General features: G+C 41.7%; 5 protein-coding genes across 5 annotated transcripts; 3 read left to right on the top strand and 2 right to left on the bottom strand.

Annotated features, from left to right (window-relative positions):
* Positions 1–5,536: 5,536 nt before the first annotated feature.
* On the top strand, positions 5,537–6,044 carry MELLADRAFT_106678 (uncharacterized protein; the record flags this gene model as incomplete). Its single annotated transcript, XM_007410276.1, has 3 exons — positions 5,537–5,582; positions 5,700–5,775; positions 5,804–6,044. 3 exons carry the CDS (start codon positions 5,537–5,539, stop codon positions 6,042–6,044), a joined length of 363 nt encoding a protein of 120 aa, XP_007410338.1.
* A 3,236-nt stretch (positions 6,045–9,280) lies between these two features.
* On the bottom strand, positions 9,281–10,213 carry MELLADRAFT_86571 (uncharacterized protein; the record flags this gene model as incomplete). Its single annotated transcript, XM_007410157.1, has 5 exons — positions 9,281–9,339; positions 9,461–9,564; positions 9,657–9,877; positions 9,980–10,090; positions 10,193–10,213. 5 exons carry the CDS (start codon positions 10,211–10,213, stop codon positions 9,281–9,283), a joined length of 516 nt encoding a protein of 171 aa, XP_007410219.1.
* Positions 10,214–12,106: 1,893 nt separating this feature from the next.
* MELLADRAFT_106676 (uncharacterized protein) lies at positions 12,107–13,635 on the top strand (the record flags this gene model as incomplete). The annotated part of the gene is made up of 5 exons (XM_007410277.1): positions 12,107–12,161; positions 12,252–12,360; positions 12,425–12,472; positions 12,829–13,181; positions 13,256–13,635. The coding sequence occupies 5 exons, from the start codon at positions 12,107–12,109 to the stop codon at positions 13,633–13,635; spliced, it is 945 nt and encodes a 314-aa protein (XP_007410339.1).
* Positions 13,636–15,991: 2,356 nt separating this feature from the next.
* Positions 15,992–17,312, top strand: MELLADRAFT_123953 (endoglucanase; the record flags this gene model as incomplete). Its single annotated transcript, XM_007410278.1, has 7 exons — positions 15,992–16,244; positions 16,318–16,446; positions 16,519–16,631; positions 16,692–16,766; positions 16,852–17,038; positions 17,125–17,201; positions 17,268–17,312. 7 exons carry the CDS (start codon positions 15,992–15,994, stop codon positions 17,310–17,312), a joined length of 879 nt encoding a protein of 292 aa, XP_007410340.1.
* Positions 17,313–17,427: 115 nt separating this feature from the next.
* On the bottom strand, positions 17,428–21,059 carry MELLADRAFT_106674 (uncharacterized protein; the record flags this gene model as incomplete). The annotated part of the gene is made up of 7 exons (XM_007410156.1): positions 17,428–17,568; positions 17,740–17,760; positions 17,963–17,996; positions 18,097–18,167; positions 18,265–20,473; positions 20,552–20,652; positions 20,784–21,059. The coding sequence occupies 7 exons, from the start codon at positions 21,057–21,059 to the stop codon at positions 17,428–17,430; spliced, it is 2,853 nt and encodes a 950-aa protein (XP_007410218.1).
* Between the last annotated feature and the right edge of the window lie 30,555 nt (positions 21,060–51,614).

Raw genomic sequence — 51,614 nt, 5'->3', positions numbered from 1 at the left:
ATTTCTTTGAAGCCTTCTTTGAACTGATCTTCGAGGTACTTGATCTAGAAAACCACACATCATCAACAGCAGTCGGAAAACAGGAAGAGGTAAGTTTAAAACTCAACCTTTTTGTCAACCTCTCTTGGTGATCGGTCTGATTGATGTTTATCTTTCAAATGAGCAGCGCAGATTGCAGCTACTGCGATCTTGCTCGGATTTTGCGATTTCCATCGTTGAAAGTTATCATCTTCGGCACACCAGATGGCAACCTTGTCCAAGTCAGACAAGCCATCATCTCGCTTCACAAACCAAGAGACTTGAGCAGTCTTCGAGTCTTCAGTAACCTCAATATCAGATTTCCTCGGCCTTCCTCGGGCTTTTTTCGCAGGGACTGGTTCCGTGACAACTTGTTCGGTGGCGGCAGTGTTTGTTGAGGTCATCGCAGCATTCGCTTTGTGAGTCTGAGATTCCGGAGATACGAGCAGACTGGTATTCAAATGAGCTGATGGGGTTTGCATTGGGAAGGTGAAGAAACCCTGAGACTGAAGTGCTGGTGATCCACCGCTTGCTAAAAGCTGCAGACGGATCAAGTCGGCCTGAGAAATATGAGCCGAGGGAGAAGCTTGACCTGCCGAAATCACTGGAATACCTCCCGAGAGCGGGGATATACCAGATAGAGTTCCAATATGCGTGGGATTTGGGGTGATTGGAGTTGTACTAGGTATTTGTGGAGAAGCTGATGTGGGGTTTGGGTGCTTGGTTGCCTTTTTGCGCGGCATCGTGGCGGGTTTAGTGGCTTGAAAGTGTATGGAAAGTGTATGAAAAGTTTTCCCCGGTTGGTGGGTTTTTCACCTACCCAGGTCACCCAGTTAAAAAAAAACTGGGTGTACCGGGTTTTTTGGCAACCGGGTTAACTTTGAGACCGGCTATTGTTAAACGATAGGTAGGAATGCAAAAAAACGAGACATTTGATAGAATTACAGTATACATATCACATTCTTTGAGAGAAGATTGGGGTTCTAGCCAAATTGAGTTGGCTTTCATTTGATCAAGAGTTTGATTTTGAAAGATTGCCAAATATCATCCACATCCTTCTCAGTTAGTGTTCTCCAGTTATTATCATTGATCCTCTCGGCAGAATACCATACACGAAGATCCAAAAGCAAAATTTTGGGCCACGTGCATGTTGATAAAAGATGCTTTACCAAGTACCATTGATAATCGTTGATAGGTCCGTGATAACTAATTGCCTCTATATTTTTACAGCTCTGGAAGCATACAAGAAACTCCAAGCTTGTTCGATGACATAGGAGGTGTTGAAGAGCCGGGAGATCAGTCTGATCCCAGACACCTGAACCATGTGGGGTACGATCAAGCGAGATCTCCAGCCTAGCAAGAAAGGGAGCACAACCACTGAGCATTTTCTGCACCATGCCCGATGTCAATCCACAACAGTAAAGCTCAAGGGTCGTAAGTCGTTGAGGCCAAGACTTCAAGGTCCAAGTTTGATCATTGCAGTCGACCTCTCGCAGACGCAATTCGCGGAGGTTGCGATGCTGAGCTAGGTTCCACCCAAAGGATTTTTCTGGCGATGATTTTTCCTCAAATGCAAAGGAAAAGAGTTCCAATGTTACTAAAGACGGTAGGTTTGTGAGAGAGTCAATCACGAATTCGCCAGTGAAGCCTCCGCCGCCGTCAGGGGTCTTTATTACTAAACGTCGAAGCTGAGGGATGAGGCCAAATAGGTCTTTCAAGCGGGATGCGATAGGAGAAGATGATTCTGCGTAGTATGAATCTTCTGGAATATGAATTGTTACTGACTCTAGATAAGGACAGGCTTTGAATATGTTTCTAATGTTTACTACAGTCAAACCCGCGCACATGCATACCCGCGCACATGCATAACCAGCCAAAATGCATAAGTTTTGGTTTCCACCCAGCTGGTGCGGGCCAATTTTGTCATTAATTGCATAATTATGTCAAAAACCATAATGCATACTTCTTTTCAAGTCCCCAAAGTCATAATGCATGCCTACAAAGCGCCCCAGGATGTGTTTTTTTTCCATTGAACTCTGATCAAATCCTTTGCAAGTAGGATTTTGGCAACATCAGGCAGCAATGAGCCCTCTATGGGGTCAAACCGACCCCTAGTGGTGTTTTTTTCGGTGTCAAAAAAATATCTTGTCCTTGTACCCGCGCAAAATACAAACGTACTATTGCATAAACTTATACAATTTCAACAAAAACCCGTCATAATGCATATTTCAATGCATTTAGGCCAATATGCATACAAATATGCATTATGGGGGTTTATGCCTATTTGCATAACCCGCAATAATGCATAGCAAAAATTGTCTCCCCAATTTATGCATTAGCGCGGGTTTGACTGTAGTCCAATCCCATATCTCGACTCGTCTTCAAGGTCACATCTGCTGCCTAGTGATGTGTTATCATCAACACTCTTTGAAATTTCCGAAGCCTCGTCATCGGCATAGACAGTCACATCGTCCAATTCAAACTCCAAATATCTCACTAGGTTACCACGTTTCAGGAGTATATCGTGTGTCCAGATTGATACGGGAGCAGGAAGGGCACAAACTGGAAGTCATGCAAAACCATACCTGCCACATCTTAGGGAGACACAACCTATGAAATCTGCGATTGACCACGGCAAGGGTTTGAAAGGTACTGAGAATTGGTGAGCCACGATGATCCCGGTAGATATATGTGTAATCTTCGACGCGGGCGATGGGGACCTGAACCATACGCTCCCGTTTCCTTTGCTTGATAGAGTCATGCTCTTGAAAAGATTGGTGGTAAACGAAGTTCACGATATTATCTAAGATTTCTTCTGGAAAAGTCGCGCGACTCATGATACATTGATTCAAAGGATCTGATCGGAACCGCCCTGCCAAGAATTGAAAGGCGTCGCCTGCAGACCCATCAATGATCAGCTCCTGCCGGAGTTCCTCGTCGATTGACCAGTATATAAGATTGAAGACGGCTCGATTGAACTTCGGATCGTGCTTGTCTAACTCGCGTACAAAGTAGTTGTATGACCCAGTGATACTGCCTATCATAACCTTTGAATCTCGTTCCCATGCGTTAAAGTTGTCGCCGGTCTTCTTTAACTGGGTGATACGCTTTGAAACATCATGAATTCCGCATATTAATTCAATACTGCAAGCCTCAGTCGTAATCCCAGGTTTAGGATGTTTTGACAAAGATTGGGTGTCCATCACACTTATTTTCACTTTCGATGTTGGTGATTTAGAGACGTAGATGAGGTTTGACAGACCAGGTGAACGAGAGAGATTCGATCAAAATACGATGGACAAGGAAGGAGGACAAACCAGACAAACCCCAAACCCCCAAACCCCGAAAGCAAACCCTCTACAGGTACTCGATTTTTGAGTAAACCTCATCAGGACTCACCATGGACACCACAAACACTGACCAGGTGAAGGGACACTTAAAAGCATCTCAGAGTTCGAACTTCGAGGTAAGCATTCTAATCACCACACATGAATCAAACTCGAGATAACCAGGCGCTGCAAGATTATTTTTTTGTGCTTTGTGAATGAAAAAGTCAATTCTGAACGTTACGCATGTTCTACCCTCCAGCAGAGATCATCAACTCTCAATTTTACATCTTCGAATCTTGAGGACACTTGGCGACGCTGTAGTGATGGCACAGATCAATAAGACACTAGGGAAGTGAATAAAGTAAGCTGGGTTTTTCCCGCAAGTACAAAGAGTGTTGATTGCCTACGATCAACATGTACGAAGCTTTGCTGGGATGTCAGTGATATACTGAACGAGTTGAAGGGGGTTTGAAGCTGTTTGAGGAGTTCGAAGATCAGGATTTCAAATCTGGATGGGAATATATGGAATGTTGAAGAACATTCAAACGGTCAAAATCACATTTTCATGAAAGATCAACCACAGAATCTTCCTCATCATCAATATTACGCATAACCCAAACAATGAGCTTTTCATTATTTGTTTCAATTTTCTCTTTCTCTTGGCAGATCATTTAAAATGGGCAAAGAAGCTGTGTGTTGTGTTTTGATATGATTAATATAAACACATCCCAGTTGTTATAAAATTTTGTTCAGTAAGAATTAGTCCTTCTTGTGAATAAGAATAAGAAAAAATACTATTTCTATAAATCCTGCTTTGGCAAAATCATTGTATCACTGAAAACACAACAAATCAATTGAAGAATATGTGATAGAGACTGAGTCAGTGTGTGCACAAGTTTGTTTTGATTTCATATTCTACTATACAAGAGATAGATGTCTGTTTCTCTTTTGATTGGAAGTTTGGATTGAAAAAAGAGTTGATAGTTTTGTTTTGGTATCGAGTTGATGGTCAAAAGGTGAGTTATCAGGTGATTGAGGTCACTTGATCTTAACGTGTGAGCCAACCCAAACCCTGTCTATGAAAAACCAGGTATCAAGGAATAACATCCGACAAGGTGCATTGGGCGCATTCCTTCCTTAATTTCATTCAGTGTTGGCCATTGAGCCGATCTCCCGTATACCACTTCTTATTTCTACCAAATTCTTTTATTAGTTATTATCTGCCCTTTCACTCTCAAAGGTTTTGATCTAAGTAATCAAGCTCTTCTTTGGTGATTTTTATCATTTTCCCGCCCTTTCTCTTTGTAGTTATCTTTGTCTATGTTTATTTTCCATTCTATCTGTGGTATCTTCTTTTTTATGTTATCCTTTACTTCATTGCTTTGTTAGAATACGTGCTATTTGCTGAGTTGAGCTTAGTCTAGCGTATTGAGATTGGTGTACAGTCCGGAGCGCTCTCCGTAGCTTTCCACATTTCTATATTTCTTTGAAATAAACTAAGGGCACATTCACTTAAGGAATTTCTGACCAGAAATCACATTCTGTAAAATTTTTAATGCAAAAATGAAACATACTTAGGGCACGTTCACTGTGATTTCTCACCAAGAAATCACATTCTGCAAAATTTAAAGTGTCTATTTGGTGGTGTATGTTTCATTTTTGCATTAAAAAATTTACAGAATGTGATTTCTGGTCAGAAATTCCTTAAGTGAACACACCCTAAAGGTCTTAGATTAGCATTGCTGTTTTTGACCAAGAGCTTTCTTAGCAAGGAGTCAAATTGTCAAATTATAGACTCCTTTGAATTATCCACCCGGTCCCCAGGACCTGTCATTTTTTGTTTCTCTTGAAGGTATGTAAAGTTTTTAACATTCCTGAGAAAACCTGAGACCGGACGTCAGCTGATGAATGAAGATCTTTAAAAGGAGATAACCAGAAAGAGTGGCAAAATGTGTGGGAGGTTTTACAAGTTAGGACACTGATATTCAACTTTTGGATTGTTAACAAAAGAATATGGTTATCTTGTCCTATTGTATATGTGCACTTAGTATTTGAAATGATCAGATCAAGATTTTCGCAGGTCTGTGTTGGCCAATGCAATAGGGAAAGTACAGGTCAAAAGGTAAATACATACCCAAGAGTCTGACGTCCAATCAACCTAAGGACTAGCTACGCCGCTTAATCCAAAGATGTTAGATTTGCCAAGTTTAGAGCAATTTGCTCTGGTTGATCAAAGTGTAAAGCTGAAACAACAGAAAGAGCCCTCAAACAATGATAAATATTAATTAAAGCCCCTGGTATAGATCTGCCTTTGAAGTGATCAAGAGCAGGGATGTGTGAATGAGTTGTTAGGTACTGTATTTCATCTTGTGAGTACCAATACTGAAGTGCCTCCCAAGGGTACTGTACTCAGTACCAATAATACAGTGTGAGTAAATGGTCACCATTTACTCAAGCTGTGAGAAATTCCTGAGTCGACATACTCATTATCAAACCACAATTGGTGTGGTGGACTCTAGATCTGGACTACTGCTTGGCAATGATTGGATGAGTCCTACTCATCCGGGATGGGGAAAGTTATCAGGCCAGGCTCAAGCCGCTAAGAAATCTAATGCCCTTCTGAAACATCTCCACTTTTATGTCATATCTACACCTATCTACACACATTTAGATAAAGGATTTAGATATATCAATTGATACAAATAAAATTGCCACTGTGAATTCTTATTTGGGCAACTGTTGACAGTCCTGAGGCTCATTTGGACTGGATCTCCACAATGCAATCAATTTTTTAACAGCCATGGGACCAGATATTTGTCTGAAGATGTAGACCAATGGCACGTCCTCAGATACAGTCACCGATTGGGTAAGCATATTTTGCTATAGGAATCAAGTTTTGGTGTAACAAAAATGAGGGGGGCTTAATTTGGACACTTTAGCATATAGGCTAAAAGCACTTTTTTCTGCAAATATGCTTACCAAGGGCACATCTGGTGTGTGTTATAAGCATACACATGCATATTCAAGCCAGATATGCTTACAACAATAGTCAAAAATGTCCAAAAACTATATTTGTAAAAATACATTGTCTTGAATGCGGTTTTTCTGCCCCAAAATAAGCATCATATTCAATTCCTTCCCAAATATGCTATTATGCTTATTTTCAAATGCTGCATTGTGCTTTGTAAGCATCAGTTTTGATGCATTTATAATGATGCTTATAGCAAGCGGTGACTGTATACGGTTCCATATAATGAGCTCTTCTATTGCTCTTGACCTCCCCTTCCTCAAGCGTTCTATTCTTAACAAAATAAATTTCTATTGGTTATTGATCTTATCATTTTAAAGACTATCAATCTTTGATCAACTACATATTTAAATCATCATTTTTTACACTTAATCAAGACTAGTTCAACATATCTTTCTTTGTATCGCAATGACCAGAACCCCTTTCATTGTGTTAACTTGTTAAACCCCATCTGTTGCTTATCAATATCCCCGTACTGGTAGGTCCGCTGCATCCAGCATAGCTGGACTGGTTTCTTCTGTAACATCCAGGCAACCAGGAAGCCTATCAAACAAGAACTCATCCTCATACACACATGACGATGATATGATGATGGCTGATGACAGTCCTGGTCAAGTCATCAAGCGGTGATCTCAGATCTACTGTCTATGATTATGTTGAGGTATGCAATGATCTCAATACATACATCATCTCATCATGTGCTAATCTTGGCTGTAACAGGAACCCAAGGCTGGAGTTCTCAACAATGATGGGGTTATCACAGTCTGGTACAGTTGTTATCACCAAAGCTCTCTGACTGGTTTGGCTGGGGCCGGCCCCGGTCTGACTGGTCAGGGGGTTCCAATAACACCTACTTTCACCAAAACAATCAAAAATTTGGGGGTTTTCACCAATTTTGACCAAACTTTTGTATTTTTGTGGGGTTTTATGCTATGAATCTGACTCAACTATGATGTTAAGTACATAGCTAGTTATGTAAAGCCATGAAATCTGCCTGTATTAGGCTTGCATCAGGCTCAAATCAGCCCCTGGTCCGACTGGTCGGGGTCTTAGATCAATTTCTTTTTGCAAAAGTGGCTGTACAGGTTCATGAGTACCATTTCTTGGTTCCTCTACACCTGAACAGTCCAAAAATGGGCTTTTCAAGAGATATCATGGCATAAAAAATACCAAAGTACTGGGTCAACTGCCCCAATTCTTCTTGTAGGGAGCCAGTCAGAGGGCTTTGGTGATAACAACTGTATGCTTGGCATTGCCGCCATTGCAAGTACAGCTATTCCAGGAATTGGTGTCATGGTTGTACCAATTCCTGGTCTTTTTCCCCCTGCGCCACCGCCAAATACAGGCAGCAACCAGCGCAGCGGGGCTAAGAGCAGCTCAGCCCAACAGACCAGGTATGGGTCCAACTCCGGACTCCTATGTGTATCATGGGTTTTGGCTTACATAATTCAGAATCAGGAGATCTTTAAAATGAGCTTTAGTCATCAAAGATTAGATCACTTTGGAAAAAAAATGTAAACTTAAAAATGCTTTTCAGCTCACTTGATACATATCAATTAAAAAGTTTGTGTTATCATAAGAATAGATTACAGTCAAACCCGCGCACATGCATACCCGCGCACATGCATAACCAGCCAAAATGCATAAGTTTTGGTTTCCACCCAGCTGGTGCGGGCCAATTTTGTCATTAATTGCATAATTATGTCAAAAACCATAATGCATACTTCTTTTCAAGTCCCCAAAGTCATAATGCATGCCTACAAAGCGCCCCAGGATGTGTTTTTTTTCCATTGAACTCTGATCAAATCCTTTGCAAGTAGGATTTTGGCAACATCAGGCAGCAATGAGCCCTCTATGGGGTCAAACCGACCCCTAGTGGTGTTTTTTTCGGTGTCAAAAAAATATCTTGTCCTTGTACCCGCGCAAAATACAAACGTACTATTGCATAAACTTATACAATTTCAACAAAAACCCGTCATAATGCATATTTCAATGCATTTAGGCCAATATGCATACAAATATGCATTATGGGGGTTTATGCCTATTTGCATAACCCGCAATAATGCATAGCAAAAATTGTCTCCCCAATTTATGCATTAGCGCGGGTTTGACTGTATCAATCTTCAAAGTGACTTATTCCAAGTTTTATGCAATCATTCATAAGATTCTAATCAGAAATGAATCAAAAAGATTATTAAGATTTCTTATAAAGTGGTTTTTGGAGGGTTTTGTCATAAAATGATGGGTGGTTGAAGCTGTTGACCATTTGTGATGCAAGTTTTATACTACCAGGTTGAGTACATATCAATCTCAACAAATTACATATTTTTGTCTCTCACTTATATTGTTCATCTGATTAGGATTTGTCAGTTTTAAAGATGTTATGTTTTTGATGTAATTGATAATAATTAGAACTGAATTGCATTGAAAAATTGAATTTGCATGAGTCTCCTCGGTTTGAAGGGTGAAGGTCAAATAGTGAAAGATGGTGTGGCATTGAGGGGAGAAAGATCGAGTAGGAACCAAACCAGTAGACTGGTTTGACCATCATTGAACTTGATGAAGTCGATGACCTCGTTTGACAGATGGCAAAAGGTGTTATCGAGATCGATGGCGCTGAACTGCGATCACAGCTCACTTTGTAGCTGTTTACTGGATGTTGCCAAAAGGTAAAGTGTTGTGTCTTTTTACGCATACACGCAGATTAGAACATTTCTCACCGCAATGTAAAAGTGGCATTGGATTATGAATTCGACTTGTTTTGCCAAATTGTGTGGTAAGCATGCGGTTTGGAATTATTTCATCGGGTTTTCGGTCGTTAACTTTCATGTGATATATATATATGCTTCTTTTTCATCAAGGGTTGTTTTGCTCGACTTTGAAAATGGGTTCATAGATCAATGATTTAAAGTGGTGGCATTTCGAATTTCAAGACCCGATTGGTTTTCTTCTTAGGTACAGGAGCTATTGAACACCCCCAAAAAAGGAAACCAAATGATTAAATTAAAAGTTAAGAATGAGGAAAATTGGAATCATAAGCAAATGGGATGGGGAATTCGCATTGAAGAAAAAAACATGAATTTACCATTCGAATTCTCAGTAATATAGAATTTACGTAATAAAATGATCGCTTCTTCTCTTCTATACCCACCATACGCAACAAAAGGTTCACTAAATAATAATCTAGGACTAAATCAAAAAAAAGGGTTAAAACAATCTTGTTTAAGAGAAAGACGAGTTGAAGAGAGAGAGGGGGTGCGTTTTTGTTTGCTTGACTTAACTCATTATGAATCGAAATCACACCACCACACCCACCAAATCGATCATTAGAACAACCGAAAAAGACCTTTTTGATGCCTATTTGTCTTAAGGCTGATGAACACATCAGACAAGGTTCTACTGTTACATAAAGTGTGAGGTTCTTGAAATCGGTTTTTAGGTTTGGGTTTTTTGGATTAGGTAGTAAAGAACTCAATGCATCGAATTCGGCATGAAGAGAAGCCTAAAATCAAAATTAAAGAAGAATAGTTTGGTCAGATGAGATCTCGGGTGATGTTTTGTTGATGAAAATGAAGAAAAAATCATCAAGAGTTTTGGACTCAACATTTCGGGTTTCATTGGTCCGATTTCTTCCTTTTGAAATTAGTTTTCCATCTAATTCGTTGATAAAAACACATCCTACTGGAATTTCATTAGCTGAAAAAGCTTCTTCTGCCTAAATTGATCACTTCAAATGATTTGATGATATATATTTTTTCTTCTTTTTAGTTTGGTTTCTTTGAATTTATTGAAGATATGTTGTATAAAATCTACTGACCATTTTGATGGCTTCTGACATAAAATTTAAATCTCGATCTGATTGTTTTGATTGATCTATCATGATTAAGTTGGATGTCATCCTCTTATTCGGAATTCGGATTCGATTGATGGAATTTTCGATGGTGCGCTGACCAGTCACACCGCGGGAATATGGAGTGTAAAACGGTTGCAGTGTAAAGTTCGTTCTGTCGTGTGACAGATGGAAGTTTACTTACACACATATATGCACGAAATTGCAAGTAGCAATGAGATGTTTAAGTCCCTCGTTTCAGCTGGCCAATTCAGCTCAAGCGAGTGGACTTATGTAGTTAAGTTTGGACAAATACCTTCTTGAAAGCTCACCTTCCTACCTGGGTTTGCCAAGTTGAAGAGTTGCCCTCGAAATTCTCCCGGCACTGTCGCTAGCGGCTAAAGGGCAGTTTAAAATGATTGAAGATCTTCACGCGTATGAGGAAATTGACGGTGAACGATCGAGAACATGCGAGGCATGCTGATGAGTCAAGTTGAGCTGAACTTGTCCTTAGGACGATTTGACCTGGCATGCAAATTTCGAAGTGCCAACGTTTGAAGACTGGCTCTTGACTTTGGCATCGTTCTGTCGGTGGCCTTTCGATGCTTGACTTCGGTCCCATTGGGCAAGCCGCTCCGGGGTTGGCTAGCTAGCTTTCGTTTTGTGTTTTCTTCCACAATGGTTGCAGAGTTGGTAGTTATGATTATGCAATATCTGCGACTGATCAGTAGTGTGGCGACCGGGTCATGAATCAAAGGTTTGGTCAAATTCATTCCACTTCACCCAACAGCATTTCCAACCCAACTCGATGAAAGGCCTTTTTCAACATTCAATCGAACTCTTGAACTAACTCTTGGTTGTCTGGTACCCTTTCTGAAATACACGCTAGCTTGACATCTTCGGTAGTCATCAATGTGCCCTCTCAAACTCTTCTCATTAAATATCTTCACTTCCTTACCCGTGTCGACATTACTTTCAAGGGGACCTTCCCTTGATTTGAAACTTTGTATCCTCCTCGCTTAACGCATGCTTCGAGGCTCATAAGATAAAGCCATCAACTGACGATAATCACACCTCAGCAAATCCCCTGGCTGGGATTGATGCTCCCTTCCTAATTATCCCTCATCGCATCACTGACCTTGTCTTACATCTTCAGGAAACTGATGTCACATAAATCACTCGGTCATCACCTCGGCTAAGAAAAAGAAGCAGCCTTCTTAGACTCAAGAAATATTAACCTACGCACTTCTCAGTCTCTCCTTTGTAGTTTATCGGTGCCACTCCAGCTTATTACGCTTCTATTACCTTCGAGGGACAAGTTTTTTTGCTGGCAATTGGTGGTCGCGAAGTGCAAAACACTTGTATATCTTTTTCTATGTGAGCTTTCATTCGATTTACGATCTACATAACATAGATACAAACAGCTTGATTCACCTTTCCAGCCCATCGCCACCTCACAAAAATTCGCAAACAATGAGCACTGACTCTTTGAATCAACAAGCTGCTCTCCAAGATGTCGATGAGTGCCATTCGACTATTGCATCGGTGAAAATCCGGGTAAGGGCTACAGCAAACAAGATTGCGGGAGTTTTGAAAAGACATTCAAGATTTATCGGGCCTGGCATAGTATCTTCGTGAGCGATATCCATTTCCTCAGGCTCACGAAACACTATCAAGTCCCTAACAATTTTCTACATATGTCAGCGTCAGCTTTTACGATCCTGGTAACGTACGTGGAGTTCTTTGCGCTTCTGTCTTACAAAATTCGTCGCTTTTGGAATTCATTATCCGATCCTTCTGCATTTTTCTTACAATGATTTAATCAAACAGTGGGCAACAGACCTACAAGCCGGCTCAAAATTTGGAAACTCTCATCTTTTTGTCCTATTCTGTGCTATCTCTATGGCGGTCTTTTTACAAGTCTTGGCTTGTAGATTAGGATTCATAAGTGGAAAAGGTTCATTTTGGTTTGAAATATAATAAGAAATACCAAAGCAAATGATCTCTCAAGATACTGGCTCATATTCTTAACATTTTTCTCCCTCAGATCTCGCTCAAAATTGTAGCTCAGTCTTTCGGTCTCAAAAAAAGCATACAAAACTATGGAAATGGCTTGGGCTCTACCCACTTTGGGTAGTACTTGAAATTGGAGTAGTGTGAGTCTAGGTAAATCACGATGTAGAATCATTACTTGAACTCACCTCTTACTCACTGAGATAGGTTTGCTGACGTTGGACAACTACTAGGCTCGGCCATTGCCTATAATCTGTACGCCTCGAGTTCAGGGTGATCAACCCAATCATTACAAGCATATAGGAACCAGCTTATGGGATTTGTTTACTTTCCGTTCAGATTGATACCAAGAATTCCAATCTGGGGATGCATCCTTTTGAGTTTCCCCGATGTGTTCCTAGCTCTGATATTTTTCAGAAAGGGAAAGCGTTTGACAAGATCGTCACAGCTCTTCGAGATCATCATTTTCATGGTCGTCATAAGCGTGGTTGTTGCTTCTCTCATCTTGCTCTTTAAGGTAAATCCGAATTGGGGCTTAGCTATTCGAGGCTTCTTACCAAGTTCCAAAATTGTAGAAGGAGAAGCATCCTACACGGCCATTGGGATTATAGGCAAGTCAACAAATTGGTCATCTTTTCAGAAAAATACTCATATATTGTCCCTTCAGGTGCGACTATCGGTCCCCACGCAATTCTATTGGGCAGTAACTTGGCCACCGTGGAGAGGGCAGATGCCGAAAAGTCTGGGACTGAAACCCAAAGAAAGGGTTCAGTGGACTCCCAAGACTCGGAAAAGGGTCTATGTGACAGGCCACCGCTCAGTCTTGACGTCCGTGTCAATCACGTATCGACCAACGAAAAGCAAGAGACAATCAGCCGAAATTTTAGAGATTTGAAAAGCTGCCGTAGTCACCTATCACATGCTACCTTTGATATTGCAGCATCTTTGTTTACCTTACCTCTGAGTCAGTGGATATTCAACTCGCCAAAAACAAATTAAGAGCTAACTGTGGTGGTACCTCCTTCTTCCAAAACATAGTCATTAATTCTGCAATCTTAATTGTAGCCTCAACATCGTTTTTTAACACCACCAATAGAAAATCGATGGCAGGGACCAAAGAAGCCAGTATAGAATCTGTCCATACACTTCTAAAGGCTAACCTTGGACCTGCAATTGCTGGTCTTTTCGCCTTCTCGCTATTTCTTTCAGGGCAGGCAGCTTCCTTAACCATCACCATGACTGGTCAATCTCTTTCGTCTGGCTTTTTAGGATGGGAAACAAATGCTTTACTTCGAAGGCTTGTTACCCGTACAGTTGGAATTGTTCCATCGGTGATCGTCGCAGTACTTTTAGGAAAGAAAGGAATTAATGTGATGTTAATTGCTAGTCAAGTAGCTATCAGCCTTGTCCTTCCGTGAGTTTGATTTTGATAATTGTGGTAAGTTGACTTGGAAGTTGACAAGAATAGGCTGTGGTTTATATTTTCAGATTTGCAATCATTCCTTTAGCTTATTTCACTTCCAAAACTTCCATAATGACCATCAAGTTTCCTACCGAACCCCCTTTTATTAAACCCCATATCACAGTTGCAGTCTCTCCTGATTTCGATACTGGATTCTCGAATATCGATCATCCAAAGAAACTTCTTGGGTTAAGCTGGTTTCAAAATCACCACCAGAAAACATCCACGCATAGAAAGGATGTCGAAGTTCAATCTGATGGATTTAATTCCAGCTCAAATAGCCATTCTTTTGTTAATTCACTCTTCACCAAGCTTGTGACTATCGGCGTGGTGTGTATAGTAATTACGGCTAATAGCTACGGAATTGCTGAAGTCGTGGAGAGCTACAGGATTAATCTTGCAAAATAAATGGACATTCATATTCACTGGGTCATGTGGCGCTCTCCTTCCAGACATTTAGACAACCAGGCAGTATATTGATACTTCTTCTGGGGGATATGGAGATGGTAGCGCGATTCATCGGATCAGGTTTGTATGTATCTCCCTAGATTAAGCTTCCTTTTTATCTAAGGCTTGGGTTTATAGTTATATGGGCAAGTAGATGTACTTTCGTATCTTCATTTCACCTGTTCAGACATTGTCAGACTCGTATCCTAAATCACTTTAATTTGCGTGATAAACGCGTTGCGTATATTTGTAACACGCTTGTCAAAACACCTCAAACAAACTCGTATGTACCATCAAAGATTAGTTGATAATGAAATCGCAAGCCATGTTGCTCTATATATCTACAAATACATTTTGAAGGACCCTCTTTTCTGATCAGATTGAATGGTGGGTGAGAATCAGATGATTGGACCTTGATGTGAGGCCCTGTTGGAGGGTGGTCTTGAGAACTGCATCTGTGAGGCCTGGAATGAATTGCAAAAAAGGAATTATTGAGACCAAAAAAATCTGGTAGGTAAGTACACTGAGTGAAAGAAAATATGAGGGCAAACCGCGGTGGGGTGAATGATATGCGTAAGTTGAAGATCTTTGAGTTTTAAATGGCATTGTTTGGAAATGTCCAAGAAAGGGTAGTATGTTGAACAATGGGAGATGAGAGTAACAAAAAACTTGGTTTTAAAAATCAGTATATAAACTGAAGCAGTGAGATGCGGTGTGTGGGTGAAAATCTTAGGCTGAGTACCCAGGGTTGATCATTTCTTAACCATGATAACAACAACCAATACCCTACGGGTGGTCTGCGGACATGACAATATAGAAATTGAATCGCACCACACAGTGAGAAAAATGTAAAAGAGAGACAAAAACAATTCTTGTACATGCATACCAACTCCTCTTCCACATGTCAAAGGCAGGATCTTGTCCTCTACCTCTTATGGTGATATTTCCCGGATGGCTTGCACGGTGCCAGGGCAATTTAAGCTGGGAAACCCGCAACAGCTTATGAAGAAAAGAATGCATTTGCGATCATCAAACCTATGAGCTCGGCATTCACATCCGTGTACAGCCTTGGCTCGATGACGGGACCCCAAGCCATTTGCCAGCAAATTCCTGTGATATGATGAGCCACAAGTGAGTGGGTCGTCGAGAATTTGTGTCAGTCATACCACGAAAGAAATCAGGGATTGGTAGAGAGTCCAGGGCATAGGCTGAGGAGGTGGGGTCCTCCTCACTAAATTTATTATTGTGACATATATTCGCCGAGTAAACCCATCTAAATCTGACGCTGTGTTCTAGATGGGCCGAGTGAACTCATCTACATCCATTACTGTGTCCTAAGTTTGCCGAGTAAAATCGTCATGACTTCATTGCATGCATTGCCGAAAGGATAAGACTCGAGAGATATGTAGCCCTTTGGTGTGGCATTTGCACGATACATCGGTTCAGACCCTACAACTTCAATACTACCCTTCCTTGCCTTGGATCGCTTACAGCCGTCTCCAAGTAGTATCACACGCATATCTGTGACCCTACCTTTCTCACGACAACAACAGGTGATGATAGGTGCGGACCCTGAAATAACTTGCTGGGTTGGCGAAGACTACCATTCCACACTATATATCCAACGGCAAAGTCGTTATCCTTGCAGCCATCACCTGCAGAACAACACTTCATTCCTTTGTTTCTTTGTTTCCTTCGCTTCTTATTGCATTCAAAATCCTCCACATAAGTGAATTTTCTTTACAACGCTCAGTCGCTCTTGTGTCTTATCCTTCTTTTGTACCCAATCTTACGGTATCATACTTTCACAATTTTGCTTTAAGAACAAGTTTCTGAATATTAAAGATCAAATCTCAGCTAGCTCAATGATTCACCGCACTAGTTTACTGCTCCTCGCCGCTTTTCTCACCTTCGATGGAACTGTCAAGGTGTCCGCATTCCCCTTGCCACCACCGGAAAATGCCCACCAAATCAACCAGGATGCCCAGATGAGACAGACCATGGGTCCGGTGACGGAAAACGGATGTTCAAAAGATATGGAATGGAAAGCTGGAAAGCCATCGTTTGACAAGGATCAGGTTGCAGAGAGGTTGACTGTCTACAACAATGTCTGGTCGGGTCAGTAATGCTAGACCCTCTTTCATGCCCACGCCGCGCCCGCTAATGCTTGTGATCTAAAACATCGTCTCAGCTCAATCCGCGTCTGGGGATAGCAGGCAAAGTGTGAAATGTAACTCGTATAAAGACGGGAAAATAAATTGGAGCACGTCGCTCGCCTTCACTTCCACTAACCCCAGCTTGAACAATCAAGTCAAATCTTGTTAGTGTTTTCAGTGCACCCGTCATAACTTTTTCCAGACTGATGGTTCAAACTCATTTACAATATATACAGACTCCAACGTTGGTTGGGCGGGTAAGCCGCTCAAGATATCTCTCCTAAATACCTTCTCGTCCAGTTGGAATTGGTCTTTTAAGGCAGCATCATCTGATTTGGTTGCCGATGTGGTGCGCTTTGAGAACACACCCTCTCAAAATATGTTGACGCTGACACCTGGAATGTTTTAGTCCTACGACATCTTCACGTCCCTGTCACCTACTTGCTCGGGCCAAGGAGGAGGATGTGCTTCACATGAGATTATGGTACGCTTTACCACCTTTTTCTCTAAATTAGACTCAGACTCTTGCTGCAATCATTGATACTGAGGGGCTGCTTTCTTCTTTTCAGATTTGGCTGGTCGCTAAAGGAGGTGCAGCACCGGCAGGCGCCAAGACAGGCAAGACCGTATCAATCGGATCGAGATTTACTTTCGATGTCTGGAAAGGTGTCGTTGGTGGCATTCCGGTCATTTCTTTAGTTCCAGTCGGTGGAAAAGCGTACCACAACTTCGCCGGTGATTTCAAGCCTCTTCTGCGTGAGTAGTCCTGCTTCTTCGCCTATACACCTTTCAATGTCTTACGAGAAACGTCACATCAAACGTGGTGAACTTATGATCTACAGAGAAAGAGTTGACCCAATTCGGACTCGATCCGAATGAGTTTATCGCCACCGTAGGTAGTGGAATTGAGCCATTCACAGTGAGCGCTAGTCTCACCACCAGACCTTTCAGAAAAATGACATGCTGAAAGATTTTCTCGATTTAGGGATCTGTTACGCTGACTTCGGAATATAGCTTACGACTTCTCTGATCAAGCTTTTTTTGAAAGACGATCACAATTTTCTCCATTCATTTGTTTAGAAATGATTCTCAGGTGGAATTGATTCTTACATCTGATTGTTTCCTGTGCAACGCTTTGTACTTTCTCATGCCTTTTCTGTTGGCTGCTGATGCAATGCAGCAATTTGCTGTCTTTGTTTTTTCTTGTGTATAAATTTCGGGTTCATGACCCATGTTGTTCTGTTGTCATTGTTTTGTGGAAATTCCATTTTGGATCCAAAGAGTAACTGTAGGTCGATGGCCATCCGCACAATAGACAAGGCGCAAACAGGGCATTTGAGAAATGGTGCAAAAGCGACACACAAGTGTGAGAATTGCAAGATGAACCGTGATTCAAGAGGCAAGCAACCTGGTCATAACATTGACTCAGATTCCATGAACTTGAATCTGCAACGTACCAACCTCTTATTAATAGGAAGCTGAATGTTGTATTCCAAGTTGCCAGTTGCTCAGCAAGCAAATCACGCGACTCATTGAATACTCGCCAAATCGACCCCTTCAAGGTCGCTATCGCTGGCTCGGATCATGGCTTGCAAGAGTTTGAATACCACGTAAAGATTATGAGCTACAAAAACTCAAACACAAATTGTTGCTCGAAAGTCACGCTCATAATTACCTTACTATCAACAAAACATGAATGACATTGTACCAAACACTATGATGTGTATCAACCATTTACATGTAAATAAGATCCTGACGTAGTCATCTAGCTTTTCAAGCGTACTTCATCATGACCACAAACTTTGTGAGCTCACGTGTGTGGTCCCATATGCAACGCCTCAGAGATTCGTGCGGGAAGTAGGCCAAATGGACAAGACTTGTCGATCTGGAGTCATCAAGCGAGCAAAAGATTCCGAAGAGCGGATGAAGGTACGTCAGTGTTGTTCAGGATAGACTGGATATCAAGACCTTCAAGTGCTTACCTTCTCTGCTATGCTTTTCCCACCCGTTTCCCAACCAGTGTTTAAGATTGGCAACATGATCTGTCCGACTAAGACGTGGGATAAAATGTACTCCAAATGCTTATCATACACACCGGGCAGCTGTTGAATCTCAGATTGATCGAAAACGAGTCCGTTGCTATGCTTCTTCCATCTTAGACCTTGTTTCAGTAGTTTGTAACACTTGTTCAAGAACCGGTTTCGTGCATCGATACCTTCCATTCCAATCTGACTTTGGAGTGAATTTGTCAGATCATCCATCGATCCAGCTAAATATTGAAGTTCATAAAGACTGGCATAGAAACGTTTAAGAAAGCTCATCACGAATTGATCGTATATAGGATTGTTGTCAACATCAAGGACGTAACCAACTTGTTCAACAAGTTCGAGACTCTTGGTCGTCGCTTTGTAGCTAAAAGGATCGTAAGTTTGACTGATGATTGGAATTAAGATCGGAATAATCACCGTCGTGATCATCGCCGCAATCACCGAATCTTGCCCTTCTGCTCCGTCACCTTCGGTGGCTTCAGATACCTTATGATCGTAACATTCCAAACCACGCATCCAATCCCAGTTTTCAATCCCACGTTTGTCTTCCTGTGCAACCCAATCTTGAAACCCCCATACGTTCAAACCTGAAACCAACTCCATTCGAGCCCAGAATTCCCAGACCTGAACGAGCGCTAAATTCCCAAAGGCATTGCCGTACTCTTCAGGATATTTAGCCTTCCAATTCAAGAACCGATCAGAGATAGAGTCTTTATTGGTTGGTGATAGAAATTCCGGGTTAATCGTATCTGCCAAAATCGCCTTGGATGACGCGAGCAAAGATTTTGATGCAGCTAGAAGATCAGAAGAGTCCGCGGGTGACAAAGAATCGTCTGTGGAGTATCCTTCCTCCTCGAATTCTTTCAAGTTGTCAATGACCCGTTCTATACGTCGCTTGCGTCTCCGAGTACGGTCTTCTCTTCTGGCTCGTCTTGACGGAGCCTGTGAGGATGTATCAAGTTCACGACGATGCCTTCCGAGCTCATCAACAGCTTCCTCGGGCGAATCGGCGTCATCCGCATTCTCTACTGACTCGTCTGCAGCCGTGCGACCAGCAACTGGCCGACAAGTGCTCACCTCGCCCGACTTGAAGAGGACGAGATCATCGGACAAATCTTCGTATCGTCTTTTGTAGACCATTTCGGTCCTTTCTGTCAAGACGCTGAGTAGATTTTTTTCAGCTGTCTCCAACGCAGCCCATTTACTCGTAAAGAAAGAATTTAGATCTTCCACAAAAGTGTTCAACTCTTGAAAGAATTGTTGGCGAGCGGCTTCTTTTTCGACCTCTTGACGGAGGTCTGACTCTTGCCGTTGAAGATTTTGATCCTCGGTAGCAAAATATACCGCAGCTTCTGATTGTTGATCGAGTGAGATTTGAATACGATCCAGTGATTCAAGCAACTGACTCTCGACCGAGTTGAAGGTGGCGACTACTGCGTGCTCGGGTATACTAGCAGGCCGATAGACCTGGTTTGGAGCTTCAGTGGTGTGTTTCATCGCAGAAGCACCTATACCACCCCTCCGTATCTGCGCAGCTTCCCATTCCATTTCTTCATCATCCTGATCCATATCACCTAATGTATCCGATACCATTGCCTCCATGCCTGCCTTCCTCTTTGCTTCGGCCAATAAGCCGGCCTTTTCACCCAAAGGAACCCTCTCCGTCGCTCCAGTGTATTCTGCATGTTCTTCCTCCCCTTCACCTAGCTCGTCTTCCTCCCTGACTAGGCGAGAATCGCCTTTTTTGCGCGTGCCTGAAGAGATTGAATCAGAATTTCCTGATAATGAGATGAATTCTTCAGCATCACCGAGTTTGTCTGATGCTCTACTAGTCGAGGGAAAAGTGAATCCAGCCTTTCTAGCATTCAAGCGTCGCTCCTTTGCAGAATTGATCATTGTAGAGGTTGGAATGACGAAAGATGATGATGGGGAAGATTCAGAATTACTCTCAACCTCCATTCCATAATTGATAAATGTAGAGAATTTAGACTCGGTGAGTTCGTCATAATCCTGCTTGTGCTGTAGTTGTTGGGGTGATGACGATAGTGTAAGAGATTTGAGCTCATTGAGGTGGGAAGTGGAATAGGTAGGGCGTGAAGCTTGACCCAGAGTATTCAATGATGATAAATCTTTCATTTGATCACTAAAGGTCAATACAATGGTCAGAAGTAAGTATCCAATATATACACTCACTTAACCGCTGAGTGAAGATATGACTCACTCTTCGAGACTTGCAAGGATTGCATGTGAAGTCGGTCTGAGCAATTTCCGTCGTGGAGATTCCGTTCGAGATTCAGCTGTATCGATTTGATCGCTTTCAGCCTGTGAAATTGACGATGCGGATCTCAACCTATATACTTGTTAAAGTTTTCATATACCCTGTCATCTTCAAAAGGCGAGAGGGGATATTTTTGGATGTTTCTCCAAGATTCATGTAAAACAATGTTGCGCACCTGTGAAGTGCCGAGACTAATCCTGAATTTTAATGACGACGATGAATTCGTCTCCTTCAGTGATTTTTTCTTGGAAGCGCGTGAAATGACGATATTTCCCTCTGTCTCAAGTAGTCGTTCATCATCCACGATGTCATTCAGAAGTGTTGGAGAAGCTGGTAAAGTTGAATCGACGGTATTTGAAGTTGACTTGCGCAGATTAGACTTCTCCTTTGTTCGTAGTGATTTCTTTTTCTTGAAGATTGCATTCAAGCTGACTTCCTCGGATTCGTCCATTGAGAATATTGAACACAACGATTTCGACGGCGGTGGACAGTGATGGCCAACTGATCGATAGCTTTATAGCATGCTGGGTCGGTACCACGGGGTAAAGCAAGTGACGCAGGTTCCGACGCGAACCGTAAAAATCGCATTTGAAACTCACCCTGAAAACCCCGCCGAACGTATCCCGACCCAAGTCCGTGGCGCCGGACCAGAACCTCCTCTTAAATCCTGTTGATGTTTTTCAAAAATCTTTCCTTTCACATCTGTTTGAAGATCAATCATGTTGTAAATATCAGTCCTTGCCAATTTTTACTGTCCAGATCACAGTGAAGGAATTGTTATAGTGACCCTTGTAAAAGACTTGTAATTAGTCCCCTCATGATCTACTCCAGTTGTTGTTTATCAGAGTATGATTTTCACAAGCCTCTTGACCATTTGAGTCATTGAGTGATTGGTTAATCAAAACAAATATCTTTTGGAGCTACACTAGGATACTAAGTACAATGATTCAAGAGCAACATTTGTGGCAGCTTGGATTAATCCAAAGGAACAATCAAATCTTTACAAGCATCATGATATTTCTTGTTGTATTCATTGAAACAGTCTTATTCAAGATAATGACGTTTCTTTAAGTACCGACCCAGTGCTTTCAAAGTAACATTGGTGGCAGACATGATTGATCTGAAGAAATGATGAAGTCAATCTACATCAAGCTGGCTGAGGCTGGCTGTCATCTGGACTCCTGGAGTGATGACCCCGGCGCCACGGACTGGGGTCGGGATACGCTTGACGGGGCTTTCAGGGTGAGCTTCAAGTGTGATTTTTGCATTTTGAGGTTTTGGCACATTTGGCGCTCCTTGGCCACTGTACACCACGGGGCAGTTGCGGTGTGAATTCCACATTGCCATTTGGCTCTATACAGTCATTCCAGAATAGCTTGGCCAGTCAAACTCTTTGAAAATCATCTTTTGGTGATACAGGCAGTTTTATAAGCATAAAATATGCCTATATGAAATTGTGAGCTTGACCCACCCTGACCAACCAATGTTCCACTGTTTACCACCGCTGTTCACACATCCTTGCACCCATCAATCCAGCTCAATCGCACTCGATCATCCATTCTTTTGGAACTGGACACATACCGTGAGTTTTGAAAAGGTCCTCTTGGTTTTGAAATCTATCTCACAGTCTTTATTTTGGTCTTGTTTTGATTGTCTCAGCTTTGATCCGAATCTCGATTCAACCCTCTCTCTTCCAATCGATTTCTTTGCTTGGATTGACAAGTTTAGGTCTTTGTGTGTTGATATTCAAGTTGATTCAAGTGTAAACAACACTGTCACGGACACCTACAGATACATTTCGACATGCACTGTTTTTTCTCTCCTTCTGATCATGATGATGTTCCCTTTACAGCCTGCTCTGAGCTCATATCTTGTATATAGTTGTTGAAGATATCTGCATGTAAGTAGTCTTGAACAGCAGAATTTGAAACGAACACTCCTTATCATAATTGCATCCTTGCTTGCTCTCAAACTTCAGTATGGAGTATGTATTGTTTGAGACTTGGTATGGGAACTGTTTAAACTATCCATACAAGACTTGGCTTCAGGGCTGTTGGAGCTCTGCTCATCTGTGAAGACCACTACTGCACACAAAATTCTCTTGTCCCATGGTATTTGTGCATTTGGAAAGTGATTAAAACACCACTGGTTCAAAGATCCTGTTGTAATGGAAAGGGTAGCTGACAAATTTGAAGCAAACAAACTCTGACAAGTGGATTTGATCACGATGTAGTGATTCAAAGATAGAGTAAATAAGTACAAGTACAAGGAAACCCCTGATCAAGAAACACCCAGAGCTCAAGGGTTGAATCCAAAGCTGACAAGTCGGATCTGAAGCCTTAAGGATGGATTCAACATGTAGAGGACAAAATTCAAGGAAATGATTGCAGACTTGAAGCCTATATGTCAAAGCAAAGAAATCAATTGGAAAAGAGAGGGTTGAATTGAGATTTGGATCAAAGCTGAGACGATCAAAACAAGACCAAAAGAAAGACTGTGAGATAGATTTCAAAACCAAGAGGACCTTTTCAAAACTCACGGTATGTGTCCAGTTCCAAAAGAATGGATGATCGAGTGCGATTGAGCTGGATTGATGGGTGCGAGGATGTGGGAATGGCGGTGGTAAACAGTGGAACATTGGTTGGTCAGGGTGGGTCAAACTCACAATTTCATATAGGCATATTTTATGCTTATAAAGCTGCCTGTATCACCAAAAAATAATTTTCAAAAAGTTTGACTGGCCAAGCTATTCTGGAATGAATGTAGTGGTTCACGTGGCATTCACAAGAGGCGAGTCACGTCGCGACCGCAATCCATGAACCACATGGGGTTCACAGTACCAACCATGTGGTAGCACTGTGAACACCACAGCGCTTCACTGGTAATTCACAATCCACTCTGGTGGTGGTGCGGTTGCATTCCACCAGGTGGGCGTACCACAATAAGCCACCACATAGCATCAAGGTGAGCGTCACGCAATTGCGACATCGCTCGGCATACAATATGATCAAAAAAAAACTCCCGATTGATCCGGATCGGATCGGTCAGGAGCATTGGCTAACCAGGGTAAAAACTTGAAAGACTCAAACAAATTACTCCCTCAGGAGATCATGAAGTAAGCAAACACACTCAAAATGATAGAACATCTTTTTAATCTTGATACATTTCCTGCTACTGTCCTACAATCAGTTCAATCAGCTTCCCTTTGATATCTTGTTCATAAATCTCTTGCTGATATGTGAAAAGACGTGAGTGAAGAAGATACAAACAAATTGATAATCAACTGGATATGAGATAGACAAAAGTTTGTACAAGATTCAATTGATATCTACTACACTGGTTAATACTTGAGATGAAAGTCCAGCAGATAGGAATTACGAGAATAAGTCAAGATCTACAAATAGTAAAGGATGACTTGATATATAGAAAGAAGTGTGAAGGATGTTTGATATTATGAACAAGAGGTTTTGGATTTCATTGAGAGGCTTTGAATCTCTGTGAAACTCACACAACCTTTGACCGCACCCTGGCAGCAGTTTTTTGCTCAAAGGCTGCCCAGTGGTGTAGAAATCCGATTGAGTAAAGTCGCGGTGACCGGGTCTGCGACTTTCTTCAATCACAGATCTTATTTTCCATAGGTTTGCTATGGGTTTGCTATGTAGTTTGCCTTGAGGTTCCCTTGTGTTGTTCACTCAAGCTGAGTACATATGTCAACTACAGCACCTTTATATTCATGTATGTACAACAGCACTCAAGGGGCTTAGTTAAGCTTGTATCAGTATGCTCAAGAAAGCACGGACCCCTTTGAAGGGGTTGATCACCAAGTTCCTCATCAAACAACAAATCAGGTGTTGAAATTGATAAGCTCTGAAAAAAAGAATCCAAGTCAAAATCAACTTCACACCACAAAGGGAATTGTGAATCACATTCCAAAAATTCTTGTGTCAAAGGGAAGACTATATCCAATCAGCATTGCTTTGAGTTTGTTGCTATAGGGCAGCTCAAGGCAAGCTAGCAAACCTATAGCAAACCTATGGCAAACGAGATCCGTGATTGAAGAAAGTTGCGGACCCGGTCACTGCAACTCTGCTCAATCGGGGTTCACACTCAATAATTCCCGTGGTGTTAATTGCATGTTCTATTGATTCCAGCGGTGAAAGACCCAGAGTATTTCTCAGGAAATATAAACACTCTTTGCTGATCATAAGCTATGTAGACAGATGTAAGACGTAGGGACCTGTAGTACACAAAGTGATCACTTAGCAGCTAGGCTTGCAAGCAAAAAGGACATAGTTTATTGGTCAAGAAAGGGAAATCACTCTCAATTCTTGGGAATAAGTTTTGGATCAACACTTTTCAGTCAAAGGATTCTACAAAATAAAATAAGTGAAGTGGGCCTTCCATTTTATCTACATATTCCAACTGTAACACCTGTGATCATCCAGCTGGAGCTTGAAGTTGATTGATTGGAACCTTTATCATCTAGCTTTGGATGAATCAGCCAAGAATTCTGCCTAATTCTTGAAAACTCAATGGAAACTGTGTTATGCTTAATTGCACACAAAAGGTATTCATCCAATGCCAAGTCTTCCTCTGGCGGTACAAACCTGCATTTGAAAACCCAAACACCATCCACTGAGGCAGTTGTCATTATATGGAATCGAGGTGAAAACTGACAGTAAGCTTCAGTCAACCTGCAAAATAGTGGCAATTTGGGAATAGAACTCAATGATAAATTGCCTGATGCAGTGAAGAACAAAAAGAAAACACAACACAAAAAGGTGAAAAGCCATATCTTTCTCCCACTTGGTATTGAGTAACATTGTGGAAGACAATTTATGCCCTTGCTTGGTGTGAAATGAAAAAGAGTGAAAACCAAAGCAAGTGAAAACAAAGAGGAAAAAACACAGACACTGATTTTGGGTGATGCTAACATGTATTTGGTGCTTCAGAAGGATCAAAAGAATCTGCATTTACACCATACACTGAGTATGAGAGGGACACCCTTAGTAATGGACACCAGGACGAGAATCTGTTGAAACTCGAAAGACCCCCTTTGTCTTGGTTGTGATTAGGCAGAGAGAACTTTTTCTCATGCACAAGTGCTACATCTTTTGTGGCAAGAGGAACTGAGAAGAAAAACAAGTAGAATGAAAAACAGTATAAGGAAGGCAAAGAAGTAAACAACCATGTATTGGGATGAGTTGCTGATGTGAATATTGACTGGATTGATTGGAGTAGGTTTGACATGAGGTCAAGGTTGAATTGATTACATCACTAGAATAACAACGGGGTAACTTGATTCACCACAGGAAAGAAAGATAACTTGTTAGCATGGTGTATCACAGCTAGCTAAACAGTGAGCAGTCAGACAAGAAAACCCACTTATAATTCCCTTCCAATAAGGGTGCCAAGGATTTTGTCTGACTCTGACCCTTATGAATGGTCATAACAATAACCATCATCCCGATGTTGGGCGTGGGGGGGGCAACCTTCTGGGATCTTTTCTATCCTGTGACACCGGGAACAAATCCTTTTCACCACTATTCTTTCTCCGTTACATGAGTAACCAGTTTTTTCTCCACATCCATACTTACGACATACATAGTCATATCCACAAGCCCATACTTCTCTGGTCTTGTCAGCGCAGTCAGGTTCACCACAGAGATTACAATCCACCCTAGTGCAGCCCACTTGTGCTATTTGAAGTATAAAAGCTGTGAAGATGATGAAAGTGGATGCTGATTGTAATTTCATACTCCTGGGACAAAGCAATTAACTAACTAATGTGAACTTATGATCTTCTTTTTGGAATTTTCTCAGAGGTGCAGTGCTAAATTGATGGGTATCAATATGATGATGAACAAAGGGAGGAGCCTTGGATAAGAGAGAGAGCTTATATACCTTTTCTGACCACAATCTTTGTGGCCAAGTTGTGGTTTAGCTCGGTGGCCAAGTTGTGGTTCAGATTGTATACAGCTGACTTAGACTTTTCAGTGGCAAGTTTCCAGAAGTGGGCATCAGTGTGATTTGATAATCAAACCTGCACCATGAACCCAGCTTATGTAATTATGACGAAGTCTTGGTTCAGATTAGTTGCCAAAATGTGGTCGACACTGCACAGCTGGTTGATCAATCCGTCAAAGTTTGTCAGAAGAGGGGGCCAGGATTACCAAACCCACATCATCAAGCTCATCTTATGTAATTATGACCAAGTTGTGGTTCAGATTTGTTGCTGAAACGTGCTACAGATTGCACACCTGGTTTATCAATCTGTGGCAAGTTTTCAGAAGAAGGGATGTGGTTTTATTTGATAACTGGGCCTGCATCATGAAACTCAGCTCATGTAATTATGGCCAAGATGTGGTTGAACATGGTGGCCAAGATGTGGTTTGGATTTCACATGACTTGGATGTATGACATTTCCATGCTTCAGGCTATAGGTGGTCAATCAAATTTGGGTCTTTGTTGCAAATCAATCTACCCCACAGATGTTTTGTTCTTGAATATACTCCGTTTGTGCTTGGATGTATTGAGGTTCAGGTTGATATGAACCAAGGGGCTATAGTGGGTCCCAATCAAGTGCAGTCACTAGATTGTGATTGGGACATTTCAAATTTGAGGCAGCTGTGTAGTTTTTTTGCATAACATAGAGGGGGTTCATCCATGTGTTGTAATATTTCAGATCTGGAAATCTGTTCGATGTATTGATCTAGCCTTCTGAAGTTCAGTTTGGACAATTGAACCACCTGTGTTTTGCACATTCTTGACCAATTATGAAATTATACCTTCAAGATAGTACTCAGAATCTGATCAGGATCAAATCAAAGTCCAAAGCTCTTACCAGTTCATTGTTACATAGACTTTTTGTAATCATCCAGCTGGATACAAATGCCAAGAACTTATTGTATGTTTATAGTCAAAGATCTTACAATATTTGAGAGTTATGTGTGTACAGTAGATCTAAAGAGTGAAGTAATTATTGCAGCAATCACTGGACGAAACAACATTTCACCTAAGCTACATCAATGTAACATTTGTTGCAGTAGATTCCATATAAAGGATGAAATCAAAGATTTTTCGAAATTGAGTGATGGTCCGTGCGCCTGGCAGTAAAGTTGAGATTGACTGCGCTGTCTTTCAAACTTGCACACCACATCAAATATAAATTCATACATATCCCCAAGGTATAATTGGCCCTATACCAGAAATACGATCAATCTGGGGAGCATGATGTGGTATAGTGGCATTGTCAGCAACTGGATATGATTGTCAATTTTTTCCAAAGGCTACCACACAGGTTTGAGTCGCTTTTCTCTTTGGGTTGTGATATCCTGATTTACATGTCCTTTTTTTCTGTAAAACAAAAATTATGACGTTAGGATAGATGTTCTGGTCTCGTTTTTCAGGTCAAGTCTATTGGTTAATATTGATCTTGACAAAAAACAGTTAATCTAAGCAAGGAACAAGTCAAACACCAACTTATCAAGATGCAGCGCTACCAGCAAGACTGGCTTTACACCATTGGGACACCAAGAGTCAAGGTTCTAAGAGAATTGTAGACTTGGACATCATTGTTTTTGCAGTCAGCATCTGGATATTGTCAGATGTGGCTTGTAAGTTTGAAAGATTGCACAGTCAATCTCAACTTTACTGTTGGGAGTATGGACCACCACTCAATTTTGGAAAATCATGGACATCCTGACAACACCCAAACCCCGCCGCAGTGCGGTGGATTTTGGGTCCACGGAGCCAGCAGCGGGTTCGACCCCAGTTTTAAGTGGATCCCTCCCCAGCGCAGTCGCAGGGAGCCAAAGTCTCAATGAGACCGCAGCGCGTGTGAAAGGGCCGCAGCGCGCCACAGAGTACCTCACGGGGGATAATTTTTTCCAAAATTACAAAAATGAGACTTCCCACAAAGATTTCAAATCTTTTTGGGTTGTTGTCAAGGCACAAAGTTGATACAGGATAGTGGATTTCAACAAACATACAATTATCAGATTCAACAGATGAAAAAAACAATTTTTTGATAGTTTTATAAGGAAATTATATAGCAATTTTTTTGTAGTCAAAGGAAAATAAGCGCACATAAAGAGATAACTAAAACTAAAGGTAATTTGTGTTGAGTTGACGAGCACTTGTATCGATCTTGATATATCTTCGATTAAGGGAATCACATCTTTCAGTCTACAATTGTTATTTGTTTCTTTTTCTTTTTATCTATGTCCTCTAAGTATGATGCAATGTATTTTATCGCAGCTCCACAGTCGCCTCCTGGGTCTATATTGTCCTTCAACCATTCGCGTGAACATACACACCTACTCATTGTCGATGGAAGCAGCCCTCCGCGGTCTTGTGTGCAGATATCAGCTGCGCTAGAGAAAACACGCTCTGCCGAGAAACTTGTGCCTGAAACTGCCAAGTAGTCTCTTGCCAATGTGGCAAGGACTGGGAAAACCGCCTGGTTTGTCTGTTAGAGTAGTGAAAAAGTCAGTCAGAGTGTGCAAGTGATCAGGCCTTGAGGAAACAGTTTTCAACTTACCTTCAACCAGTCTAGTGCGGACTTATTTTTGTCAAATTCACGATGACCCATCAAATAGGATTCTAATTCACCTTCGCGTGCTGTTTGCGCCGGATTGGTGTTTGAGTTGGCTGTGAAATCATTGAAGTCATCATCGTCAACTACAGCTTGTGGTTGATCTGCAGAACCTTGTGGTTGACTTGTATCTGAATTTTGTTGTTGGTAAGTCTCCAGCGCGGAAGCAAATGCTTCATTCATTAGAGTAGTTGCACGGTCTTTGTGATCCGGATAAGCCTTCTGAAAGAACGCAAGTCGATATTGAGGATGCATGATTGTTGCCAGAACCAGTGCGTCACATTCAAGCGCTTCGTCAACGTATAAATGGACCTGATCTATCATGTCACCTAGCATGTCACTCAAAGGTTTCGAGGTTGTTTTCTTGCGAGCTTCATTGAGTAAATTTTTGATCCAATGGTATTCGACAAGGACCATGGCACCCAAAGCAAAGTCGCCCTCCATGCGTTTTGTTCCATTTACAAAAATCTATTGGTTCGGAACAAACATTAGGCAATGATGAAGTCGGGCCTAGATGAAATAAAAGGGAAACTGATAACATTGATTGACATACCTCCAATATGTTATTGAGTGCCTCAATTGCTTCCCATTCGTCCTCATGTATCAATATACTTTTGAAATATTTGGCACCTTTGCGATTGGTGGCCAGCATTTTATTGACTATCTGTGATGATTTGAAAGTAATGGATTTCAGTAGCTATAACAATATCACAGTTGAAAGAAAACTAACCTCTTTTGCAGCACACATACGTGTTCGAGAGTCATATATAACATTCCAGCGAATGCCATATCCGGCTATAGGGATCCGGTGATCTAAGTTGGCTTCCTTGCAAAGGCCTCTGAATTCTTGACGACGAGAATGAGAACCAGCAATTTTTTTGCTGACAGTATCGACCTGATTGAACATATACGTCAATTACTATAACTCTAATATGTGATAATAAAAAGTGAAATCACCTTTTGAACCGCGGTTGCAAAGATATTACCAGGGTGGCTTCCTAAAACCTCATCGACAGCTGAGCAGAAGTTGTCATCAGGGAGTTCTGGACCTTGATCAGCTTTGTCCAGAGGTTCTTCTTCGTCTGAGTCATCTGACTCAGCAGCAACGTCAATGTCTTTGTCGTTCAGCTGGAAGGTAGGTATTGGAATAGCCACATTGGCGTGGGTGGTCGGTTTGGAGTGGCCTGAATCAATTGATAGGGCCTTCAGACCGGCCCTCACCACCAGAGCCAACTTGTGGCAATAGCATTGAGCGTGATTGCGGCTACTATCCCAAATCACTGATTTTGAAGTAGCCGCAAACATCACTTCCATCTCCATTGCCATAGTGTTGTTGTTTGAGCCGCTGTCCGTCGTTTGCCCTAAGACGTGATTATCAGAATTCAACATTAGCTTTGAAATACTTTGATAAAGTAAGGAAGTGCATCACTTATCTTTTTGTGTAAGTCATGCCGGATGAGATAGCTACCAACAGGACGAGCCAACAGCGCTCCATAGTGATTCCACGCGACCATTTTAAGGGTTAGCAAGACCCTACAATACTTGAAGTTTTCGTCGATGTAACATGCAATCAACGCTGTGAAAGCGTATCGATTTCCTCGTGTTGTCCACACATCGTGGACCAACCAGATACGACTGGTATTAGCCTGTGGGATGATCAACAGTATTATTATTCAGGCAATGAGAACTGTAGAAGATAAAAAAACACACCTTCACTTTTCGCAACACCTCTGAATGAAGAGACTTGTAAACCTTTTTAGCCGTTGTAGAACTTATAACCCAACAAGGGTTATACAGAGCTGGAAGAGGATAATCTACTAATAAAAGGACTAGTAGAAGTTGTCTGATCCTGCTCTTCTAAAACAACACAATCAGGAAAGGCTCTGTTGTATTGAGTACAGATAAGGCACCAGAGAAATATATCTTCACACATATTTTAACTTCAAAAGCACAATTTTTATCACTATCAACACTGCTATAGTGTTATTCCCAAAAGATAACTGAAGAAATAAGCAATATCTTATTGATATTATTCCCAATGAGTCTTTGTGACTATAAGACTAAAGTAAATTTCTCTTTATAATTGTAACTAGCACAATTTGGCGGCGGGCGCCGCACTGGTATTATAATGTGTTTTCAACTTTCTGGCAAATCAACTTACAAAGTTCACTAAGAATTCCAAAGTTGGGGGAGCTCAAATCAAATTCAAGAACAGAACATTTCATTACGCCAGTTGGCCAAAAATAGCTTACTGTAAGCTCATGTGCAAGCTTTGTAGAGCTCAGTCTACAATTCCAAATAGAAATCTGGTAAAACAGGAGTGGAAGCTGACCAGGAAACTATCATCTAATGTAATCATATCAAAAATGCTGTTGGGGCCTCCATCTTGATGGTTTTGTTGATATGCTCCATCTGCTACAGGGCATTTGAGGAGTGCTGAATTCAACAACAGATCTTTTTGCACAGAAATTGTACAAGCTGTGTTGGTTGATATTATCATTTGTAATGAAAAATTGATTGCTTGCTCACTAATAAAGCAACATGGTTTGATTTGGCTCTCTTGCTTTTCTGCCCGTTCTGAACTATGTTTAAGTATTGCTCAAGCCAGTGTACAGATCACATCAGGATTTGCTATTGCTGAATGGAACAATGGGAAACTACTTATTAATATGGTTAGGGATAGGGATAATACTTCATGTTGTGTTGATTTAATTCTTGTTATGAACTGGTTCTATTTCACTTGAGTGACATATTCACATTACATGTCACAAGCTCGAGAACCATCTTATAGTTGTAGATACATTGCCTGTACAGATTTTCCCTCATCCGACAATCCACATAGGAAGACTGGTAATAGATACAAATCCTCACCAGAACTCCCTTGACCCTCGTCGCCGAAAACCCCCAAGTCTGTCCATAACATATTGTCAGATCTATAGACGAGACTCAAGGACTATAGATAGATCACCAAGAAGAAACAAGTAGAATTGACTTAAATCGAAAGAAAACCGAACCTCAAGATTCAGAATACTAGCGAATCTCGACCTCATTAGAAAACCTTATCTAGATCTCAGAAATTCAAAGTTGAAAAGACCCAAGGAACTATTCGAAATCGAAAACCTTATTAACTAATCTGCATACGCTGAAACCGAATCCACCAGAACCTTATCTTACTTACAAAAAACTCTGTTGATCCCGACTGTGATCCCTGGACTAACAAACGCAACCACGTCTCCATCTTACCGTGCTCCTTTAGAGGAGGAGGACTCTGATAGTGAAACTCCGATCCCTTTTCTCGACGCCGATTCTAGCCTTACCGGTAGCGAGATCGATATGTCTGACACCAACATGACCTCTCTCGAAGACATACAACGCAAGCTTGCGGAGCTTTCCACCTCATTGGCTGAAGAACGCCTGATGCGAGGACAAGCTGAAGCCAGATACCAGCAGTCCGAAGCTCGTTTAGCGGCGTTGGAATCCCGAGGCCCATCTGCACCTGCTGCAGCCACTCAACCACCCACTGCGCCACAGCCACCACCAGCTGAACCGGTCCTGAAGGGCCCCAAAGTCTCGACGCCCGATAAATTCAACGGCGCTAGAGGCGAACCCGCAGAGATCTTTGCGAGTCAAGTCCAGCTCTATATGCTGGCACACCCCTACCTCTTCCCCGACGACCGAAGTAAGGTGGTTTTCTCGCTGTCTTACCTCACGGGAGCAGCCAGCAGTTGGGCGCAACCCTTGACAAAGGAGTTATTCGACCCCGCTACCGCCCACCTCGTAACCTTTGAACGCTTCGTTACAAATTTTAAAGCTATGTATTTCGATACTGAGAAGAAATCGAAGGCGGAACGCGCGCTGCGAAACTTATCGCAGAAGACCACCGTGGCCGCGTATACCCATGAATTTAACATTCACGCAACTTCTACTGGCTGGGAAACTCCGACGCTCATTAGTCAATACGAGCAAGGTTTGAAAAAGGAGATTAGAGTGGCAATGGTTATGACGCAAGAGGATTTCACGTCAATTGAACAAATCACTAATTTAGCTATCAAGATAGACAGTAAATTACACGGCGCGACCAACCCAACCTTCCATACGCCAAGCACGAGTGCAGGAATCTCAGACCCCAATGCCATGGATTTATCAGCCGCCTACGTTAGATTGTCCGAAGAGGAACGAGCACGACGTATGCGAGCGGGTTTATGCTTCCGCTGCAATGGCCAGGGTCACATCTCCAGCGCATGTCCCGATCGTAGAGCTAGTAGGAAAGGGAAGGGTCGAGGTGGTTATCAATCAAAAATAGCTGGATTGGAAATTAAAGTCGCAGAGTTGAGTAATCAGAGGGTGAATCATACCAGTAGTTTAGAAGGAGTAGGACGAGCTGAAACTTCAAAAAATGGAGAAGCTCAGGATTGAAGGTTGTGCCCATCCTGAGCCACCTGGAGAATTTGTCATCAATTAATGTGGGATCTAGTAGAATGAACTTGTGCAATACAAACGACCCGCGCATTTTTTTACACACCACATTATCCATATCCCAAATTCCCCGAGCCACACCGTCCCAAACATTTCCCGCTACGTTCCTCATTGATTCAGGTGCTACGCACGATGTGCTCAGTGAATCATTTGCCTACCACGCTGGCTTGATAGCCGGTGCTGATCGACATGACCAATTGATCACTGGATTCGACGGCTCTGAGAGCCGATCTTCCTTCAAGACCCACCTTTTTATCAAATCCGACCCATTACCGACCCCATTCATCATTACAAGACTCAAAGACTCGTACGACGGCATACTTGGCATGCCATGGATCAAGAAAAACTTTCACCTGATTGACTGGAGTAAAAGTATGGTACACCCAGCCGAGACTCACGTTGCAACCACTTCATTGGTTTCGTATTGGCCGAAAACACCCTTATCTGGCCACTCGTTGGACCCCATGAGGGACGCTAGGCACAATTACGAGGGGATGTGTGTCAATTCTGACACGTTAGCATCCCCGCAATGTGAGTTCGAGAGTCCAGTTAATCCTAATCACCTTGAAACAGATGACAACCCTCTATCTCCCGATAGTTCCCCCCTTATCACGATTACACCCACCACGAACAACGAAAACCACGAACACATCACGACACAAGACCCGGATACGAGCATTGCGGCCGTAGTGAATACGGCCTCGTCCGTCCCGCCACAGAACCCCGACGATCCCAAGGAGGAGCCTCAGGGGCACGCAAGGAACAGTGACGAGGGGGCTAATGTCTTTTTAGATATATCAACGCCCCCGCAATGTGAGTTTATTACTGATTCCAACCCATGTTCAACCCGAACAGCTGGCAAGCCTGTTTCTCCCTTGAATAACACATCAATCCAGGTCACAGCAGCCAAGACGTCCTGGTCAACCTCAGCACGACTCGCCGCCGACAAAAAGAAACTCGAACCCGTCAAAGCTCTAGAGGAAATTGTCCCGTCTAGGTATCATAGGCACTTACACATGTTTAGGAAGTCCAATGCCCAACGCCTACCCCCGAGACGCCGCTACGACTTTCGTGTCGAACTGATACCAGGAGCTCAACCGCAGGCTAGCAGGATAATTCCATTATCACCAGCCGAGGACGCTGCTTTGGAGGAATTGGTGAATTCAGGCTTAGCCAACGGGACTATCCGTCGAACCACTTCGCCATGGGCTGCCCCTGTGTTATTCACAGGGAAGAAGGACGGCAATCTGCGCCCTTGTTTTGATTACCGTAAGCTCAACGCCCTAACCGTCAAGAACAAATACCCACTACCGTTGACTATGGACTTAGTCGACAGTTTGCTGGATGCCGAAGACTTTACCAAGCTTGATATGCGCAATGCGTACGGTAACCTTCGAGTAGCAGAGGGTGATGAGGATAAACTGGCCTTTATATGCAAACAAGGCCAGTTTGCACCTCTGACTATGCCTTTTGGGCCAACAGGCGCCCCTGGTTATTTCCAATACTTTATTCAATATATCTTATTGGGACGTATAGGTAAAGACACCGCGGCCTTCTTGGATGACATTATGATTTATACAAAGCCTAAAGTAGATCACGAAGGCGCTGTTGATGGCGTACTTGACGTCCTATCCAAGCATACACTCTGGCTGAAACCCGAAAAATGCGAGTTCTCGAAGAAGGAAATTGAATACCTTGGCCTTATTATCTCTAAGAATAAAATCAGAATGGACCCGACGAAAGTGAAAGCCGTCAAAGAATGGCCAGCACCCCAATCAGTATCTGAACTCCAACGCTTCATTGGATTCGCCAATTTTTACCGACGTTTCATCGACCAATTTTCAAGAACCACAAGACCACTTCATAATCTGACCAAGCTCAACGCGCACTATGTCTGGGATGAAAAATGCGAAAAAGCCTTTGAGAGCCTGAAGACCTCCTTCACCACCGCACCCGTACTGAAGATAGCCGATCCATACAAGCCGTTTACTCTGGAATGTGACTGCTCCGATTTTGCATTAGGAGCAGTGCTATCACAACGCAGCGAGGACGATGGAGAACTCCACCCAGTAGCTTACCTGTCCAGATCACTAGTCCAAGCTGAAAGGAACTACGAGATCTTTGATAAGGAACTACTGGCGATTGTTGCGTCTTTCAAAGAGTGGCGCTACTACCTGGAGGGAAACCCCAACCGCCTAGATGTGATAGTCTACACGGACCATCGTAACCTGGAGTCTTTCATGACAACCAAGCAGCTTACCCGCAGACAGGCTCGATGGGCGGAGACACTGGGCTGTTTCGATTTCGTGATTAAATTCCGACCCGGCAGTAAAGCTACCAAACCAGATGCCTTATCTAGAAGACCGGACCTGGCGCCTACTAACGAGGAAAAATTGACCTTTGGCCAGTTGTTAAGACCCGAAAACATCGGCCCAGACACGTTCCCGGTCGAGCTTGCTAGCGTAGAGGGGTTCTTCGAAGATGAAGTGGTTGCACTCGACAATTCTGAGCACTGGTTTGAGGTGGATGTATTGGGCATCGCTGAAACTGACACTAAGGCACCGGACATTCCTACGGATGATCAAATTATACAACGAATCAGAGACGCAAGCAAAGAGTGTGACAGGATAGGGGAACTGATGAACGCAACCTTGAACCCGATATCAGCCAAGACGAAAGCAGCTTTGAAGCATTACAAAGTACAAGATGGTATCCTCTACAACCAAGGTAGAATAGAGGTACCTGACGTCGACGACATCAAATACTCAATACTAAGAAGCAGACACGACTCATTGCTTGCGGGCCACCCAGGTCGAGCAAAGACTCTCGGATTGGTCAGGAGAAGCTTCATCTGGCCATCTCAGAAAGCGTACGTCAACAGGTACGTGGACGGTTGTGACTCTTGTCTAAGGGTTAAATCAACCACACAGAAACCCTTTGGGACTCTGGAGCCATTACCGATACCGGCTGGCCCGTGGACGGATATCTCATATGACCTTATCACCGGCCTCCCTGCATCAAACGGCTACGACAGCATATTAACCGTAGTGGATAGATTAACGAAAATGAGTCATTTCATTGCTTGTACTGAATCAATGTCGGCTGAAGACCTAGCAGATCTCATGATGAAGAACGTATGGAAGCTTCATGGAACTCCCAAGACGATAATCTCAGATAGGGGTAGTATTTTCATTTCACAGATCACGGAAGAAATTGACAAACGCCTAGGTATACGCCTTCACCCGTCAACCGCTTTCCACCCACGTACAGACGGTCAAAGCGAGATCGTCAATAAAGTAATCGAACAATATTTACGACATTTCGTTAAATATCGACAAGACGATTGGGAAAGTCTACTGCCCACAGCTGAGTTCTCGTATAACAACAAAGACCATGAATCCACGGGCATTTCACCGTTTAAAGCTAACTATGGATTTAACCCATCATTCAACAAAGTACCATCAGCTGAACAGTGTGTGCCAGCAGTAGAGAAGAGGATGCAAACACTCGCCGAAGTGCAATCTGAATTAAATCAATGTTTAGAATTAACTCAAGAGAAGATGAAAGAACAATTTGACAAAAGAGTACAACAAACACCAAGATGGGAAGTAGGAGACCAAGTCTGGTTGAACGGACGAAACATTTCGACAACTAGGCCAAGCCCAAAATTAGAAAATAGATGGCTAGGTCCTTTCTTCATTATCCAAAAGATATCAAATTCTACTTATAAATTGAATCTCCCTCTTTCCATGAAAAGCGTCCATCCTGTATTTCATGTCTCTGTACTCAGGAAACATAACCCGGATACAATACATCAACGAAAATAACCCCCAGTCGAACCAATCATAATACAGGATGAAGAAGAATGGGAAGTCAACGAGATACTAGATTGTAGAAGAAGGTACAACAAGAAGGAATACTTTGTGAGTTGGAAAGGATTTGGCAAGGAAAACAATTCATGGGAACCCGAAATCAACCTCAAGAATAGTCAAGATTTAGTTAATGAGTTTAATTTAAAATATCCCGACGCAACAAATAAGTACAAAAGGAGAAGGCGGAAGAAGTGAGAGGGCTATGCTTTTTCCCACTGGGTTTTTTAACGCAGCCCGTGGAAAGAATGCAGAGCTTGCAAAAGGAAGCTTGGGCATTAAAGGGGGGATAATGTTATGAACTGGTTCTATTTCACTTGAGTGACATATTCACATTACATGTCACAAGCTTGAGAACCATCTTATAGTTGTAGATACATTGCCTGTACAGATTTTCCCTCATCCGACAATCCACATAGGAAGACTGGTAATAGATACAAATCCTCACCAGAACTCCCTTGACCCTCGTCGCCGAAAACCCCCAAGTCTGTCCATAACAATTCTACAATGAACATTGAGGCCTTGAGCTCTAAATGAGACTACCAACCCTGGATCACACATTTCTTGGCTTTTCCATGTTATGAGAATGAAGTGTTATGATCTGTTTTGGATTATCATCTGTTTGCCATCAATTTAATCTTCTATGGATGAGTGTTCCACCAACATAAAAGGTGCTGGTTCATGAGCAGTGAGATGGGTATGGGGAATGGTGAGTGAGGAGACTTTGCCAATGGGTGTGTCAAAGGAATGTGATGCAAGGTATGTACACATTACAATGTATCCTGCCCTAAGCCTAATCCTAACCCCTAAGCCTAACCCCTAAAACTTGATACTCCCTAACAGTTCCTAACCCATTTGTATTACTTGCACAATTTTTGTAAGGGTTATATTTTTTGTGTTTTGTAAAGGAACTGAGTGACTGATTTGATATTACTCTTTGTATTCAATATTTTTTGACACCCGCTCTCTAATACTACATGGTTTGGATTACATGATTGCAAAGTATGCGATTGATTTGCCAAAGTAAAGTCACACAATTATAGTATGTACTACATCTATCATTAAAGTCCTAAATGCAGAAATTACAACAGTAGGATTCTAGTTGGCACAAGTTTGGATGCTGTGAATACAAACAGAGAAGCTGATAGAGTCATTCTTGTATTGTAGAGTTTTATGGGGTATATTGGGTTGGACTGCACAAGGTAGAAAGAGGTGGGAGTAGAGAAATCTTAAGGCTCTTTACATACAGAGCCTGCAGAAAGTAGTAGATCACAAATAACACGAGCTCTGAGACACTGAAGTAACATATGGATAATGTGATAAAATAGCCACAGTAACAACCCAGCATGAGTTGTCCATGTTGAAGTCTTTTATGACCTTGTGAAATTGGTATTTACGGCCCACCATGAGCAGTTCATGCACTCTAGTGGATTCAGGAGATGGCTTATTGTGGTGCTCAACCTTTGCCTGTAATGATTTCTGGGTCTAAAAATCAAAAATCCAAGGGGATGATTTGTAGTATGAAAATTTGACCAGTTATAGGGTTGTGGTCAAAATTTAAGACATTCAAAACCATGGTGAAGACTTGAACAAACTATTGATGGTGAAACAATTCCAATGCTGGTAACCCCTATGCAGCCAATCCTCTCACCTACATAATTTTTGGGTTTACTGACAAAGGGGTGATATTCTAAGTTTGATTGGGTATTGAGTCTATTTTTTGGGAAGAAAGAACCTGACCAGAAGTAGATGTGTTGTGATCAAAACTGAAGAGGGGGGACTAAAACAGCCGGCTTAGGAATGTTTGAGTCATGATTGGTATTGAAAGGGTGTAAGTTGCAGAGTTAGGCTTCCAACTGTGCTCCAATGATACCTGTCCAGCTGGAAGATACATGTTATAATGGATGACAAGTTGGAGTGATTTCCACTTTGTATTCATTTTCATTTCAAACCTTCACCAATTTGTCTTCTTTCTCCGTTTCTTTATTTTCTTCTGTTCCTTCTTCTAATGCACTGTAATATCCTCAAATTAATTTCAATGGTGAATTTGATTCATCAACACTCCAAACCTTGATTGTTCCATCTTCACTAATTGTAGCTAATAAAGCTTCATCTCTTAATTTTAAGGGTAGGAGTATCATATCCCAAATCCCATCTGTATGTCAACAAATGTATAAAGCCATGATCTTGAATCAAATGGTGCCTAAGTTTTATGTTCTGGTGTAGGTAACAATACCATTACAGTCAATGAAGCTGACTGAATTTGGGGTGGTGAGGTTGAAACTGCAACACTTGTAACTGTGGCTGAATGGTCTCAGTAAGTGATTTGTGGTTCAGCTTCAGGCCAACTTGATAGACTTGGGCTATCAAGATCATTAACCAAGATCAGTTTCTAGTTTTCAAACATCTTTTGTGGTTTGATGAATGATAGAATTTGATACTCATTTTGAGATCAAGACTGGATTCAAACGCCAAAGTGTAACTGTACACTCATCACTACTCACAACAATGCCAAATCCAGTTTGATCAAAAGCCATACATCTAGCCATATCAAGATGACTTCATTATCATCATCCAAATGTATTAAAATCGTGATCAGTACATCATCCCTCACATAAGACCTCAATGTCCAGTTAGGTTTTTACATTTTACACCTATTCAAATTTCCTCTAGAGTTGTTTGTAGCACTTGAAGATTGTCATGAATTAGAACCCAATAACCTATGTTGAGTTTCAGCTTCAATACCAGTCCCAGTACCAGCAAGTTCATTGCTTTCATTCTTATTATTAACAAACTTTTCAAGACTATTTAATCCTTTTTTCTCTTTTTCTCCCACCAATCTAAGTTGTTCTTTCCATGTATCAGATTATTCATGTCTATAACTTGCTGTCAATCTACTTTAATCTAAATCTTCAAATACCTTTAATTGTATCAGTTGATGAAGATGATGCAAAATGTACATTACTATTAGGTCAAAGTAATGGTAAGTGAGCAACTGTTAGTGATCGAGGTACTGCTGGTGTAAGTTGTTGGGTGTTAGTGAATGAAAGGCTAGATGGTGGTGGTGGTGGTGGTGATGGTCCAGCTCTTGTCATCAAAGGTGCTGCTGGTAGTACTCCTTCTCCAGTTGCAAAATTAGAATGGTTGGTAGGATTCATTTGATATAACCCTCCTTGATTTTGTTGTTGTTGACCAACAAAGTCCCACAAACACCACCACCAATTGTATGAGCTTTGTTGATGATCATGTTATGATTCAGATTATTACAAGCATCAGGGGATTGTTGTTGAGCATTTTTATTGTCAACACCGCCTTAAACTCAGCTGTTCGAGATAATCACAAGATCAAGGTCTGGCTTTGGGATCTCTACCAAATCCCTGATGTACCAAGGACCACAATGATGATCACTACTGTGATATTGATTGTGTCATCTGTAGTTCCTACTCCTGAACTTATTCCAGCCGACTCCAATGAGAGTAAATTCAGAGGACTTTCATAAAATTGAGCCAAAGACTTTTTTGAAACCACTTTGAATTGGTCAGATCCTCGAGCTGCTCAAATGGCTGGAGAAGATTGAGATGTGGTAATTCGAGATGTATGAGTATTGAATCGTTTGATAACTTCTTGCACTGATGGAGTTGAATATTGAGCAGATGATCAGGATTAGATGAATATGAAATTGGTTCATGTCACTTTAATTCGATTGAATCATGAGTTGTAATAGATTGATTTAGATAAGTTTTACGATAGATGTAGTAATCAGAAGGGTCTCTCCATCTGTATGTCTTAAGAAAGCTGAATAAGCAAATTATCTTCATCTGTAGCTGGTGTCGCGTGAAGTAGTGAGTGGAGCAGGTTGTGAGATCGATGGGGATTTTTCATTGATAGATAATCATATTGATGTTGTAAATGAGATGGCTTTTTTGGTTGCCCAGGCCCCAGCTGCCTCGACTCAAAGATTGAAGAAGCGAAGCAAGTGAAGGGGCTCCAATTTAGTTTTATAATGATGCGAGTTGAAATTGAATGATGAGCTTTGATCGATTGTTGTCGTGTGTTTGATGGCTTGGAGATCGTCCTGATGTTTTCAAGGCCACCGCTCTTAATGCAAAAAGTTATGGATTCCCTTGCTCTTCTTCTGGAATTGATTTGAAACATTGTTTGTAGACTTGAATAAAAACAATAATTGAGCCTAAAACGTCATATCAGCAGATGTGAGGTTCTTTGATATGATTCATTTTTACTTACTTTGCAAAGTTCACAAGATGTACCAGTTTCTTTTTGGCGATTAAGTCCTGCGACCACCTTGTCCTAATCTAAATGTACACTTTTGACAAGTTCTTCTACCAATTGGTGTACTTCCGCTTTCATCAGATCTGTCAATGAATCTAACCACCATCCTGTGGGCTGAGTAGTGAGTCGGGAGGCTAGAGTCCTTGGAGTATTTGCTGGGTGGGACAATACATTGATGAAGAAAGATTGATCAAGTCTTTCCTTTGATTTGCCGTGGCCCTCTGGTGAAGTTGTGTTCACACCAATCAACATACAAAATGAATCAAAAAGAAGTAGAATCATCAATTCCTTTGTCAGAAATCAAGTTCAGATAAATGAAAAGGGTATACCATTGAGAAGTCAATCATAGTCTTGATAATAATTGGCTAACCAGTCCTTTTTGCTAGTTCATCAGATAGTGATATAGGTACGATTGTCATACCACTAAACCAACTTCCAGCTTCCTGACAATCATAGGCATGAGGTTTTACAACAGCATGTAGGAATTCATTGTTCGTAGGATCACAATATAAATTTCGAAACACTTCTTGGTCCACTTGACTAAAATAAGTTGAAAGTTGAATCTCTTGCCAGCGAGAAGACCATTGGTGTTGGGTCGGATATTGACATGAGAAGTTTTCACCAATTCTAAATCAATTTTTCTGGTTAAAATAATGTGCCTGAATTGATGTAGTCAAGAAAACAAACCATCAGTAAACGATTTAAATGACTATTAAATGACTGAACACAAGGTATCAAAAAATCAATTGAGCTACAAGTCACACATTTCCAATCTTGAAGTGTCCCCTGATCAGCCTTCCAATCGATTTCCTGGCGAGGTTTAATTGGTTGCATTGCTTTGAAATCTGTTGTTATAGTCAAGTATAGGCATCAATTAATTTTCAGATAATGTTACAATCTTGAGGTTTGAATGTTGATTCCAGATAGTAGATATTAAAAAAGTCTTTGATTACGCAGTGGTCGAGAAATGCATATGAAGGGTAAGTCAAGTCGAAAGGGACAGTGGACAAATTGTGAAGGAGTGAGACGAGGAAATCAAGAGAGAGTTGATGCAACAATTGTTGAAGGTATGGATTAGAGAACTTGGCCGTCATGAGTAGTACATACTTACATATCATTGAAATTCAGAAACATCAACTGCTCCAAACTATCAAATTTTCAAGCAGGGCAAGGAGTTTTGTCAGGTTTTGTTCAAATTGATGGTTCTCCGTTAATATTTATGATGTCACATCAGGGTGAATTCATTCACCCTGATGTGAAAGCGTATAACACAAGGGTGAATAGAATCACCTCAGGGTGAATGAATTCGACATCATAGTTCACCCTAAGGTGAATGAATTCACCTCATTTCACCCTGAGGTGAATCAATTCACCTCTTGTATAGAATCACCTCAGGGTGAATGAATTTGACATCATGATTCACCCTGAGGTGAATGATTTGACCTCACGTGGCTTGATCACTCCACGAATTGGTAAAACACATGTAGTCATTGAGTTGAATGGATTCACCCGAGTGTGATTGTTAATCACCCTTCTGATATTGGTAACCACCATCATGGGATTCAAGGTCAGACTAGCTGTTGATCATACTGATAAGTGCCCCGGTGAAAGTATTTCCACATATGAAATTCGATATCACATCGGGGTGAATGGGTTCACCCAAGTGTGAATTTTAAGCACCCTTCTGATATTGGTAATCACCATCATGGGATTCAAGGTCAGACTAGCTGTTGATCATACTGATAAGTGCCCCGGTGAAAGTATTTCCACATGTGAAATTCAATATCACATCGGGGTGAATGGGTTCACCCAAGTGTGAATAGTGATTACACTTTTCATATATTGGTAAATCACATATATAATCACACTTGTGTGATTTATAATTGTGACTGTGGGATTTGTTAAAAATATTTCCTGCACATGTGAATTGAAATCACACTCGGGTGAATTGAAATCACACTTGAGTGATTTGCATCACGTTTGGGTGAATTGAATTTCCACTGCCGTGATTATACCAAATGTTTTTCATACAAAATGGTATACACATGGTAGTAGATCAACACGTGTGTCCAGCTTGTTCTTTATCTACATTGGAGCTGACTCTTTGATCCGACGCGTCGGGGGCGTCGGCGCGTCGGTAGGGGGCATCCCGGACAATATCGGATAGGAAATACACGTTTTTCAACGGATAATATCCGAAGCGTCTAGTAGACGCAGGTGGAGATTAGTGTGATGATGATGTGTTGATGTTGAGGAAGTTTAATAATGAATAAATTTCTTTTATCTAATCAAACCAAAACAAATAGAGAAAACAATAACAACAAATGTAAGTTCATACCTGATCAGATCAAAAGCAACACAAGGATCAGTCAATAGTCTAGGAGGATAGATTGGATCCGGAGAGATTAGTGTGATGATGATGTGTTGATGTTGAGGAAGTTTAATAATGAATAAAGAAGAAAAACTTCCTCAGATCAGGAATTGATAAGCTAACATCAGCGATACAAAGAGTGGTTAGGTTTATCTGAACAAAAGGTTGTGGGTAAAAACATGAAACAAATTACATTGTGTTGACTTGTGAATATAAGACGCGCGCATTGTAAATGTAGATATCAGAAACATAGAAATGAAATAAAGAAACATGACAAGTGATGATTTGGTTCCAACGGAGCCAAATATGCTGGCTGTGAGGGCCAATTATACCTTGGGGATATGTATGAATTTATATTTGATGTGGTGTGCAAGTTTGACAGACTGCACAGTCAATCTGAACTTTACTGCCAGGCGCACAGACCATCACTCAATTTTGAAAAATCTTTGATTTCATCCTTTATATGGAATATACTGAAACAAATCTTACATTGAGGTTGGCTTAGGTGAAATGTTGTTTCTTCCAGATATTTCTGCAATAATGACTTCAATCTATAGATCTACTGTATACACAGAACTCTCAAATATTGTATGATCTTTGACTATAAACATACAATAAGTTCTTGGCATTTGTATCCAGCTGGATAATCACAAAAAGTCTATGTAAAAATGGACTGGCAAGAGCCTTGGACTTTGATTTGAGCCTGATCAGATTCTGAGTACCATCTTGAAGGTGTAATTTCATAATTGGTCAAGAATGTGCAAAACACAGGTGGTTCAATTGTCCAAACTGAACTTCAGAAGAAAGGGCTAGATCAATACATCACACAGATTTCCAGATCTGAAATATTACAACACATGGATGAACCCCCTTTGTGTTATGCAAAAAAAACTACACAGCTGCCTCAAATTTGATTCAGAGAGGAAAACCCTCCCAGCAAAAACATCCCAATTACAATCTAGTGATTGCACTTGATTGGGACCCACTATAGCCCCTTGGTTCATATCAACCTGAACCTCAATCTATCCAAGCACAAACAGAGTATATTCAAGAACAAAACATCTGTGGGGTAGATTGATTTACAACAAAGACCCAAATTTGATTGACCACCTATAGCCTGAAGGATGGAAATGTCATACATCCAAGTCATGTGCAATCCAAACCACATCTTGGCCACCATGTTCAACCACATCTTGGCCATAATTACATGAGCTGAGTTTCATGATGCAGGCCCAGTTATCAAATAAAACCTTATCCCTTCTTCTGAAAAATTGCCACAGATTGATAAACCAGGTGTGCAATCTGTCGCACGTTTCAGCCACAAATCCGTACCACAACTTGGTCATAATTACATAAGATGAGCTTGATGATGCGGGTTTGGGTATCCTGGCCCTCACTTCTGACAAACTTTGACGGATTGATCAACCAGCTGTGCGGTGTCAGCCATATTTTGGCAACTAATCTGAACCAAAACTTGGTCATAATTACATAAGCTGGGTTCATGGAGCAGGTTTGATTATCAAATCACACTGATGCCTACTTCTGGAAACTTGCCACTGAAAAGTCCAAGTCAGCTGTATACAAAACCGCAACTTGGCCACCAAGCTAAACCACAAATTTGCCACAAAAATTGTGGTCATAGAAGGTATATAAGCTCTCTCTCTTATTCAAGACTCCTCCCTTTGGTCATCATCATATTGCGACCCATCAATTTAGCACTGAACCTCTGAACAAATTCCAAAAAGAAGGTCAAAAGTTCTTTGTCCCATCAGTATGAAATTACAATCAGCATCCACTTTCATCATCTTCACAGCATTTCTTCTACTTATAATAGCACAAGTGGGCTGCATTACGACAAATTGTAAACTCTGTGGGGGAGTTGCCTGCGCTGACGAGAGCGAAGAAACATGGGCTTGTTTGTATGACTATGTATGTCGTCGGAGTGGATGTGGAGAAAGAACTGGTTACGCGTGTTCTGGAGAAAGAAGAGTGGTGGAAAGAGCTTGTTCTCTGTGTCACAGGACAGACAGTAGGGACAAAGGTTGCCCCCCCCACGATGAACATCGTGATTCTGGTTTTTGTTATGACCATTCATAAGGGCCAGAGTCAGACAAAATCCTTGGCACCCTTATTTGAAGGGAATTATAAGTGGGTTTTCTCGTCTGAATCAACCCCTGTCCCCAGCGCAGTGCAGCGCACTTTACGCAAAAATTGCGCTGGGCTTGTTGAAGGGGCACTGAACACTGCGCAGCGCAGCGGAAGCCGCGCAGTGGTTGAAAAGAAGGAGCTCCCTAGCGCTGTCGACAGCGCAGTACAGCGCAGCGCAGGGGAGAAAAAGTGCGGTTTGTTTTTATTACGAGGGAAAAAAAATGGGAACAAGTATACCCATGAGAAAGCACACACAATACTTGTACAAAACTTGTTGTAGGAGATAATCAGAGCGAAATATAAAAAAAAAAATCTGAGAGACAATGATAATGAAAAATGAAAGTAGATTAAATAATCTACACATTTGCTACCTTTTTCTTCTTCTTCAGACCTGCAATCAGCTGTTCCACAGCTGCAACTGCCTTTCCGAGCTCACCATCTGGGACAAACTTCTGTTTGAGCCATTGACAGACCCCAACAGCTCGCTCAATCGATCTTGAAGTTAAACCACCACATCGATTGGAACATACGATTTCCGCAGTTGAAAAGGTCCTTTCAACTGCGCAAGAAGATCCTACACATGCCAAAAAATCACGAGCCAGCTTGGCAATTTTGGGAAATCACATTTGATTGCGCTGCGGTAGATGATGAAGTCAGCCATGCTACATAAAGAAAAGAGGTGGCAGTGCATTAAATTTATACTTACTCGCCACCAATCCAGGATATCCATGTCACTCTCGCATGGATGCATGCCCAAGAAGTACTGATTAAGTTCGTCATCACTTGATAAAACTACCGTAGCCGAAGTGCCAAAAACGTTGGTTTCGTCAAGTGGATCGAAAGGCCGATCAGTTTCATGGTTGGCCTCAGGGGTAGTCTTCAATGCAGATAGTGGATTATTTTTCTCGTACTGAGAAAAAGTCTGGCGGAATAAGTCCTCAGCGCGAGCCGCGTAATCGGAATACTTATTTTTGAAGTATTCGAGTCGAAGTCTCGGATTGAGAATCGTGGCCATCACAATAGGGTCACAGTGAAGTGACTCGGTTTGGTATTCACGAAGCTGGTTGATCATTCCACCGATCATGTCGGATAAGCCTTGATGCGGCGTTGTTTGTTTGATGTTGACAAGAACCAATATCAAACCTGAGTATTGAAACAGAACAGATGCACCGGTTGGCCCGTCGCCTTCCATTTTCTTTGTCAATCGTAGAAAGCACTGCAAAATGAACAATTTGAAAGAGAGATAAGGGCAAAATCAGAGAAAGATTACTTTTGAAAATGTTGATGAAAACAAAAATACTCACACCCAAAACTTCATTCAAAGCCTCGATAGCCTTCCATTCATCAGGAGTAATAGTAATACCTTCATAGAAGCCCTCCTGATCTTCATTGATCATGAAATTAATCATCTAGATACCAAACAATATATCAATATATAGCCAAATAAAAAAAACTCAATAATACTTACTGATTTCGCTTTGCACAAGCGAGTTTGGGCGTCTAACCATATGTTCCACCGTTGTCCATGCGCAGCAATCAGACCTGCACCTACATATCCCAGCTGAGTTGCACAAGTCTTGAAATGATTAAGTCGTGGTGCACTGGAAGTGATCAATTTATTGATTCTTCGTACCTTCAGCAATCAACAAATCAGTTAATGAATCATTTTGTGTTTGTGGTGAGAGGATCAAGTGAACTTACTTTTGTTACTGCCCGAGGTAAGAGAGCTGCATCTGGCTTCTGGAGCTTGTAGTCGGGTGCCGTCTCATCATCTTCGGAATCATCGCTGGCTTCGATATCCTTGCCTGCTTCAACTTGCACACCCTCCTCACTTTCACTATCGCCATTTTCTAACATGTCGCCATCTTCATCTACTACGGTGCCATCATCCATCACGATCTTCGGGGCAGGGAGATGATCGTCAGGAAGGAGTAGACGAAGCCTTTTTCCAGATGGAATCGTTGGTTTCGTTCTACCATGATCACCTAATCCAATTGTTTCCAGTCTGGCTTTGACTGGCAAAGCTAGCTTGTGGCAGTAGCATTGTATTTGATTCCGTGATGAGTCCCAGAAGATTGGGTCATCGCAATCCATGAACATCTTTTGAAGTTCTTTTGCTAAAATGGGGTTGCTTGATCCTGAGTCCGTGGTCTGCGCTATCATGTATAATTAAGGAAAACCTGAAATTAGTTCAATTATTGTTAAATTTGAGTAAGGAAAAGATAAAAGAAAAAGATATGGAAACCTATCTTTTTATGAAGACCATGTCGAATCAGAAACTTTCCTACAGGCCGAGCTAGTAACGCGCCGTAATGATTCCATGCGATTAGCTTCAATGTCAGGTGAGTGACATGCAAGTGCCAGTCTTTGTCTATGTAAGAAACCGCAACCCCGATAAAAGCTCGTTTCCCTCCTTTGGTGGTCCATACGTCGTGTATGACACAAATCTTCGAGTTGAGGGCCTGTGGACAAAATCCAATGATCAGTACTTAGAAATCTCTTTCATATATTGATATGAAAGAGATAGATATCAAAAGTTTACCTGAAGGGTGTGAACCAACTTGGTTCGAAACTCTTCAAAGTACTGCGTTGCCCGACGAGCCGACCACGACGCCGACCAAAGTGTTGCGTTTGGATTACATAGAGAAAATGCGGCCTGTAGATAAGGGTCTTCCATGTGTAGCCATGGGATCGAATTTCGAAGAAGCCATAGGACGAGGATCATGTTGAAGAGACCAACCGTAAACTTGGGTAAGTTCAAGAAAGATTCGATGCCGGCTTTCTCGTGTTGATACTTCTCGGCTTCTTCTGCGGCAACTTTTGCAGCTTGCCTCGTTTTCCACGTTGGAGGGAGATTAGCACCAGCGGCGATCGCCTTGAGCCGTCCTTCACATTCTTGCCGACCAACGTCACCATCACAGTGGCCTTTTAGATTCCACTGGCTCTTCTTACCGATCTTGTAAGGTTTTTTACACCATAAGCAGTCGCGATACAAGGCGATTTCGCCGTCTTTCTGTTAGTGGTGGTTGAAAAATGTCAGTTTGGTGATAATTGAAACAAATTCATGAAATCTAAAACAAAAAAATAAGAAACATAAATGAAAAGTGAGGCATACCACTTCTTTGGTGTACATATCGGAAAAGTATTCTTTCACTCCGTCAAATTGGTCAACCTCGGTATCGACGGTTGAACGAGGTGTTTCAATATCAGAGTCTTGATCAGGGTTTATGTTTTGAGGTAATTTGAAGTTCTTAGCCTTGGAAGGTAATATAGAGTAGAGGTCCATTAGCAATCAAACATCATTAATGTAATTGGAGTGTAAGTTGAACTTACTTTCTTGCGCTTCGAAACCACTGGCATCTTCTTTTTAACCGATTTCTTGACAGCTTTTCAATTGTGCTTACCATCAGCAGGGGAGACATTACTATCAAACGAGTCTTCATTTGACTTCTCCTGATCATCTACGCTTCCTTCACCTTCATCCTCAGTTTGAAAGTTCTGATTGTTTTGTTCTTCAATTTCTTCACCTGAATCTAAGATCACTGCCTGAGTAGTACGTTGACGAGAAGAAGCTGGCCTGGTGGATGATGTAGTAGGCTGAGTCTGAGACTCGGATTGTTTCTGAGTGGTTGAAGATCTTAACTTTGGATTAGATTTGCCCATAATAGTAATACTAATAATTTTTTTGAGCAATGTATAGACTTGGAAGTCGAAGTATGAAGTAAAATAACAATTTAAAAAGTGAAGATTATTGAAAATGTAGAGTGGGATAGATTTAAACAACACTTGAAGGCAGTGTGAATGAAGTAGGATGGTCGGATCAGAATCTGAGACTGAGTTGTAAGCCTTGGTTGATCGGAATATGATCGAGCTAAAACAAGAATCCAGGGGTGAGGATGCTCGGCAAAGGCCATTATCGACGATGAATATACTAAAGTCCATGGACGATTGAGAAAGACTATGACACCAGATGACTGATCTTGCGTCATACATGACAATCATGTCGCTTCGGATTGGATTGGTTGGTGGTAGTAGTAGTAGTACGCAAGGGGAATTGGCCCCCTTCGTACAAATTAGTAGGTTGGGATTTATATCCGCGCGGACCTACCACAGGATGCGCAGTGAAGGGCACACTGCGCAAAAGGCGGTGCACTGCACTGCGAAACGGCGCAGTGGGTGATCACTATGCCTGCCCCTGTGGTGCGCGCTGGCGCAGTGGCTCTTTTGGGGAATTTAGGTGCGCTGGTCCTCAGCGCAGCCGCTATTTTAGCGCAGTGAAGTGCGCTGCGGGTCGGGGGTTGGTCTGAATGCTTGCTGTTTAGCTAGCTGTGATACACCATGCTAATAAGTTATCTTTGTTTCCTGGGGTGAATCAAGTTCCCCCCTGATTATTCTAGTAATGTTTTCAATTCAAGCTTGACCTCATGTCAAACCTACTCCAATCAATTCAGGAAATATTCACATCAGCAACTCATCCCAATACATGGTTGTTTACTTCTTTGCCTTCATTGTATTTATTTTCATTCTACTTGTTTTTCTTCTCAGTTCCTCTTGCCACAAAGGATGTAGCACTTGTGCATGAGAAGAAGTTCTCTCTGCCTAATCACAACCAAGACAAAGGAGGTCTTTTGAGTTTCAACAGATTCTCATTCTGGTGTCAATTAATAAGGGTGTCCCTCCCATACTCACTGTATGGCGTAGATGCAGATTCTTTTGATCCTTCTGAAGCACCAAAAACATGTTAGCATCACCCAAAATCAGTGTCTGTGTTTTTTCCTCTTTGTTTTCACTTGCTTTGGTTTTCACTCTTTTTCATTTCACACCAAGCAGAGGCATAAATTGTCTTCCACAATCACTGCGTCCACCACATACGTTCTTGATGTGAAGAAGGGCAGATATTTCAAGTTTGTTCCCAGTTTGTTCCAACTTTACTCTGAGTCGGTTTCATTGCTGAGTATTCCACTCAGAAAAGACTGAGAGATGCTACAAGTGATTGGTCAGAACTACCTGAGCCTCTTGATATTCCTCAGACATCCAGTTCCCATGCCTCCAGCTATTCCTTAGACATACAGACCTGTGAAGGACACAGTAGAATACCATAACGGTGGCATGTTAGAAAAACTGAAGACTCGGGCTGAAGCTTTGAACAACAGTGATACAGCTGTGGTGTACACCTGCAATCCCTCTTCCGCCCTCACATGTTGTTTTCTTGCACTACACCAAATCAATAATTTACCATGGAGTTTAGAAAAGTAA

Source organism: Melampsora larici-populina (assembly GCF_000204055.1).
Source record: "Melampsora larici-populina 98AG31 unplaced genomic scaffold MELLAscaffold_19, whole genome shotgun sequence".
NCBI classification, from domain to species: Eukaryota; Fungi; Basidiomycota; class Pucciniomycetes; order Pucciniales; family Melampsoraceae; genus Melampsora; species Melampsora laricis-populina.
The sequence above is the reverse complement of the archived record's forward strand: the minus strand, read 5'-3'. Positions and strand labels throughout refer to the sequence as shown.